The sequence below is a fragment of the Nansenia antarctica genome, assembly GCF_963989245.1.
Source record: "Nansenia antarctica genome assembly, chromosome: 9".
NCBI classification, from domain to species: Eukaryota; Metazoa; Chordata; class Actinopteri; order Argentiniformes; family Microstomatidae; genus Nansenia; species Nansenia antarctica.
The window spans coordinates 32603407-32675495 of NC_137679.1; the positions used below are offsets into that span (position 1 = coordinate 32603407).

At 45.3% G+C, this 72089-nt stretch overlaps 4 protein-coding genes across 6 annotated transcripts in view; 2 read left to right on the top strand and 2 right to left on the bottom strand.

Moving 5' to 3' along the window:
• Positions 1–6756: 6756 nt before the first annotated feature.
• On the bottom strand, positions 6757–13676 carry LOC308165553 (BTB/POZ domain-containing protein 1-like; the record flags this gene model as incomplete). The annotated part of the gene is made up of 8 exons (XM_080539701.1): positions 6757–8189; positions 10191–10337; positions 10470–10557; positions 10844–10973; positions 11303–11500; positions 12044–12149; positions 12404–12560; positions 13246–13676. The coding sequence occupies 8 exons, from the start codon at positions 13674–13676 to the stop codon at positions 8031–8033; spliced, it is 1416 nt and encodes a 471-aa protein (XP_080395827.1). The 3' UTR covers positions 6757–8030.
• Positions 13677–14768: 1092 nt separating this feature from the next.
• LOC308165765 (transmembrane 6 superfamily member 1-like) lies at positions 14769–21238 on the top strand (the record flags this gene model as incomplete). Its single annotated transcript, XM_080539919.1, has 10 exons — positions 14769–14860; positions 15094–15197; positions 15611–15708; positions 15847–15950; positions 16390–16472; positions 17147–17265; positions 17443–17547; positions 17658–17750; positions 18786–18905; positions 20946–21238. The coding sequence occupies 10 exons, from the start codon at positions 14769–14771 to the stop codon at positions 21141–21143; spliced, it is 1116 nt and encodes a 371-aa protein (XP_080396045.1). The 3' UTR covers positions 21144–21238.
• Positions 21239–21973: 735 nt separating this feature from the next.
• hdgfl3 (HDGF like 3) lies at positions 21974–28806 on the bottom strand. 3 transcript variants are annotated; one of them, XM_080539915.1, is made up of 6 exons: positions 28539–28806; positions 27362–27438; positions 26693–26831; positions 25984–26154; positions 24186–24328; positions 21974–23410 (listed from the first exon to the last, which is right to left on the bottom strand). In XM_080539915.1, the coding sequence occupies exons 1-6, from the start codon at positions 28620–28622 to the stop codon at positions 23377–23379; spliced, it is 648 nt and encodes a 215-aa protein (XP_080396041.1). In that variant the 5' UTR covers positions 28623–28806; the 3' UTR covers positions 21974–23376. The 3 variants fall into 3 exon arrangements, with proteins under 3 accessions (XP_080396041.1, XP_080396042.1, XP_080396040.1); XM_080539916.1 differs by having other exon boundaries at positions 24197–24331; XM_080539914.1 differs by having other exon boundaries at positions 24186–24331.
• A 38772-nt stretch (positions 28807–67578) lies between these two features.
• bnc1 (basonuclin zinc finger protein 1) overlaps positions 67579–72089 on the top strand; it is a gene marked incomplete at both ends in the record, with an annotated part of 25743 nt that continues 21232 nt past the window's right edge. The window contains 2 exons of the mRNA XM_080539702.1: positions 67579–67716; positions 67842–67911. Of these exons, the coding sequence (XP_080395828.1) occupies positions 67579–67716; positions 67842–67911 (208 nt within the window). The remainder of the gene's footprint in view (positions 67717–67841; positions 67912–72089) is intronic.

The following is a 72089-nucleotide window of genomic DNA, read 5'->3' on the forward strand; positions in this document are numbered from 1 at the left end:
CCAACGCCACCAGGGAGGCAGAGGACCACATCAAGGCCCTGCAGAAAGAGGCCCTGGAGGACAAGCTGGCGGCAGCTGAGAAGGCTCAGGTGCTTGACAGGGAGGTGGAGGAAAGCAGACAGAGAGAGAGAGACCTCAAAAGAAAAGTCCATGTTATGGAGCAGGAGAAGAGGAGTCTTGTCTGTGACAACTCCGACCTGGAGAAGGAGAGGAGCCAGGCCCTCGCTGCCCAGCGAGAGACTGAGGGGAGCCTGGCCGGGGTCAAGGCGACCCTCCTGGAGACCGCCAACGCCACCAGGGAGGCAGAGGACCACATCAAGGCCCTGCAGAAAGAGGCCCTGGAGGACAAGCTGGCGGCAGCTGAGAAGGCTCAGGTGCTTGACAGGGAGGTGGAGAAAAGCAGACAGAGAGAGAGAGACCTCAAAAGAAAAGTCCATGTTATGGAGCAGGAGAAGAGGAGTCTTGTCTTGAGCAGAAGAGGAGTCTTGAAGGAGAGGAGCCAGGCCCTCGCTGCCCAGCGAGAGACTGCGGGGAGCCTGGCCGGGGTCAAGGCGACCCTCCTGGAGACCGCCAACGCCACCAGGGAGGCAGAGGACCACATCAAGGCCCTGCAGAAAGAGGCCCTGGAGGACAAGCTGGCGGCAGCTGAGAAGGCTCAGGTGCTTGACAGGGAGGTGGAGGAAAGCAGACAGAGAGAGAGAGACCTCAAAAGAAAAGTCCATGTTATGGAGCAGGAGAAGAGGAGTCTTGTCTGTGACAACTCCGACCTGGAGAAGGAGAAGAGCCAGGCCCTCGCTGCCCAGCGAGAGACTGAGGGGAGCCTGGCCGGGGTCACCTCCACAGCCTCGGTCACACAGCCTCAGAGGGATGCTAGTGGGAAGAAGAAGAAAGGGAAATTCAGGAAATTCTGTTCAATGGTGAAGCGCAAGGTAAAACAGAAATATACAGTGAATTTATAAGAGAGCCACATTCCACATAATTACACATTAAGGAAATGTAATGTAAAGGTAAAGTCTTACCAGTTTATCGTAAAACAACAGACAAGCTATGCATTGTTGTTGTAGAAATACTGGGGTTTTAAGAGATATGTTCTGTCATTGATTCTTCTTCTGTAACAACTGATATAGTGCAAGAGGACCAACCAGGCTGGTGTCCAGCCTCCAGCCCCAGGACAGGAAGACATCAATGATGGTGTCCAGCCTCCTGCTGAAGGACAGAAGGACATCAAGGTAGGTGTCCAGCCTCCAGCCCCAGGACAGGAGGGCATCGAGGTTGCCCACGACGATGGACACAGCAGAGGTAAGTCAACATGTAGAACACATAGACCAAGGACATACTAACCAAACTAATGAAGTATTCTATTCTGTAGCTAAGGCCTGGTGAAGCTCATATGAACTCTCTCTCCTCTCTCTAGCGGCCAGCCCAGTGACAGCTGAGACGCCGCCTTGTGAGGAGAGCGGAGCTTCAAAGAAACAGAAGCGTTCCCGCCTCCAGAGGATGCTCACATCTGTGAAGAGCCTTGGGCTGCTGAGCTGCGGTCCAGGCAGACGGCCTCCGTCTCCCCAGTAACCGTCTTCACGACGATGGACACAGCAGAGGTAAGTCAACACATAGAACACATAGACCAAGGACATACTAACTAAACTAATAAAGTATTCTATTCTGTAGCTATAGGCCTGGTGAAGCTCATATGAACTCTCTCTCCTGTCTCTAGCGCCCGTCCTCCAGAGGACGCTCACAACTGCAAACAGCCTTGGCCGGAGCTGCTGTCCACCGTGAATAAAAAATAATTTGGATTGCATTCCTTTTGCTTGTGCATTTTTCATATCTTATGAACTTGTTATGCTGAAGATTGTGTAACTAGATAAGTGATCTTAAATATCATAGCTAGAAGCAACTGCGATTACAGCAACAAATATAGTAGCTAAGCATGTTTACAGCTATGCCTGAGGCAATATCCCAATAGAAATGTAATCATAACAAGAATCATATACAAGAATCATATACAAGAATCATAACAAGAATCATGTACAAGACATATAATGAATCATTAGAAATATACATGAGCTAGAAATGGTAGGCCTACTGAATAAAGATGGTCATCCATTCTCCCTCCCTCCCTCCCTCCCTGATACTAAACAACAAAGTAATTACTATTAAAGTGTTTATTACTATACATGTATTAACTTTAACTTTATGAAGCAGTTTAATTGGAGTTGTGTTAGCCACATAAAGAAAATACATATCTAGAACTGAATTATGAAGGTTACTATGGGATTAGGTTAGACTAGAGAGAGAAGGGATGAGGATTGTGTTACAAGCAATATCCCCCTACCTGGTCGTACCCTTAAATGTCCACTAGATGGCAGGCATGTATCAGCATAAAGCAGGGGTCTACAACCTTTTTTCATCTGAGAGCTACTTTGAAAAAATGTAAGTGGCCGAGAGCTACTCATATCTTATTACTTACATTCATTCACATAACGAATTATTTTGTCTTTTTGTCTCTTTCCAAAAATATTGTGCATGTGTGTAATAAGTGTGTTGACTCATTCCTACCCTTAGTGAGATGACTGTCACTGCATGGAGTCTACTACAGTTGTGTATGCTGGAGTGTATCCACTTAGGTTCACTCTTATAGAGTCATTTAAATGGTCATCTGTCAGGCTTGTTCAGAATGTAGATTTCATTACATTCATATCAGAAAAAGCTGATTCGCAAACGTATGTAGACAAATAAAGCAAATACTTTCAGGGCTGCTTGGTGAATATTCTTATAGTTGTCTGGGTCTACCAGGCTCCAGAAATGTTGTGAATGTTGTTGCGATTGTAGCTGGACATTATTCTGGAGATTTAACCTATCTGCTCTCAGTGTTTCCCCTAGGTTTGCTGCCTTGGGGGGGTGGCATGGACTGTGGCATGGAACCCCCCCCCCCCCCCCCCCCCCCCCTCGGTGATGATAACTCAGCATTAAGGGTTGGTTGGGGGTAAGACCCTGCGACATACCAGCGTCATGTCCAGGGGGTGTACTTGTACATCAAGCCGCCTCACGCTACAGAAACAGGAAAATCCTGCCCTATGGGCCATTAGGCTCGAGAACCATCGGTTCACAAGGCTACTCTCTCTCCTTCTCTCCCTCTCTATCCTCCTCTCTCCCTCTTTTGCTGTCAACCAAAAGGCAAACATAACGGTGCCGCATCAATATGCCGACGGACCGTTGTGCCGACAGCCCTCCCTGCATGTGAATGCTCTCCGCTTCTCTGTTACGGTACATGTGGGAAAACTAGGGTTAGGGTTAGGTGCTACGTCGACTTGGTACATGCTGGCATGTCTAACCCTAACCCTAATCCTATCCCTAACCCTAACCCTACCCCTAACCCCAACCCTACCCCTAACCCTAACCCCAACCCTAACCTTAACCGTAGCACCCTAGCACCTAACCCTAACCCTAACCCTAACCCTAGTTTTCCCACATGTACCGTCTTGTCAGCTCTCGCAGAAATCCGCTAATAAACTGTCGGCATCGTGGTCCGTCGGCACAGCGGGTGGCCCCCAACATAACAACCAGAGTATTTATAATCTAATAAGAGGTATAAATTGATCCATATCAATTTATAACATTATTATAATTGAATATTGGATTGCTGTGGGCAATGCAGTCAGATAATGTCATTTTGACTTTACTCTCACCTGAAAAAAAATCGTATGTCCATCTATAAAAAACAGACATTTCCAATGCTTCAATCCACTGTCCATGTACTGTAAATATGCCATTATGGTATTACCATGAAACCCAATTCTAGCAGAATAAGAAAGATTGTATATCTACTTTAAGTAAAATAATAAAGTGCATCCAGTTAGCTCTTTAGCTGGCAAGTGTGCAGCAGACTAGCTCATCTAATCACCTCTGAGCTAGCTAGTTAGAACAGGAGACGAAAGGAGACCAGAGGGAGAGAGAGGCAGAGAGAGAGAGAGAGAGAGAGAGAGTACCCGTTCCCAGAGTCCCGTCTGTCTGAGCTCCCCCCCCCTCCCCGGGTGGCACCCACCCCCCCCCCCCCACCTGCCCTCCTCCATCATGACCACCAGAGGAAGCAGTCGCCCCAACGGCACGCTGCCCCAGACCAAGATCTGCCAGTTCAAACTCGTGCTTCTGGGGGACATGGCTGTGGGCAAGTCCAGCTTGGTTCTGCGCTTCGTCAAGGGCCAGTTCGACGAGTTCCAGGAGACCACCATCGGAGGTAAGGGGGAGGAGGGGTTTGGTTTGGTTTGTTTATTTGGATCCACTATTAGATACAGCAAATATGCAGTAGCTATTCTTCCTGGGGTCCTCATACCATACTTTCAAACTATTTTTCATCTTAAACACTTAAATACAGACAATACACTTCCATAACATTCATACATACATACATTAGCTCTATTATTTACATTTAACCACTACGCCAGCCAGACCGCTGTGATGACAGCAATGCAAGTTGAGACAATTACTTTTTTTTTACACTCTTTTCTTTATTGATCTATCGATCTATCTATCACACTTTCAAAATATCAAGTTATCTATCACACAATCAAACTGTCTATCGATCGATCACACTTTTGTCGCGACCAGGCTAATTATATCTGACTCAGAAGGAGCTCAACCAAGCAGCGAATTATTTGAGCCACATTGATGGCACCGAACGCAAGCTAACATTTTCGAGGCTTAGAACTTTATCGAGCTTCGTGGAATACCCCCCTGGTGTTAGGAAAGAAAAAAACACAAAAAAAAAACACAAGAAGGGAAGGAGCTGGTTTACATAAATAAAGGCTATGTACACTATCCACTATACTATACTGTACAGATAGACGACTAGGGTTGTCATATTGCACATAGTGTTATTGCACATTCATTTAAAGTGTCGCAGTTTGCAGGCTTGAAATGTACATATTTGTGCCTCAGCACTACACCTGATTTTTTCAAACCTCACAATCAAACAACCCAGACACAAAATCATTAATTGGTCTCAACATAGTTTTATTGCCAAAAGCTAAAAATATACATTCCTACTAATTTCAGCTAATAACAGTCGTTAAATTGTACTCTTTACGCGACATGCTTAGCGAACAGGGTAACATAACTTACTAGCATGTCCCATTGGCCTACCCCTAACCCTAACCCCAACCCTAACCTTAACCGTAGCACCCTAGCACCTAACCCTAACCCTAACCCTAACCCTAGTTTTCCCACATGTACCGTCTTGTCAGCTCTCGCAGAAATCCGCTAATAAACTGTCGGCATCGTGGTCCGTCGGCACAGCGGGTGGCCCCCAACATAACAACCAGAGTATTTATAATCTAATAAGAGGTATAAATTGATCCATATCAATTTATAACATTATTATAATTGAATATTGGATTGCTGTGGGCAATGCAGTCAGATAATGTCATTTTGACTTTACTCTCACCTGAAAAAAAATCGTATGTCCATCTATAAAAAACAGACATTTCCAATGCTTCAATCCACTGTCCATGTACTGTAAATATGCCATTATGGTATTACCATGAAACCCAATTCTAGCAGAATAAGAAAGATTGTATATCTACTTTAAGTAAAATAATAAAGTGCATCCAGTTAGCTCTTTAGCTGGCAAGTGTGCAGCAGACTAGCTCATCTAATCACCTCTGAGCTAGCTAGTTAGAACAGGAGACGAAAGGAGACCAGAGGGAGAGAGAGGCAGAGAGAGAGAGAGAGAGAGAGAGAGTACCCGTTCCCAGAGTCCCGTCTGTCTGAGCTCCCCCCCCCTCCCCGGGTGGCACCCACCCCCCCCCCCCCCACCTGCCCTCCTCCATCATGACCACCAGAGGAAGCAGTCGCCCCAACGGCACGCTGCCCCAGACCAAGATCTGCCAGTTCAAACTCGTGCTTCTGGGGGACATGGCTGTGGGCAAGTCCAGCTTGGTTCTGCGCTTCGTCAAGGGCCAGTTCGACGAGTTCCAGGAGACCACCATCGGAGGTAAGGGGGAGGAGGGGTTTGGTTTGGTTTGTTTATTTGGATCCACTATTAGATACAGCAAATATGCAGTAGCTATTCTTCCTGGGGTCCTCATACCATACTTTCAAACTATTTTTCATCTTAAACACTTAAATACAGACAATACACTTCCATAACATTCATACATACATACATTAGCTCTATTATTTACATTTAACCACTACGCCAGCCAGACCGCTGTGATGACAGCAATGCAAGTTGAGACAATTACTTTTTTTTTACACTCTTTTCTTTATTGATCTATCGATCTATCTATCACACTTTCAAAATATCAAGTTATCTATCACACAATCAAACTGTCTATCGATCGATCACACTTTTGTCGCGACCAGGCTAATTATATCTGACTCAGAAGGAGCTCAACCAAGCAGCGAATTATTTGAGCCACATTGATGGCACCGAACGCAAGCTAACATTTTCGAGGCTTAGAACTTTATCGAGCTTCGTGGAATACCCCCCTGGTGTTAGGAAAGAAAAAAACACAAAAAAAAACACAAGAAGGGAAGGAGCTGGTTTACATAAATAAAGGCTATGTACACTATCCACTATACTATACTGTACAGATAGACGACTAGGGTTGTCATATTGCACATAGTGTTATTGCACATTCATTTAAAGTGTCGCAGTTTGCAGGCTTGAAATGTACATATTTGTGCCTCAGCACTACACCTGATTTTTTCAAACCTCACAATCAAACAACCCAGACACAAAATCATTAATTGGTCTCAACATAGTTTTATTGCCAAAAGCTAAAAATATACATTCCTACTAATTTCAGCTAATAACAGTCGTTAAATTGTACTCTTTACGCGACATGCTTAGCGAACAGGGTAACATAACTTACTAGCATGTCCCATTGGCAAACTTTCACATTTGTACAAATACTCATCACTATGCAAAAAAATCTAATTTATTTTTAAAAGACACCTGTTGAGAGAAATGATATGTAGTGCACAATAATGGTGGATCTGTGACACCCCTCCTGTTGTCAGCAAACTCATAGGGAAATGACGATGGGCTTCCTGCAGCTTTGCACAACCAAACTAAAGCGGGGTACACACATAAGGAATTTCAAAATCTTAACAGAAATCTTAACTGAGACAGACCCCACACATGAAGAAACTAAATCTTGGATTTGAACAGCCTTGATCGTGTTGTGTGTGGTGTGCGCCAATTTCCCCATTTCAGCACCCCACAGACATAAAGATTTTCGTTACGACAGACTCCAAACTCTCTAGTCTCGTTCCCCACGCTTCTTGATTGGCGAGCAGGGTTGCCAGATGGGAATGACATTTTCCACCCTAACCACAGTCTAAAACCGCTAATTTTACCAAACAATCTGGCAACCCTATGGTTTCTGGTCGGAAGTATTGAACGCATTTCACATTTACGATTGCCGGCCACGCCCATTTTCCGAGCAGGTTGCCGGGAGAGTTGATTGCACAATTGAAGAGAATTGACTCTTAACACACCTCACACCACAGGATTTTGTTATTGGAAAATGTTAAGATCCATCTGATTACCGGGCGTTTTCTGTCGTTTTCAGACATCCGAAAATCGGCCAAAAAATCCTTATGTGTGTACCCCGCATAAGCCCCTGCGGTGGTTCCCTGATGAAGGTAAAGGTAACAGAAAGCCAGTAGGATATTATCAAACATTTATAACTGATATAATATACCAAACAGCCTTTTATTCACATGTATGAAACAGGCACACACAGACACAGGCACACACAGGCACACACAGGCACGCACAGACACGCACACGCACGCACACACACACACAGACACAGACACACACACACAGACACACAACATGAGATCCCACATCAGCTGAGGAGGCCTGAACTTAGTTTCCAAAAGTCTTTGTATCCGTTCCTGATGGCGAGGCACTTTCCTTGTCGTCGTGTGATCTCTCCAGCATTCGTTGGTGCACCCCTGCCTGGCCGTGCCTGGTTTGGGCGTGGCCTGGTGTGGGCGTGGCCTGGTGTTTGTGCTCTCTAGGTGTAGTAGATGATCTCAGGTATCTGGCCGTCCTCCACCGAGGTGCCATTGTTATTCCCAGGTGAGCTAAAGAAGAAGAAGGTCGTCTTGGTTCCTGTCGCTGACTCCTGGGAGACTTTCTTTAAGCCCCTAGTGCCGTAGTGGGAGTCTGGACCCTGAGAGACAGACAGACAGGTTAGGATGTGGATTATTTGGTCATTAACCTTGTCCCTATCTGGTCACACAGGTGTGATTGGTGGAGCTTCAGTAGAGCAACACTGGATATACCCTCCAGGGCCGTAGCCAGGGCCCAGTTGTTTTAATCTGGATCAGAATGATCCCGGTTCTTTTTTGCTATCCAGGATCAGATCAAGCTGGCGGATTTCCCCATATACAACTCAAAATCAGCCAGATAGATCTGATACTGGATAGCAAAAACTAAATCTGGATCATTCGGAATAAATGAAAGTTTCTGAACAACTGGGCCCAGGACACATGTTTTACTGAGGTCATGCACAACCCGTGGAAGGGTTCAGGGTTCATTTCACAGATGTTTTTCCAGTTGACAGGCCAGACTGGTCGATAACAAGATGAACAAAGTTCTCAACGTAAATATTTCACAATATTACTTGCATTTTGCTACAAGGTTAGTTTGCCAGGTAAATATGACACGTCTCAAATTAACTCCTGTCTTTCTGTTCATACAATCACCCTGAACAGACTGCACAGGACAAAGCTGAATCTAATCTAATTTCACCCCAAGGTTAACAAATGTGTGGTGGCCTGGGAAAACCCGTCGGATGTCGCTGGCGTTCGTTCGTGGTAAAGAGCAAATATAGATGGAAATCGCGATTTTGGCGATTTTGATATTATGTGGTATTCTAGTACTTTGAACTCCATACTCCATTTGAACTCTTATGGTGAATAAACATTTTAAGAAAACAAAAGAGAAAGTACTTATTTTGATGTTTTTGTGGCGGGTAGTTTGCTAGCGAAACAACATCACGTTGAACGTGTCTCATTCTCAGTTAAGCAACGCACGCACACATGAGCGAAAGGAGAGACGATACTTCCACCTGTGTTATTGCCAGTTTACTGATGCTCACAATAAGCATAAAGTAATAAAATCTTAACTAGAAGACACACAAATGGATCTGTCCCTCGCATACCGACGAGGCGAGCAGACTACCACCGCATCACAAGCAGACAAACGAGACCGGCCGATCTGCATAGGCTCCTCCCCCGACCCGGAGGAGAAAGGGGAGGATTTCTCCCCTTTCACTTTTTTTGACATGCTACATTAAAATGCTCATAACCTTTTAAAATAAAGGGCTATCTCAGTCATTCAACCAGTTATGAATAGCTGAGAACTTCTAATTTATGGAAATATTAAAAAATGAAAATGTCAAAATGCCACCATGTGAAGGGTTTTCCCAGGCCACCACACAAATATTATGCAGGCAAAATATTTCTATATTATAAGTTATGACTTTATTTAGTACTTTTTGTGTATTTAGTCTACATTAACAGAGCTGCCTGTCCCCAAAAGTTAAGATCTATGAAATCAGGGAATACAGATCTGTATAATATGGAATATGTATATCTCATTATGACAACAAAATACAGAGGTCATGACGTGGGTGTCCTCAATGGTACTCATGGCCCTGATCCATTCAATGATATGCCTGACCAAAACAAAACTATACTGTTAACATCATTTTATTCAGTGTATGCCTAATCATCTAATATGCTGTTTATTTTGCATGGTGAGCTGCTGTAGTATCAGAGGCCAAGCTCAACAAGATAATTAAATGTAAAAGATACATTTGACATGAATGTACAGTATACTCAGCACTCGAGTTGAGGGGGGATGGCATCCCCCCTGAAATAAAAATGGTAAAAAATCATCCCTCTTCTAAAACTCCCTTTCCATCCCTTATGTCATTTTATCAATGAACGTGGTATTACTGCTATTTCAACATTTAGTTTCGTAAGCATATTGAGTAAAATACTGTGGGCGAGGGGGCACGCACACATGCAATGACATTTTACCAAGTCACTGATGCTGTGGGGATGCTAAAATTGTCCCCATATGATAAAATCCACCATCCCCCCTGATTTTCTTTTACAACTTGAGTACTGAGTATACAGTAAAACACTACTAGGTGTAAACATACCTTTAAGGTAGCACAAGCAGTGTAGCTAACATTGGGTAAAATCTCCACCGGCTCCTTGAACATCACTCTGAATGTATTGGCTGTTCCGTCACAGCTGAAGCCTGTATCGTTCTGTCCAAGCGTTACGCTTTTGTCACTCTCAATGATCTAAAAAAATAAATAAAACCCCAAACAGAACAATAACGTTTTTACAAATACAGAAAATTCTCTTGAGTGAATTTTCAATACTAATTCCAACCAAGAGAAAATACATTCCAATCATGGAATACGTGTATATACCTGTATGTTGACCTGATAATCTGTGGGCCCGTGTATCGAACCGTACAGTCCAAACCCAACTATCGATATTCTTCTATTTACATTGAATCTATTAAAAATAAAATTGTGAGAGACTCTATTAGAAACACCAACATAGCCATTAAAACACCACAAGTGCTCTAGCATTCCCTGTAGTATTGCTACACATCTGTGTTATTTCTGTGAGACCAAAGTGAAAGCTAGAGAAGTGTGTCATGTTTGTAGCTTTTATCATGTGTATTATTTTTTTCTACCTGAAAAATAACATTTGCAAGCTTTGCACACAGGTGCCGATCCAGGTCTAGCTCTGAACCTAACCCCTGTGGCGGGGGGGAGACAGGTAAACACAAGCTCACCTAATTCTGTCACTGGTGCCACTGTATCCCCAGCGACTTTCAACCTGCTGGAACCTATTAATGCAGCATTCCTTTCCCCTGAGACAACACCGTGGCCTGTCAATGTAGTCTACCCGCGGTTTGGGGTTTACTGTAAAGTGTAAAAACAGATTTACCACCTCCCGATCGAACAATATTCCAGACTGGGCAGGCCCTGTTGCACAAGAAAGAATATCAAACTGGTTTCTATGGTTGGGTTCTTTGTACACAGACACACAAACACATGAAGGCATTCATAACATGTTTAATATAAACTATAAACACAAGAATGTATATTTTTAAGTATGAGCTTTATGAAAGTTGTAACAGAAAAAGTTATTATATACTTAAAAAGTTGTATTATTTATAGTCTAGCAGCTGTTTTCACAGATTATGTTGCTGTGTGTTGCTGTGTTGCTTCTCAGACAGAGCCATGCTCACCTGCAGCGAACTCCTCTACGGTCATCAGGGGGAAGCGGATGAGGGTGAGGGCTTTGCCCAGAACCCTCTGTTTGTTCTCCGACGTCAGGGGAAGCTGTTGTCTGTAACACTCTGCATCCGCCCAGCGCACCACTGCGCCGAACAGACGGTTCTCCCGGATCCCAAGAGTATCTCTCTCCAGTACCGCACATAGGGTGTCTGCACGCACACACACACACACAGACACAGACACACACACACACACACACACACACACACACACACACACACAGTCATATGTGAACTTACATAACATATTTCTTGTAACTGTGACTTTGCAGGATCTTTGCAGGAAGCCAAAGTGAATCACTTGACCCACCATTTGGGGGAACACTACATTAGGCTAACCAACACAATCAAGCCATCAAACCAATAACTGTATCTACTACCTGTATTATGTGTACAAAGGCTGGGCTGAGCTGGCAGTTACTCTGCATTTTAAAACAATGGTGTTCAGCCAGTGTTAAAACCCCAAATCCATCATGCTTAGACAACAGGTAGAGGGGGATGTGGTGGCCTAGTGGATAGTGAGTTGGACTTGTGATCAGGTCACGACTTCAAATCCCACATGGGAACACCACCACTAGTGTGCCCTTGAGTAAGGCACTTAGCCTTAAGTTACTCCAGGGAGACTGTCCCTGTGATCTCTGTTCAATGGTTAAAATGCATGTAAAAATGTTTTCAAGATGGACGTTCCCATACCTAGGTCAATGTCAGTGAAGCCTTCTGCGTTGATGGCGTCAGCTGTGCTTTTGTCTATCGTGTCCAAGCAGAGGCTGGCGAGCTGCGGCTCGTCAAACAACCTGGCCTGTAAGGAAAGAGGACAGATCACAATAGGACCGGGCAGCAAGTCGTCTGTTCAAGCACCGTGCACTATATTGATGTTGGGAATTTCCATTTGATGAAGCATTCGTTGTTTATTCAACTGTATGAATTGAAACCAGATATATGCCATGAAACGAGATAGCCATTGAGCCATTTGGGTATTTCCAAAAGCTCCGTGTTTTAAGCTCAACACTGCTCTCTCCACTACAGGGGTGAGGCCTAGTTGTTGGTGAGTACCTGAGTGAGGAGCATGAATGCGTTGTCGGCTCTGAGGTGTTTGGTGAGGAACTCTACACACTGGGCCTCCAGGGCCGGGACGGCATATTTCTTAGCCGTGTACAGAGTCGTCATCACCGTCTCTGGACCAATGTGCACCTCGTCAGAGTACAGGAACCTGCACACACGCCAACACAGTGTCAGTGTTCAAGAAGGCAAATACACAGGTGGATTTTCCCATGAAATATCCGTTCAATAATTCACATCATTTCTTCATTTTGACATACATTTTAATGTAAGACACAGCTAACAGCCTGACACACAACACTCCCTGGCAAAAATGTAGACGTACTTAGGGATTGACAAGCCAGGGGCCTCATTTTAACCAATTCACACATGATGCAACTGAATTGTGGTCTGTGTACAGTGTGTTGGAATAATTCTGACTAACAAACACTTCTGTACAGAGAATCACAATGACTTTATTCGCCGAGTAGTTTTCACATACAAGGAATTTGCTGTGGTTGTTGCTGCATAAAGACAACATAAGAATAAGAATGAAAAGCAAGTCGTGAGCTTAGAGCTATAAGGTTCTAACTCCGTTTAGGGCAGTTCAGAGATATTGAGCGTCAAAGTTTTCACATTCCATTATGTTTTGTGAGATGGAACCTTTGTATTTTATGAATTACTAACTCAAAAATGTCAACATTTTAAAAATAACACCACACAGGCATTAATAAACACCTAATGGATCAGATTGTGTAAAAAAAACTCAATTTTGACAAAAATTGAGATAGAACCTTATAATTCTAACGTCACGAAGTAGTACAAAATCCACGCGTGATTATGCATGCTTAGTGTACCTCAGCAGAGCCAGGAAGGCTGCGGGCTCCACGTCGGGCAGCTCTATCTCGGCCGAGGTGGTGGCCATGCCCCCGTTGAACATGGCGTCGAACACGGCGCTGCCGGCGGCCAGGACGAACCTGTGCGCCGGGATCCTCTGGGCCGATCTGCCTTTACCCACGATGAACCGGACGTCGCTGAGCAGCTCGTTGTTGAAGAGGAAGGCGAAGCGCTCCTTCACGGAGCTCTTCGTGGCCTGCCAGTTGTACATGGGCTCCCGGTGGAGGCCCCCCGACGGGGGGGAGATCGGCGGAGCCGCCGCGGCGATGGGCGCGTTGGAAGCCAACCCGAGTTGGTTCCTTCCACCTCCGGAATGGGCGAAGTTGGACGCTTGTCCTTCCAGATTGAGATTGGATGGTCCTCCACCACCACCACCACCACCTGACGCCATCGCGTGGATACCGTTATGATGTACTCTATCGACGTCTATAACGGATGATGATGAAACATGTCAAATGGACATGATCGCCGTCTGTTGCGAGTTTTCGACCGGAGCGTTAACGGGCCGTCGTTTGTTCCGTTGTTTACTTGCTCGCTTGCGCTCTAGAAATGACGCACACTTCCGTGGTTGACGTCTTCCTGTTGTGCCCCACTCGGTCCTTTCCAGTTTCCCCCACTAGGGGGCAGTGGTATACATAAATCAATCAATCACGCGTTGTTGGACTAATTTATTTGGATTGATTCGATAATAAATTAATGCAAGCAGCCTACGCACGTTAATTGCGAGCCAGACTTTTAAATGGCTTAGTGACGTATACAGTGACATAACTTAGTTTTTTAAAATACCCTATGAGAAGAGGCCTTAACCCCGTCAGTGCAGTTATTCTGTGGGCTATCAAACAAGTATAATAAACAGTCTCGTTTGGTTTGTTTCTGTTTTGTAACTGCTATATCCATGACAGAATCAGAATCAGAATCAGAATCAAAACTGCTTTTATTACATCAATGTACGGATATATAGACTAGAATTCTTGGGTTCAGATTAAATTAGACATTGACATTGAAGAAGAAATACAAAATCAATAATAGAATAAGTAGGATATAAACAACAAAATCAATAAAAGAATAAGCAGGATATAAACAACAGTCAACAATATCTGTGTATAGCCTATATAGTATATACAATAGCGTCAGAGCGTCAATATCGATGTCAGGACCTCATTGTTAGTAGGCGTGTCATAACCATTAATTTCCTGGCGCAGAAATTGTGTGTGCGTTTGTGCGTGCGTGCGTGAGTGAGTGAGTTCGTGCGTGAGTGAGTGCGCGTTTGCCGTCGCTGCACGCAAGAAGTCTTTACGCTTGTGCGTGATTTGTGCGATTGATTTACGCAGGGTTCAGGCGTACTGAATGTGGCAATGTTACAATTTACAACTTTATTCATCAGGTTGAATTAAGAGTTTTATTATTTACATTAGGCCTAATGCGCGCGTGCTACATTGGAGTGATCAGTCTGGAGTGATCAGTCTGGAGTGATCAGTCTGCAATGAGCGCTTCGGCTGGGACGGGAGTGTTTGTCCTGTCCTTGATGTCCATACCCATCTCCTTTTTATTCAACTCTCTGATAAACACGAATAGGTGAGAACATAATGGGGTTTGTCATTAGTGCATAGACTGCTTTTAACTCTTTTTTTCTATACGTTTTGTATAATCTAAGACAGCTATGATGACGTGTGGATGCCATTTGTGTAGCCTTTATCAATACAGTTTGATTACGTTTAAGAAGTTCGTTTCATTGTATAAGGCTAGAATTCCACAACTTTAGAACCATCGCATTTCTGTTAATTCATTGACTCATTTCTTATTTCTAGTATTGAAGCAGTTATCTTTGCTGGGTCCACAACTGTTCTTACCGTGGCAATATCAGCACGCTTTCTGTTAAAGAAAAAGGCACCTAAGGATCCTCTGTTCTATGGTGAGATTCTTCTACATTCATTCCCATGCTTGTTATGTCTGCCAGGGTGTTTCATTCGAGTATAGTTATCTCAGGCTTTCTGAGTACAGGACATATTTGGGGCAATTCAATATGTATGTCATCTATGTAGGCCATCTTGTCACTTTCTATTACTTATTATTGAAATGTTGTTGTTGTTGTTGTTGTTGTTGTTGTTGTTGTTGTTGTTGAGCGTGGAGCAATTAAGATCCCAAACATTTCACTTTGTCTATTACAACTGTTTGTGATATAAGTGACAAATCAAATTAGATTTGTTTATATTAATATATATATATATATATATATATATATATAGGTTTGTTGTTGTTCCATCTTGTGACCATGTAAAAACATTAAGATCTCCATATTGTGATGTTGTCATTTGTGTTCTCCAGTCTATGCAGTGTATGCCTCCCTGAGTGTACTGAACCTGATCATTGGACTGGAACAGGACAGCATCATCGATGGCTTCATGTCCTTCTACCTCAAGAAGGCAAGTAGCCTCAAACAATCCTTAAATTGAGGAACAATTGTTCTCTCAATACGTGTTCTTTAAGCAAAGATTCATCCAAGTTTGAGGTCAATCCTTTTACAGTGTTATGAATCATATGTTTGATCCTCTGCCTTCCAGGCCGATCCCTATATTAACACAGCCCATGGTCACATGATCTCCTACTGGGATGGCTGTGTCCACTATCTCATGTACCTGCTCATGGTGGCAGCTATAACCTGGGGGTATGTGCTGTCAATCGACGTTCTAGTCATTTCCTAACCTCTACTTGAATGATAGAGGTAACACGTTAACCAGGTATCTGGGTTGAGACTAAAAGGAGACTATTGAGCTTCCACTCTATTTTACACTGTAAACATGAATCCAAATGCTGAATCCAAAATCCCGTTGGGGGTTTGGACTCAATTGGGAGCCCCAGTGTGTCTCACTATAGCCCTGTTTACACAGAGGCATGTCCCGGTAGTTACTGTAGTCTTCTCCTCTATGACCAATAAACATCAACTATGGGATTAGCATGTCAATCAGACTTTTGGGGATTAGTGTTTTAATATCAGCTGCTATATGTGTGAGATGTTCTTTGTGTCGTGTATTGGTGTTGGCCTCAGTAGCAGGAATGTGTGTGTGTTATGATACAAGGGATAGTTCAGTCTTGTGTGTTCGCAGGGCGAGCTACAGGTCCATCGGCATCTACTGGGTTGGCTCTTTTCTCATGCGTGTTATTGTGTACATTCCTGGGAACGTTGTGGGTAAGTATACTGAATTATCACGGATCAATTTAGAGGATTACGTCTTTGTCAAGACATGGCTGATATCACTCTGTGAGAACATTGTAAGGACAGAACAGATGGATATGTCACAAGGGGAAATGTGATGGGTTTGCAGATCTGGGTTGAAACAGGCAGTGTGAAGTAGAGACAAACATGGTTTCCATCGTTATCAGTTTTCAAAACGCACACACACACACAAACCAAAAAGACCACAGGAAGTACTGCTGCATAGGAAATGGTGCTGCGCAGGAAGTAGGCGTCCATCTCTGTATCCATTCAGCAATAAACTGTAGCTCAAATGTTCCTGGCCATGTGCTCTCACCAACATTTTAACATGCTCTCTGCAAACAGAATCCACTATGCCTCAGGGGGACTTTGTCAATCACAATAAGTCATGCCTGTGACAGGCACAGTTAATGCCCATAATGCACAATTAGTACATATCAAAGATATAAGGCATTGGCAAAAAACAAGTCTTATACAATATGCTGTCTACCATCATCCCCACTGGTCTAGTTGATACAGGGGCTGAATAGAGTCTAACTATAGTGCTTACACCTGCCACAAAGTCACATTCTTTCAGATCAGGACTGGTGAGAGAGGAGTTAGAATAACGAAGCTATTAAGATGCATTGTGATGTCCCTTGTTCCAGGGAAGTATGGAACCCAGCTGAGCTCCCTGTTCCTCATCCACATGGTCTATGTCCTGGTGTCTGTGTGGGTCTCCTTCCGCATCTTCAGTCAGCCTTCCACCCTGGAGGCTCAGCCAATGGTGAGAGCCCAATCTAATGATCTATTGTATTACATACAGTAGTCATAAGACATGCTGTTATTGGTGGTTGCTGTGGTACAATGCCCATGTCAGGTAAATGTTAAGTGTGGCCAGATCTATCATTTTTAACCTGTGTACATTTAAAGACATTTTTCTGTTGTTGATGTTGTTGTGAAGAGTATCCAGAAGGCCCAGAAGAAGACCTTAATGCAGAGACCTCTAGACCTCCTCTTCATCCTCTACCTCGTCCCTGCAACGGCCTTCTGTGTCTTCAGAGGCCTGGTAAGAATCACTGAGAAGTTCAACCCTCTCACAAGAAGTCATGGCGTAAATTATCCATTGAAGAGAAAGTGTGTGTGGTTTTAAAAATGACCAAAGTGTGTGTTTCTTAGGTGGCGTTGGATTGCCCGACTCAGTGGTGTCAGGAGTACACTCAGAAGTATGAGCCTTACCTGAAAGACCCATCAGCTTACCCTAAAATACAGGTAAGGCAGGGTTCCCGCGCTGGTCTTAAAAAGCCTTAAAGTATAAAATCTAGCAATCCAATTTCTAAGGCCTAAAAATGGCCAACATTTCTGTTATTCGGTCTAAAAATTAGGTGCTAGGTCTTAAAAATGAGACCCTGCAAGGAAATCATTCCGACCATTTCTATTTACGCGGAAATTAATCAAGCTGGAACCCAAAAAATGCCAATTCGCTTCCTTTTTTGTCTGTATGGCAGTGAAATCCCTAATTTCATCACCTCGGGCATGACAAAAAGCTATCATATGGTGTCGCGAATAGGTAACAAATTATATTCAAAGAGGTCTAAAAAAATATCTAAAAAGGTCTTAAATTTTACTTGTTGAAACTTGTAGGAACCCTGGGTAAGGGGAGCCTCGGGGCACGCTGGGTATTAGATAGATACGTAGATAGGTACTTTATTGATCCCTGAGGGGAAATTCAGGTGTTACAGCAGCTCAGACTCCAAACAACAACAACACAATAAAGTGACAATTGAATAGTACACTAAAATAAAAATATAATATAAAATAAAATAAAGATATACCTAATGAATACCCTATACAGTAGGATCACCTTATATACAGAAGGATCACCCTTCACCTATGTAGCATGGTTTAGTGCTAACACGTTGCTACATAGTAGTTTGGTAATGGCTTATTAATGAGTGTTAAAGGGATGCTTTCATAACTGAAAGATAGTCATAGACATTCAGCTTTCCTGCTCATTTCAAGACCTGATCACCTTTGACGTTGGGGTGATCTATCCCTTTAAAACCCTGTGTGTGTGTGTGTGTGTGTGTGTGTGTGTCTCTCTCTCTGTGTGTGTGTGTGTCTCTGTGTGTCTGTGTGTCTCTGTGTCTGTGTCTGTGTGTCTCTCTCTCTGTGTGTGTGTGTGTGTGTGTGTGTGTGTGTGTGTGTGTGTGTCTCTGTGTGTCTGTGTGTCTCTGTGTGTCTGTGTGTCTCTGTGTGTCTGTGTGTCTGTGTGTCTGTGTGTGTGTGTGTGTGTGTGTGTTCCAGATGATAGTGAACATGCTGTACTCTGGGCCCTACTATATCATCAGCCTGTATGGGCTGCTGGTGCCGGGGTGTGAGTGGATGCCAGACCTCACCCTGGTGCACTCTGGGGCGGTCGCACAGGTGAGTGAAGCAACGACTCCTGTAGTATCTTTGGAAGAGAATGGAGAGTATGCACTTTGAAGTACGTCCGTTGCTTAAAATGTTGCTGTATTGACTCTGAGAGCATTCGTGTATTTTCCTTTATCTTTCCTTTATCTTGCCAATGTATTCTACAGTATATAGTACCTACCCGACACCTTTGAGATCTGTCTGTCTGTCTGACTGGACACTACCGTATTTTCCGGACTATAACCCTAACCCTAAGTCACACTTTTTTTTATAGTTCACAGGCTGGTCCCGTGACTTATAGTCAGGTGCGACTTATATATCAAAATATATATATAATTTAACATGTTTTTAAATGTTAATTCATACTGACTGACATGAACCAAGGAGTAAACATTATCATCTACAGCTGCTCTAGGCTTGTGACAACTATATGCAACTTATAGTCCAGTGCGACTTATATATATATTTTTCCTCTTCATGACATTATTTTTTTGGACTGACTCCGGAACGACTTATAATCCGGAAAATACAGTATATGGATATATATATATATATATATATATATATATACACAATCTGCTGTTTGTGCCATGAGTCAGAGTGTGATATAGTCCCAGGAGTCAGTGAGGGAGCGTGAGGGTTCAGACAGAGCCTGCAAATGACTGTGTCTCTGCAGAGGTCTCTTCTGTCATCAGTATTCCTGTGGGCAGACTCCCCTGCACTGCAGAGGCCCTGAACAGAGCTATTAATACCTGGTTTCTAAGGTACTCTTTCTAACAAGGGCCCAGGGAGTGCTCTGTGTATGGGTAGTATTTTGATGCACCCCTTGGGGCCTATGTGACTGGGTACTGTGCAGTAATTACTGTTATGTTGGGTAACTGATTATCCTACTGGTGACAGCAGTGATGGCATGCATCCTGAGACATCTACATCCCTTCTACCCCCCTGTCTCTACTGTTAATATAAAATAAATGAGAGCATTACTTCTAGCATTACGACTGCTGATGGCCCCTGGCCTGAGCATCGGTTACTTTTTCCTGCTCTGACTTGGGGATAAATGATTCACTTACTTAGTCAAATGTAGTTGTTGTAACTCGCTTTGGATAAAGGTATCTTAAGCTAAATGCTAAAATGTGAATATACTGAAGCACCTCACTTGAACCGACACCCAACAGACCTGTCTGGCCAGCTTCTATAACAAGTGCCAACACAAATAAAGTCTGTAGCTTACTGCTCTGCATTTAACTTGGAAAAGTAAAGACACAGACGCATAGAATGATGATCTACTACTGTATAACAATGATTGTGGTTGAACTTTCATAACTACTACAGCTTCACTAGACAGCGACCCAGATCCCACCATCCCCTCCCTGAGCGTGATAAAGCTTTTCTTTTAGTAAAGCTGTTTTTAAACCATGATAGTTATCATATGCGCTTCGATAGGAATTTCGACGGTAACTGGCAAACACAAGCACATCTGCTGGCGTTCCAAAACAGAAACTGCAGCAGGATGAGAACCTGAACGGTCCGGACGGTCAGAGAACCAATCAGATCTCTGCGTTGTTGCTTTTGCTAGGATGCCAGGCTGAAGTGTCACAGCACCCAGGGGAGACAGAAGCAGGAACAGACTTCAGACTTGGAGGAATGATGCTTGTCTACTCTAAATGCCAGCTGCCCGGACAGTCTATATATAGAGCTACAGAGCTGGCCGCACATTGCTCAGCGAGCCATGGTTGCTATGAGACAGGCTCATAGGTCTTTTTCCACATCTCTCCACACTGTGATATGACAGGCTAGAGAAGCTACTAGCTAACACAGGAATATACACACGACACGTCTGAAGAGACGATGAGTGAAATGAAATGTCACACAGCTCAGGAGTGTATGTCGTGGTGTAGGGTTCATAGCACAGGTGGTGTGACTGCTTAGAAACAGTGTACTCGGAATACGCTCAACAGCCACTTGCTAAGAAATCCATCTATTTCAGCATCTCTTGCAGTTGTCGACCTCGTAGAAGAGTCCTACTTAAGTCACTGTTCTCTCTCCTCTCAGGCCCAGTTCTCCCATATTGGTGCGTCTCTCCACACACGCACCCCCTTCTCCTTCAGAGTGCCTGCTGACAGCCAGTCTGTGTTCCTGCTCGTCAACGCCCTGTATGCCCTGGTGCCCCAGGCCCTGTGCTACCGTTGTGTCACAAACCCTGCCTTTTTCCTCCGATCCGACAAGAAGACTAGCCAACTGACTGACTGAAGACCCCAACCCCCCCGCACAGGAGTCTAACATACAAATATAGTACAGTATATGGAGTTAATTTGGGATAGGTTAAGCTATTCTATTCTATGTTTGGCTGTCGACCCTGTAGAACATGAAGACAGCAACCAGGCTTCCCGCCGCCCAGTGTTACAACATTCCTTTTCACTCAAAGGAAACCTGATACTTTCTTTCTTTGTATCTGTCTGTCAAAGTTGTTTTAGTGAGATCATGGTTTTCATTCTTCCAGGACTATTGTCACTTCTGTTCTGGATTTGTGCTTTCAATAAAGAGATTTGCAGATTTACACTGTTTACTTACATTTTAAAATCAGGATTAATCCATGTCATACAATGCTAAAGTGATAAAGCTTTAATGTGAAAAGCGATGTTTTACTTTGTACATTGAATGACTACTAGACTATGTTAATAGCAGTTTAGTGGATGCCTCAGCAATATTTGCGTTGTTGTGTAAGGTTTATACTGTATATTCTAATGTGTAAAAATCTTAATTAAACTCTTTTTTAATGAATGTTGTGTCATTTCTGAGAGAATGGTAATGACAAAAGTGTGTCCAAAGATACAATGTTTGCAAACTCTTTTAGTGCATTCCAATGAGTTTATTCTGTAAAAGTCTTGTCAATAAACAGCAAAAAACAGTTTACATTAAACTACAAACCTTGAAAATGTAAAATATGTTCCAATTACAAGCTTAACATAGATTGAAAGGTAACAAAAATAAAAATGTATGAGTTTACATTTCACACAGTGTTTTAACCAACTATCATCAAAAAAATAAATAGAGTATATTTCATACTGTAAAGATGGAAAAAGAACAGGAAAGCCAACACATGTACTATTAATAAAGTGTGGTTTGTTTTGAAGGATTAGGAAAGACAGAATACTACAATCTCCAGCATGCTAGATGCCAGGTTTTAACCAAATACTCTAACCTCAGGATGAAATAAGTAAATAAAAACGTTCTTCTCCGAGAGAGCTGCTTTCAAACACGGTTCTGTTATGTATCTATTTAATTTTTTCATAACGGTCCGTAGGACTACTGCAGAAGAACTATGGATGGAAAAACTGCAGGTAATTGGAAACCTCCCTAAAAGAACATAGTTTGTGTACGACAGTTGAGCATGCCACTATAAAAAGCTAAATAACCCATTCCAAAGACACACAGAAAACAAATCACTTTTCCATAAAAAGATGAGCTGTCGCCTAGAGCGGTCCAGTAGAATAGTGGTCCTATATTCTACAGTGAAAGTAAAATATATCGATAATAGAGATAATATTGAGTTACAATGTGTAGCTCGGCTTGTGCACGACACTTCATACATTTATCTACGAATTTCCATTCATCTTTTTCTGGTTACATAAAAGAGTAACATATAGTGAGTGACGTGGGTAATGTTTGACCGTTAGGACGTCCCTCCCCTTTTACCATTGTATAAGAAAAGCAATGGAATTCCAAGCGACAACTAGAATGAATCAGGACACTGCAATAACCGCCATGTAGAGTACTGTGGATCGTAGAGATTATACTGTATATTTATGAAAGCCTCCTCAAACGTAACGTTAACTTGTGGTGACTTTAATGGTAACGTTGATGGATCTGATCAGATAGTGTAGTCTACAATGGGGTCAAATATAAATATGGATTCATGGTTATTTTACACTGTGTTTGGTTATGAAGAATTATCCTTAAGACTACGGAGACACAAGTGTGTTTGTGGTTTCGAGAATAACTGACAGACTAACTGACAGACTAACTGACAGAGTTGGGGCAGGTTTCCCAAAGGCTTCGCAGCTTAAATACTCTGTTGTTTATCCCAACAACCCAGCCACAAAGAGAGTAACAATTGTAAAAACAATGTTTAAAAGTCAATTGTCTGTGTGTGAACGAAATTCATTGTATAAAGAACTTAACTGGTCCATGAGAGGGGTGGACCTGGATTGTCAAAAGAGTATTAAGTACTATTTCAGATACAGAAGCTTTAGGGAAACTCACCCCTCGGTGGACAGAGAGATTTAGTGACATGGTAGATGTGTTACTTTATAGACAAAGACTAGAACCAGACCGGAGAGAGACACGTGTACATCTATGACTGGGCAAATGGACCGGTACTGTTAGTGGTAGCATGAAGATAGTGATGAAGATAGTGATATCAGTGGAGGTTAAACCTTTCAAATATCACAGCCACAATGAAAGACTTCCGTTGCAAACCTCTTCAACACCTAGTGTTCTTCTCTGAGCAACTGGTTCTGAAAGAGATTACACAAACAAAATAATTAGCCAACCTTCTGAGAAAACTCAGTTTAAATTAATCAATAAGTTGAGTTTGTCAGTTTCAATGATTCCTGATGAGGATAGTCATGGTGGTAATTAGGATAGGATAGAGGCATAGATAGTTTACGTTCATTAAGAGTAATTACACCCATAATTACACACTTCTGGTGTAAAAAACTAGCAAAAACAATTGACCAAATGTGCAATGACTATGCAACAATTGCTAATCATTTTTGCATGATTTCACATCATCATCAATTTTGAAAGCATTCACAAGTACATTTCTAAAGCATTAATAACAGGCTCCTAATTGCAAGCTCCATATTTGGCAAGCACCTAGTGAATATCTTAGTCTAAACTAATGAGTTATAACTGTTTGTAAATGGCTTGTAATTGAATAATAAACTGGTTGTGTTAAGTGATTTATTAAGTAACTATAAAGCATTTATAAACCCTTCACAAATGTGACCTTAATGTAAAGTGTTACCAGAAACTGCAGCTGAAAGTGTGTGTGATGAAAAAGCGATGAGGTCAAGACTATTGTTTAGCTATAAACTGCCCCCTGGTGGCGAAGCCTGCATATTGAATATTTTTTTGCTTTTTTGCTTTTTGTTATAATAACCCTTCATTATTGAAAATAACAGGAGGAAATGTGTCAAAAAGACATTGTTTACTTTGTGATCTAGGACCTTGAGCTGATGTAATCTGGTTGGTTTAGATAATATAAAAATAAAATGCATGCGTGAGTACCTAGAGCCCACCTTGCTGTCTGCTGTGTTCTGGATGATGTCATTGTCGGGGTCTCCTCCCTCTGAGCCACTCTTCTGGTCCTCATCCTTCCCCCCCTTCTCCAGATCCTCCTCCACTGACGAGATCCTCGACAGCTTGGACGACTTCTGGGACACGCGCACACACACACACACACACACACACACACACACACACACACACACACACACACACACACACACACACACACACACACACACACACACACACACACACACACACACACACTCAGGACTCATGGGAATCATGTCATAGTCATGTCCTTACAGCCAGTGGACAGCCAGTGAAAGACACTGTACTGTAGGCAGGTGAGGCTGGTGGAGGTAGAAATAGGAGGACGGGCTAATGCATGTGAGAATGACTGGATTTTGACAAGATCTCATTGTGTAGCGCAAACATCCATTATTTCTCTTGGACTGGAAACCAAAAACCCCTAATCGACACACTACAGATAATATAGGCTTGATGCCCTCTCCATACACCCGAAAAGGAAGCTTCATCTTCTTCAACTGATGCATCTGATAATGTTTTAACCACCGCATGGTCTTCCTCAAATTCTACAACAGCATTATCTGATAAGATCTGATAAGGTTCTTAGCTGAAGTAGTACTGAAATCTAGACCCTCTCCTCTCCTAGACCAGGAAAGGTCTTAATTTAACAAATGTAATAATTGACCTGCAAGCATGGATTTTACATTTGTTACTTACATTGTACTTACAATTGTAAGTATGTTTGCACAACTTTTGTACTTTTGTTCAAGTACTACTTAAGCTAAGAAGCTTTTGGGAAACGGACCCGTAATCTGGGTCAGACAGAATCAAGTTGTCACTAGCGCCACAACAGGGGCGTTATTTAAAGGTTGATGCGAAGTTGACGACCCTACCCTAACCCCTAACCTTAACCTTTACCTAACCCTAGTCCTAACCCTAACCATAACAGTTATCTAACCCTAACCATAATCCTTACCTAACCCTAACCATAACCCTAACCTTAAACATAACCCGTACCTAACCTTAACCCTTACCTAACCAGTTTTCTCAATTATCCTTTACCATTATGTAAACCTGCTCTAGCAGCAGTTGTGTGTGACCTTGTGGTTCCCAGTAAAAAGCATAGCCTAGTGATTTGAGGGTGTAAAGCAAGCGAAAATGATCATCTCTGCAATACTACTGTACAAACAGTTAACCTAGTATTCCAATTTGGGGAGCTGGGGTCTGCCAGAGAGCTACATTCCATCAGATGTAGCCTATGTGCCCTGCGTACTGGAAATCAGTTGCTAAGCAACAGTGGTTGCTAAGCAAGAGTTGGGTAGAGGGGGCTGTGGGTGACTTTTTCAACCCGTCTCCATCTACAATGAGCTGGAGCTACCTACCTACTACAACCACCACATTTGCAGCCAAATCTGGGTTTCATCCAGCCTGCGTTTTTAGGTCACTTAATATAAAAGAGAGATACAGTATCATCGGTTCTGAGGCACCCTAAAAGAGGATGTCCCTAACAATACAAGACTTATTTACTGCATTACCTTGTTGATGACACTCTAATACAAAACAGCATAAGCTAATAACTGGTCCATGACAAATCTTTCTACTTGGAGCTGTCAACCGAATGACTCCACTACATATGAGTATACTAGGAGTAGGATCAAGTTGCCCCTAGAGACTGATCTAAGGTCAGTGTTGTGTCAAACCTCTCTAAAGGTTAAGGTTAGCGCCGAGTGAGGGTAAACTGAATCGGAGCTAAATCTGTGCCAGGTACCTTTGAGGAGGCAGTATTTTTCCTTTTGGATCCAGCCTTGTCTCCCTTCAGTTTTCCTTTATCATCTTCCTCCTCTATGAGGTCTCCCTCCTCTCCCTCTCCCTCGCTGCTGCCGTCCACCGCGTTGCAGCCCTCTCCCTCCGTCTCCGATGAGCTCTGCTGCTGGATAGCCTGTGTGTACATTCATTCATTAATTCATTAACAAGACAACACGGCATACACAGTAGACACAGACCATCCTAGCCATAGCAACCTCAGTCTGGCTCCCGACTTAAACAGCTTCCTCAGCTAAAGAGTTAAGAGTTAGAATGATAATCATAATGTCCATAATGTTATTCGGATAATGAGATAATGAGAACTACTGTACTACTGAACAACTGTGATTTCTAGTCTTAGCACCAGCCTTTTTCTGCCTTGGACAACTCCCATATCATTGTTGTGGTCTTGCTGCTTGGCACGCTAACAATGTAGCCTTGTTGAAGCCAGAAACACAGTCTGGTTAGTGGCCTGCACAGAGTTTTTCCCTCTCAAATGTAGGAAGTCAAATTTGACATTTTAAAACAATTAGCAGACGCTTTCACCCAAAGCGACTTACAATTAGAGATTACAGGGACAGTCTCCCTTCTGATCACCAATTCCAACTCACTATCCACTAAGCCACCACTACCCACACTACCCACCACTACCCCATGATGAGTTCAGGAATGACCTGATAGCCAGTGAACTTGACTCCTGGGTTGTTCTCGATCTCCCACAGCCCCTCATTGAAGCCCTTCCTCTTGTTGGACTTGCCAAACTTGTCTTTGTACTCCTTGTAGGGCAGAAGATCCTTGGTGCCCAGGAATGCGCTGCAGTGGGAGTGGGGGAGACACAGAGGTTCACACTGACATTTTTATTGTTCATATTTTAAACATTTAGCAGACACTTTTATCCAAAGCCATTTACAATTAGAGATGACAGGGACAGTCCCTGGAGTAACTTGGGGCTAAGTGCCTTACTCTTGGCTCACTGGCACACTAGTGGTGGTGTTCCCAGGTGGGATTTGACCTCATGACCTTCTGATCACCAACTCACTATCCACTAGGCCACCACTACGAGGTGAGACCAAAACCATACAACAACAAACAAACTGTAGTAGTCAGAAATGAATTGTTATTGTTTTCAAAGTGGGTATACTGCCATCGCACACTATATACAGGCTTGCTATGACCCAGCAGTGGCAACAACACTGAGACTATAATTACAATATGGAAAGAGTCTTTTGAAAATACAGAAATTGAATAGCTTATCAAAAATGTCCTTATTCAAATGTAATAAGGTGGTAATACAAACCAACCACCTTGGGTGGCCTTGGGACACTAGAGCAAAGCATACATACGTTTCATGTGTTCCAAAGAAGAAGATGGGATATTTATTAGCAGGTGGCTTGACTGCTCCTTCTGGAAGCTCGTCGATCTAATGGAGAGAGAGAGAGAGAGAGAGAGAGAGAGAGAGAGAGAGAGAGAGAGAGAGAGAGAGAGAGAGAGAGAGAGAGAGAGAGAGAGAGAGAGAGAGAGAGAGAGAGAGAGAGAGAGAGAGAGAGAGAGAGAGAGAGAGAGAGAGAGAGAGAGAGAGAGAGAGAGAGAGAGAGAGAGAGAGAGAGAGAGAGAGAGAGAGACTGGTTGAAAAGGCTGTGATGGAAAGCACATAGAGTATGGAATAAATAACTTAGTTCTTCCCAATTGAGATGAGTTAGCCAGAACCCCAGAACTAGCTTACTTAAATGTAAACTGTTTAGGCAGAGCAATATTGATGTTGACATACATCAGCAGCATTGTTTCCAAGCTGTATGCAGCCTGCAAATGTAACCCCTAAAGAGAAACAACCTATCAACTACTGGCCTCTCGATACAATGCTGCAACATGTTGTAACAACAGTGTGTGTGTGTGCAACAGAGTAATGCATGATGATTCCATTCATGGTTCTCATTCGTGGGTTCGCTCGGTTACCTGAGGTCAAGTCAATCCAGCAGTGGAAAAAATGTCTCAAATGAAGGCGATCTGCTACAAGCTACAGCTAATTACACTAGCTACACAACTGGGACTCGAGTATGCTCATTCTGTGTGGAATGTATTTATTTATAATACGAACCAATGCATATCAATAATTTCGCACTTTTCTTTGGAAACGAGTGAGTCGTAGCTGGCATAATCCAAACTACAGCGCCATTATTTTGTCCTTCCAATTTCCTAAGTCACACGAGTGAAACGAGACGAATATTGTTAGTAGGATCAGCTGATTCTTGTGCTTTAAAGCCTTTAGCACGTTTACTTTTGGTTAAAAAAACAAACAAAAAAACACAACAACAACAACGAAATGCAATCGCTAATATCACCAAGGTCAGTGCACGGTGATGAACTGTGCAAAATCGCGCAAAATCGCTGCGAAAGACGATGAAGCGCACAGTCTAGGGAAGACCAAGGCGAGCACCGTAGCATCTGTCTCCAAGCATCGGCTGTATTGTCTCAGGCAACCCCGCCTCCCTGCCTCCCAGCTCGGCTACAGCCCAGACTCACCCTCGCCGGCCAGTGTGGGTATCCCTTCATCTTGGCAAAAACCAAATCGCCTGCCTTGTACTCCCGCGGCCGTGGGCGAGCCATGGTGACCGTTAGATCCTCCAACGTTAAAGCTTCAATGTTGATCTTTTATTCTCCCTCGGCCCTCAACACAGAGGGAAATTGTCGACCATCAATGTTTTGATAGCAAGAACTGCAGTTTACACGGAAATAAATAATTAAAGCAAGGCACAGGCCCTGGAAATGGAAACGGTGCCTTTCCTTTCACGCACAAAAATGTGTGTAGACTGTAGCAAGTATACGTACAAAAACCTAAATCCCAACGTCTCGATGTGTTACTCCGTATATTATGCCACTGTGCAAATAAAATAAATGTAAAAAATTACATAAATGTGGATTTATTTGGAAACCGAGAACGATTTTATAGACTGAGCTGATGGACTCTTATCTAAAGGTTTTTTTTAATCAAATCTGGATATTTTTTGTAACCCATTCACGACCTGCTGTCAGGCCTGCTCCTAGGTCAGAAGGGCTCCGCTAAATAGTCAAAAATAGGAAATCGAGAAAAGCTCATTGGACAGAAAGGGACACACCTCCAATCCCTATGCTTATAACAATTACATATTTATTTACAGCTAAATATATTATGTTACATACGTCAAAGACCTATTGCCCTTGTTCTGTACACATCATACTCTACATATCATAGCTGTACATATCATATTGATATTCATCGACCTTGTTCTGCACATATCACACTGTACATATAATAACTATACGTATCATATTGATATTCATCTAATGTATATTCACTTTTATATTCATTTATGATATACTTACATACATGTTACATACCTCAAGACCTATTGACCATGTTCTGTACATATCATACTGTACATATTATATAATAACTGTACATATCATATTGATATTCATCTCATGTATATTCACTTTTATATTCATTTATTTATATTCACTGTAATCATTTGCACCATCTACATTATCGTGTCTTTTGCACTATCTTTAAGTTAATATTTTAACTGTTTATCCAAAGCGACTTACAATTAGAGATTACAGGGACAGTCTTCCTGGAGTAATTTAGGGCTAAGTGGTGCCTTACCGCCAAATTACATTTCGTTGTCTTGGTACTTGTACCCAAATCGAATCTGATTACATCACCTATCATCTATTGAATAGCTTAGGCTATGATACAACCAAGGGAAACAATCATCCATACAAATACATTCATATTAACTCAACTTAAAGTGTATAATATACCTTATAAGGTATGTTGACCTATTGCACTGGTTGCTAAAGGGATTTATAGGAGAGAAAGAGACATGGAATATAGTGTCACCTTAGAGTTGATGTCTTGATGCCATAAAGTTGATGTGTTGATGCAACAAACCTTGATTTGTTTTTAGCCAAATAGCCTCCCTGTCACTTGGTTTGCTAAAAGATGATTTAGAGAAATGTAGGCAGTCTCAAAAAAGGAATGACAGGCCATGATATCAACATGATAGTTCTAAACATAAGGGTACACCTCAATGATCATATGAAATGAGTGTACCTTTAAGGGAAACATTAACAGATCAACATTTCAAATGATTGTGCTTTGATCTTTCCAGCAGATGGCAGTGAAGCCCTAGGAGTTTCCAACATGAGTTTCCTGCTGAACATCCGGTGTAATGTTGAGAATTCTGCAAATGTCCTGTAGATGGCAGTAGAGGCATGGGACGGATGATACAGATCACTCAAGCACATGGTCCTCATTTCTCCTGGACAGATGTTCCATCTCATCCACTGCCTCTGCTGATACCAGGAGCACCATGTAGAGCCCTTATGTCAACGGGAGGAATGTATTTGGGTAGACTCAGAACAACAGTAAGAGGAAACAACATTCAATAATCTGAGTTGATTTGTCTGTGTCTGTAAGTAGGACCACAGGTGAGTTCATACTTCTGAATTCAACACTAGGATAGCACACAAGCAAAAAGACAAACATGCGTGTGTCCATCTTAAACTACATCCGCGTGAATGCCTTACAACACTTTGGGCAGATGGGGGTTCATCACAGATTTAAAAGCCTACTACTAGAATAAAAAGAATCCCCACTCATTAATTGAATTAGTCTGTTTGAAGAGACCAACAACTGAAACTCTAGTGCAAGGGCACCATCTTCCATCTTTATGTCCTTGGAGTTTCATTCAGAACTGTTCAAACTGGGTCTGAAACTTTCTGTTTTTCTCTCGCCCACTGACTGTTGTTCATTGGTGCAAAAACCCACACATAACCCTACCATCCATGACTGCCAGTGGTGCACTGTCAACTTCCATGATCCTAAACCGCCACACTCATAACGATTCTAGCACCCAGCTCTTCACAGCCATAACCCCCCTCTGGCCTGGTCAATTTATAATACATTTCACAGTTTCACACTGTACGGCGTTAGACCTTCACATGGCATTAATGTTATTCTAGGGAAAGACCCTATGACACCTGGGCTGAGGACCTACCACCACGGGCCCAGGTCTGTCCCCAACCGGAGGGGAGAGGCGAGTGGACCACCGCACACAAACGTGGCCAATTTGGTTCGCGGCGGGCTGACACCCAGCTCTCTGAATAAACGATCTAAACGCTCTGCGGAGATTGTTTTGCCACTGCTGCCCCTCAGCGATGACATGGGGGCTGGGGGGGTGAAACGCAGCCCCATGGCCCCTGCGATGCCCAGCCAGGACGAATGTGGGGAAATGATGCAGACAGCCAGTAAATAATAGTTGCCATTGTGCCCCTCAGCGGCAGCAGGGCCAAGGGAGGGATGCGGGAAGCGAGGGGTGGGGGGTGGGGGGGGCTCCACATGATCTGCCAGGCCCTGACATGGCACCCAGACCCAGAGCTGTCACCCCCGCGGAAACATCACCCTCGCCTCCACAATTTGTGCACTTAACACTTCACTTGGCACATGACAGGTGCTTATTTCCCTACACTGGTAGATGGGTTTTTTCCCCTCGTAGGGATGCCTCGGAGCCCAGGGCACACGCGGCATCTGGTTTGGGTGTCTGTCCGCGATGCTGCTCGCTGCGCTGTGTGTGTGTGACTACGCCAGTGATACGTTTCAGATCCTTTCTCCACGTTTGCTGCCCCAGCGAGCACCGCTGCAGTGGACAGGGTGTGCGTTTGTCTCTCTGTGTGTGTATGTGTGCGTGTGTGTGTGTGTGTGTGTGTGTCTCTATCACTCTCACTCTGTGTGTGTGTGTGTGTGTGTGTGTGTGTGTGTGTGGACAGCTGGGTGTCATGTCCTTAGAGGCACAAAACATCTCATTTTGTGGACGTGGATTCAGACATTTTCGAACGCATGGCTGAGTTAGTAACTGAGTCTGTAAGACCTCTATGGTCCCAATGGGCAGTTTGTTTGGCAGCAATAACACATGGCATGGACACATATAAACAGATTCATCATGACAAAGATCCCCCATGTACTGTCCTATAGCCACATTAGGGCACATTATGCCACACAGTTGAAACAATAATTTGGGATTTCTCATTTTGTATCAGAAAGATTAACTTAAAATAAAATAAACAATACCTCATAATGGTTTGCTGACTTCCTTCCTTGTTCTTGGTTGGGAGAGGGAGAGAGGCCCCAGCTCACAGACAGACTGTCCCCTGTTAATGGATGGATGTCTGTCGTTTCTCCATAGTTCAGTCACATCTGAAAGAGCCTTGAATGGTCCCTCCTCCCAAGGCCTGGGTCTGGCTCTCTGGAACTCTGGAACACTCTGGAACACTCTGAAACTCTCCGGAACGTTCAGAGCAAATTGGTCCCATCTGGAGGCCCTGGGAACAGGGAAGGTCTGGAGAGTCTGCCCGGCCGCCTGGGGACTGACAGAAAGTGGAAGCCTAGCTTGTCTGAGGCTCTGTTGGATTTACAAGAAAAGGCCTGGCTGGGAATCTCACCCCTAACAAAAGCTCCAGGGTAAAACGTCAGGGTTAATGTGCCCGTAAGCAACGTTAAACGTGAGAATATGAATAGATATCTATGCATATCTTCCTGTGTGCTTTCCTACCCAGGACCGTTATGGCTAAGGGTAGGTAAACTACACCTAGATCTTCTGTATGTAAGTATTGAGATAAACTCAATCTACAAATGACGACTTCTCTGGCTGCGAGGATACTGTACTTTTTTTTGTACAAATGTTGTTTTGTCATTTGATACCGGCCCACAATATGACCTACAACATGATACGGGTACTGCTTTGAGTGTGTGTGTGGGAGCGAAAGCCTGTGGTATTGTTGCACATTTCCTCCACTTAATCGCTGTCCATATTCAGGAGGAGATACCCACCCTATATTTATACTTACAGAGTGGTCCGCCCATGAAGCCTCTGTGGATGTTATTCTAGGTAAGTAAAGAGTTTCGGTCGTGGGATTTAATGGCTATTCATCTTGTCGCCACAACTAGATAAGAATAAAAGAATCTTTGATGAAACATTCATTCTGAAGAAAAGGACAAGTGAGTGTCCCTAATGTGCCCACAGGGACAGGTTTTCAAGCAGGCCTGCGCGTTAGGGGTCTTCATAGTTAGAAGTCTTCTTAGATAGAGGGATTAGCAGTATACTTCGCCTGAGGGGTAATTCAATGTCAAGAGAGGCAAGCTGCAAAGGGCCGGGACTTGATTTCAATGGAGTTCAGACAGTTGTCGAGTGTCATTCCTTTGTCTCAGTCTAGGTCTGTGTTAAGTGTTGACTGAATAGTGATGTTGGTGTTGCTAAAGAATCTGTACTAAACAGCTCCTTAACGAGCTGTAAGCTGCTACACAAACACATTTGGCCTTGAAACTAGCTGCTCTACTCTCCCTAGCCTTATAAATAATTTAATGTCTTATTGAGATGGCTCCTTACCTTGGCGCCCTAAGTGACGTTCCAGGATATTTTAATCACACTTGTCATGTTTAAGTCCTTTACCTCTTGTAGTCAAAGACATGGTTTCACCCTTCATTTTCAAATCCCATCGCTGCTGTTGAATTCCAAAACATAAATGGGATTCCTCTTCTTTTTGTCCTTGTCAATCACAAGGAGCTTGGCGATTCTCTCCGGGCCACAGTCAAGACTGCGGGGAGGGATTGTCAGGTGGCATTACTGTCCCGCCGACGCGGCTAAAAGCCAAACTTTTTACATAACAAAAACCCGGCGATGCATTATTTAACACACAGATCAGCCGCAATTTCGAGGAAGATCTTGAGTCCTAAACCGGCAGTTTCAGCCAAAAGAGTGTGTGAGTGGGGCCGCGAAGAGACACTGTGGCAGAGGCTGTCTGTGATGAGAGCCTTTCACTCACAGACACACATGCACATACACGCACACGCACACGCACACACACACACACACACACATACACACACATACACACACACCCCATGCAGCATGAATAAACCATGTGGAACATTGGAGGCTCCGTGGCGTGACTCACGGTGAGCTCCACGGCAGTGCCCCAATAACGTGCGCTGGGCCTGGGCCTGACAGGTGTGGGGGAGAGGCCAGATGTGAACGGAGGCCAGGTGGTCCCAGTCCCAGACCCTTCTGCCTGGCTGCTACCGCATCATCTCACCGCTGCCCTGATTGCCACTAATTGGCAGGGGGTGCTCACAGCTCACAGCTCACCACCATATACAGGGGGATGGATGAAGAGAGGAGAGGAGAGGAGAGGAGAGAGAGAGGGGGATGACTCCCTTGTGCTGCCTGTCAGTGGTCCAACTCTGGCTGACCTTGGGAACTTCCTATCAATGTCCCTGGATCAAAGGAGAGGAGAGGAAAACAACTCTCCTCTACTCCCCCCACCTTCCTCTCCCCGTCTCTCTCTCTCTCTCTCTCTCTCTCTCTCTCTCTCTCTCTCTGTCTCTCTCTTTCTCAGAATTCATTTTAATGTTGTAGTGAATAGCACTAACAAATCAAGTTGAGTAAAAGTTTTCTGTGTCTTTTGATTGAATCGCTGACAGAGGTTCAGGCCATCTTTATTAAAGGGACTCTCCTCTCAAAATACAGCCCTGCTAGTGCCTCTCAAAGAGGCGCAGTGTCTGTGTCTAAAAGCAGTAATTTCATAGTGCTTTTCAATCATAGGTTCAAGTCTGCAGTGTACTTCAGTCCTCTGGAAAGACACTTTTATGGGAAAGTGGGTTTTCAGGCAACTTTAAAAGCAGCAACACAGGTCCACCAAACCACTAATTGTGTCTCCATGGGGATTGGAGGCAGTGTGCGCACACAGGAGAGGCAGCTTCCACAGCGAGGGTCATGCAGCCATCGGAGTCATGCTGATCACTTACTGATGCATGACAGGGATCAATATACACTCCGCAGCTCGCTCTCTCCACACTGGAAGTTTGTGAAACAGTGGTACCCCCCACTTAAGTTCATCATCGCTTTTAGGTGGACAAACTTTGTGGCCCTTATTTAAGAATAAACACAACCCCCATGACACCTGGTTATTTGCGATTGTTTGTTGAACAGTTCGGCTGGGCCGACTGAATGAATGGAAGCACTTGGAGTGTCTCTCTGTCAGTCCGGTGACAGTTACGGCACAGTGACTGAAAAGCCCGTTTTCCTTTCTCCTTCATTTTCTTTTTCTTTTTTCCTGAACCTGGGTGACTCCATCCTTTCTTCCTCCTGTGCTAAATTGATGGCAGTGCGGGAGTTAATTGTTCAGGCATGTGTTTGGCTTCCTGAAGGAGAGTGGATGTGGACCGGGAGGGGTCAGAGTTCAGAGTGACATGTTTTTCTCTGTGGCGCAGATAGAGAAGAGGCCATGGGAGAGTGTTAAACACAGATGAATAGGAGCTTCGCCAAGGCACTTAAACCTGCCCCATTACAACAACCAACAAAAGAAGAAAATTATCTTACACACTGAAGGTAGTAAAAAGTTGTCTATGGCTGTCACCCCTTTAGAAAGATCTACAAAAGATCCAATTTTCTATATGAAATCAACAGTGTCATGGAGAAAGAAAACCTGTCAATTATTGCGGAAAACGTGTTGTTGACACCGGGGATATCCAGTAATATTTCAGAAGATAGTCTTCAGATCAGAGATTTCAGGGTTTAGTGCAACTGTTTGGTTTCAGATAGGTTTCAGGTATTTTATTATTCATGTTCGATATTTCTCCCAACTAGAAATGGACGAATTTGGAAATGTATTGTATTTGCCTCTACATTTTTATTTGATTTGATTTATTTGAATGTTAAAAAGAGACACATACATAAAATCACAGTGTGACACTCAATAACTAACGAGGATAAAACACAGAGACTTATTTCCACTGTGGTCCTCTTCGACATGACAGACCTGACAGACAAGGCATCAACATACAGTGGCAACAATCAAAACAACAATATAAAACACCATATGAAACACTATAAAACATTATGAAGCCCTTTAAACAAGGCATCTAGAAAACAAAAGCAAGCCCACCCATGGAAGGTCTCTACTGCTCCAGGCATGCCAACAGCCACCTTTTCACTGCCACTTTAAACTGATTTGCAGGGCTAATAGATTTAAGAGAAGCTGGAAGATTATTCCATGCTACCGCTACAGAGTAAGCAAAGGTATTTTCCCAATGTCCTAAAACTCGGGGTGCTCACATGAACACTGGCCCTGTTCCTATGGTTATGGGTGTCCAAAACCCGTTTAAAATAACCTCGAAAATAATTGGGTGCAGTGTTGGTAAATGCAATGGACCAGTCTGAGCTTTAGCATGGCCACTCTGTCCTCCACCTTGAGCCTTCCAAGGATTTTTAAATGTTGGGCCGTCAGGTGAGTGTGAGGGGGGAGCTTCAGAACAACTCTAATACGTTTATTTTGGGCAGTTTGTAATCTAATTCCTTTAGAAGTATGACTGTACCCAGTTGTACATGAATAATCCAAATGGCTTTGTACTAGATCTATTGCCAGTCTCTTCAATGTAGGAACATCTAGAAACCTAGATTTCCTAGCTAAAAACTAGATTTTTGTATGAACTTTCTGTAAGACTTGCAAAGCCATATCCTCCCCTGATATGATAGTATCAAGTCTGCAGCCCAGGTAGTTAACTGTAGATTTTGCTGTAATAACTGTTCCTTGTGCAGTGATATTGACATCAGGAGAATTTCTTATTTTATATTTAGAGCCGAATAATAACATTAGAATATTGCTTCTGTTTTGCCCAAATGTAAGGACAATTTGTTGTCCGCCAACCAGACTCCGATGTTAGGCTTAGAGTGTTTTCAACAACTGCCATGTCTGGGTGGGAAACAAGAAAGCAAATAAATGTATTGTTACACATAATCACATTATTATTGTGAAACCAAATTGCTTACTGTAGCCTCTAGTCAAGCTTGAAAAAAAGAAAAGAAAAAAAAGTTAAATAAAATCAGTCTTTATGAAAATGTAATTAATCAATGTAAAACAAATGTATGGTAGATTTGCTGTTTAAATCTTGTAGTAAAATTGTATTTTTACAAATATTAGTATTTTGTAATCATAACATGGAAATTATGAGAATGGAATATTTTATGAAGATACTTTTTTTTTAAAATATATGCTGTATTAGTACACACTATTGGACATTTTTGTTACATGTTTATCTAATTTCTATATTTTAGTTCTATTGGAAAAAATATAATTAGTTTAACAAAGCTTTTCTATGGCTTAGATATCATGCATTTCAATAACGTAACACGGCAGTTACTGCATTTCAAATCTCTTTCTCTTCACTCACTAATTCTCCCTTGAGTCTCATGGTTTTGACACTAATACAATCACTTGCTTCAAGGTTGAAAAAAGAATAGAATGAAAGGAAAGAGAAAGGAAGGGTTAGAAGAAAAACGAAATTCAACAAAAGAAATCCAAAATGTTCACCAGGTCAACATAAATACCATCCACTCAGCCCAAAAAATATTTAATTGTTTTTCCTAAAGAATATGTAACTGTGTGTGTAAAATGGCGTTGAGCTGGACCCGTCTGCCCGGGCAGTGGGCAGAGAGGGAGCAGGCGAGCGGCGGATGAAAGGACCCCCCCCCCCCCCCCCTCCTACTGTGGCGGCAACACAGCTATGTGGTTACTGTGAGGGAATGCACTCAGGCATTCTACAGATACCCCTAATCATCAGATCCCTGGCACATAGGGAACTAACAACCCATATCAACTACTACTAGTCCATCACAGCATCTGGACCAAGGCTGTCTCCTTCTTAAGGATGACTTAAGACACGGCGTGACTGTACGTTTGGGTGGATAATGACAATGACCGGGGACAATTATTTGCTTTAACAGTCATTTAGTTTCCTTCTTTAACTTTCTTGGCCACCAGGGTGAGTGAGCGGAGGCAGGAAATCGGAGGGGCTATTTAACAAGGCTTGTGTAATTGATTGTGGCAGATGCTGCTAGTGAACAGCAGGTCCACGGCCCTTCAGTGAGCCCAGCAGAGGGCCTGCATTGATGTGGATAAGGGAATTATCTATACTCTGGTGACTCGGACTGGAGGACATTGGAAATTCAATTAAACCAATCTATGTTCTCTATATACAGACCCTGTGACTGACTGTAAGGCTTGGATCTGACGTGTGGAACCCTGTCTAGGTTAAAGGTGTACAAGAGGTGGCGTGTTCATTCAAACTGGAGGAGACGAAGAGGAAATGTTTATTGTAAAACATGATTTTGGAGTAAAATTCTGGAGTAAAAAAGAAAAGTAAAAAAAAAATAAGAAAAAGGTCAAACATTATTTAGTTTCTGCTTGTTGCTATTTCTGTTACTGTAACAGAATTTTGGGGGGGTATTTCTACATGGCAAAATGATATGCTTCCCTAGTTTTAATAATATATTTTCTCCTCATGGTTCAGAATTCCTCTCCTCTGTGTTTACTTTCGACGTTATTGGGCAAAACACTTGAAGTCATCATATGACCATCCCCACACCGAATGAGTATGATTCATATTTAGGTGCCAGTAATATTTCTGATGCACATTGTGCAACCCTGTGTCTTATCACATGAGGGAGTGCTTTATAGAAAATAGCAGAGGTTTGTAAAGCATTAACAATTCAACCACGGTGACTCCAGTTATGCTGCCGGGTTGAGGCAAGTTAACCACGAGACAAGCAGGTGGGACCAGCCTCTGCAACAGAGAGGAGCGGAGAAGCGAACGGTCAAAGCGGTCAAGCAGTCAAAAGCATGAGTTTAAAAGGAAGAAAGAAGAAAAAACTATGTTATTGAGGGAATCATTGAAAATTTATTTTTTAAGAGTGAACTCAATGACTTCCAATATGCCCACCTCTTATAGTCTACTGAGCTAACACCAAGGAAGTGAAGGCCAGTCTTCATTTGAAAGAAAATAAAAGCTTGGCTAAATTAGATTCACCTCAAGGAGACACCTCTTCAATGTGGGTCTCTGTCATCTTTTAGACAGTCAGAAAACTAAGATTTATCTTTCACTTCACACACATGGCAATAGCACAATAGCGGTTGTTTTTTGTCTCTCTTGGGAGCTGTAAACATTTAGAATTATAATACTCGATACTCATATGAGTTGTTTTTAATCATTTGTGTGAGAGTTGCTTTTCCGTTTGTGGCTGTTCAATCTTTTTTGTTTCTAATTCTAATTTCTAATTCCAACTTTTGGTTTCTAATTGTCTTGTTTGTATGATTTCAAACACTTTTATCACTTAAATGATAAGTGTTTCCTGTCAATGGACAAAGGAAGCGTCACAGGCCATGTATCAGTGATACTTTACACTGCAAACCAATAGTGTCTGGTGGTACTGAATAACTATATTTGATTATATGCAATCAATAAATACATGGCTCCACTGTTGATAATAAGATGACTTGATTGCACTCTCACTCACTCTCTCTCTCTCTCTCTCTCTCTCTCTCTCTCTCTCTCTCTATCTCTCTCTCACTCTCTCTTTCACTGTCTCTCTCTCTCTCTCTCTCTCTGGTAGCTTGTGTTGTGTTACATTCTGTCTAATACTAATTAGATATTAATACTCCTGAAATTTTTATTTTTCAGATCCAATTATTTCACAGCACCCTTACACCACCCACACCGTCTGCAAGTAAAAAGTGGTGCATCACATCCACTAATAGTAAAGCAGAGTTATGGAAGAGAAAGAAACACTGGTGATCTCTGTGATACACAGAGTCAGTCAGTCTCTGGGTCTGTGGTCTTTGTGGGAGTGTATTGACTCATGACTGCGGTGAGAGTGGAGGAGAGGAGATGAAAACGGAGGAGAGCGGAGGAGTAGGAAAGCAGATGTTGGGTGTTGGAAACAAAGCCCTGAAGATGAATAATGAAACATTAAGGAGCGACACCAACGAGGGGATGGCGCCTGGTGAGGATCTTGCTTACGTCCCAGCAGTACAGCCCAGTACAGCCCAGTACAGCCCAGTACAGCCCAGTACAGCCCAGTACAACCCAGTGCGGCCCAGTCTGACCCAGTCGAGCCCATCTCCCGAAACCCAGGGAGAGAAGGAGAGAAGGAGAGGATAGACCTGAGGCTCTACTTTGTCATTGATGTGGACCTCAGTACTCCACATAAAAAAAAGAACTCTTCAAAATCAACTGCTGATAGTGGGACACATTAAGATTTGTTTTGGTTTTGAGAATGAATCATCCAGTCAGAATGTGGTTCTTGAGTGTGCTGTGCAAATTAATGCTTGTAGCAGAATGGACTCCATGGTCCTTCACCACCACCATGGTCTCCTACACGACCCGATGACTGAGAGTTATTCAGATTGACTCACACACACGCACATGCATGCACGGAAACACACGCACATGCACGTAGGCACACACGCACACACACATAACACACACACACGCACACACACACACACACACAAACACACACACACATACACGCACACGCACACACATGCACACGCACATGCACACACACGCACACACGCACACGCACACGCACACGCACACGCACACGCACACGCACACACACCACTAACCACCATCCCCCCGCTCCGCGTACGTTTGTGTGTAATGGATTTTTATCAGGGCAAAAGTATCAGGGCTGATTTTGACAAGTCCCTAGGCTGCTCTAGAATTCCTTTTGAAATCCCTTTCTTTAGTAGTCTTGTTCAAGTAGCCCGGGGCCATGGCCCTCCGAGATCACAATGTTATTAATACAAACATGTCAAACCGCATGCTGAAATTCAAAACAGAGGTGCCAAAATGTCAAGGTGTCAAACTCCTGAAATATAAATTAGCTTTAATATTCCTAAGCACTACACAAAATATGCTTCAGTGCATAAAAAAGCAGATGTGGCCCAGTATTTAATATTTCAACGTAATGTCACCAATTGCAACAGCAAAGGGGTTTCTCTGACGCCCGTGAACTGGGCTGTGATGTCAAATGTGGAGAACCCTACAGAATTAATTACTGGACTGGAGGTTAAGCCCACCCCACTTTACCCCACTGTAAAATCCCTCCTGACAGAATTCAAGGACATCTGCAAAGGGAGAGCAACAATTTATATTAGTTATAAAAGCAGATATGATTTCTGCAATTAATACATTTCTGTATAAACCATGTTAACTTTAGGAAATACAATGAAGTAAGTTATTGCCATCTCTATTGGTTGTACATTGTATATTGGATGTCAACACATTTCACACTTCAGATTCATTTTTATCAACAAACTGTATCTCACTATTCATTCTCTGGCTTGTCACAAGATACCTTTTTCCAGGGAAATTTGATAAAACGTCGAGACTGTCCAGAGACTCTTGAGTAAATAGACTAGTTAAAGGATTACAACTAACACCGTCATTCTGGAAGGGGAACCACAAAAGGAGAGACGACAGTTATTTTGATTAGAGGACCTTGCTTCTCAAAAAACGTGGCATAGGCTACACAAGTTTATATTCTATATAAACTAAGCTGCTCTTCCATGTTTATTATTTCTTCCTTTTTTTAAACATCTTTTCATTTCCTCTCTTTTGTCTGCGTGTGTTTCACCTTTTTTGAGACAGTCTGGGATTTAAACCGCCCTTTTTTTGGTAAACAGCTGAGGGATGGGGCTGGAGAAATGTAACCACTCTCAAATTCATAGACGGAGCTATGGACTGACCATCCATGATATCAAAATGATAGTTTATATGAACCATGGTTTGAAGCTACTGTATAAAGTGTTTGTTTACAATTATATTGTTTACCACGCAGTGGAGTAAAACAAGCTTATATTTTAGATTCTGTTGGGCAGTTGAACTAAGCCTGAAGCATTTAGAACTGCTATTCTTCAAGACTCAATGGCTGTACAATACATCATTAATTTAAAAGAGATTCACGCTTTTTCACCAACAGCTGTCCGTCGTACACATGACCACCTAATTCTTTTAATCACTTCTTACGGAGGAGAAAAGGCTGGTGTATCTAGTCAATCTTTACACTCTCTCATGTCCCTGTGCTGTCTGACAGGAGAGGACAGGAAGATGGGCAGCTGTGTGTGGCATGCGCCTGAACCAGTCAAACGCCTGTGTGTGCCACCTGACCTCCTTCCCTGCTAAATGTTCTCACAGCTCGTCCTCCCGCGCAAAACCCGGGCCTCTGTCACCTCACATGGACGTTAGCATCTGACATAAACACATCATGCGTCTGTGACACTAAAGGGTGAGAACCATCCGGAAAGGCAAAGTTACCTGATGTGTTTTGTCACCTCTTCCGGTTGCGCGAGCAGGCATTTGTGTTTTTGCGCGCGTTGGCTGCGGGGCTTCGGAGCGTCAGCCTACATCTGCTGCTCCTCTCAGCCGGCCAGCCAGCTACCCGCCATGACATGTGAAAGTACGCAGACCAACACCAGTTTACACTTCAAATGCTCAGGCCACTGAACCCCCGCGAGAGCTATCTGTCAGTCAGCCTTGCCCAGGACCTTGAAGCACTGAACTGCCTACTGGAATGAATTGAGGTCTGCAGTGCGGTGGGTTTTCTACATCGGGAGTGTAAGTATGTGTATACACTCTATATGTACTATGTCTTTTCACTTCGCTAAACTTATGGGAATGTGCCCTTTTCCCCTACACGCCGCCGTCTGCAGTTCTTTTCTCAAAGCCAGGTTTCTAGGAAGCCCCCGCTTCCACCGTAGACTGAAGACCCATCTCTTCAGGCTACGCCTTAACTGTCCCTCCTAAGACCTCCTCATCCCCACTACCGTTTCTCTATTGTAAATTTAAAAAAACAAAAAAAAAAACATAATTCCTTCCTTCTTCTAGCATTATGACTCATAGCATCAATGACTTTTCCTTGCTATGACTGATGGATAGATGATTTATTTACTTAGACAAATGTATTTGTTGTAAGTCGCTTTGGATAAAGGCGTCTACTAAATGCCAACAAGGTAAAACATGTAGGAAGCTATACTCAGTAGCACTACGTCCCTACCATTCATATAAAGGGTTCTAAAAGACCACTAATGTACTCAAAACTTTGACTGGATCCCATCAATTATGTACAGCTATGGTTTTTATGTACAGCAACTGTGGTTTAGCTAGTTAATACAGCACTCAGCATGCCACACAGCAAGCCCATACAGACTGTCAGCGTGTTTGTTTGGGTCCTTGCAGCACCTTAGGAGGAACTCTGACAGGCCGAAGGAGACAAAGGCGCTGGCTTCTTCACAGACCTGGTCACTATTGTTCTGGCCTGCTGGTCTGGAACCAGGCGGGGTGGGGGTGGGAGGGGGGAGGGGGGTTGATGGACGGGTGTGTAGGCGGGTAGAGGCCAGGTCCTGAGATCTCAGTCCAGTCAGACTCCCATTCGTGGGACAGAGACTTGACACCTGGTGGGACAGACACAAGCTCACATACACACACACACACACACACACACACACACACACGGTGGAACACACACACACACACACACACACATTCACATGGTGAGGCACACACACACACACACACACACACACACCCACACACACACACACACTGTGGGACAGACACAGAGACATGCACACACAAACACACACACATAGACATGATGGGACACACACAAACACACACACATGGTGGGACAGACACACACACACACACACATGGTGGGACAGACAGACACACACACACACACACATTGTGACACACGCACATACACACATGCACACACACACACACACACACACACGCGCACACACACACACACACACACACACACACACACACAGACAGACACACAGACACACAGACAGAGACAGACGGACCAGATCACCCTAAACCACTGAACCTCACATTCCTCTCTGCACACTTATCTCTGCACATACCTCTCTGTCAGGGGTTATGGGTCAGAGGCTGTGGCGGGAGAGAGAGAGAGAGAACCAGGGGTACACACACTGCACCCCCTGGCACCCCTCCTTCGCCCCCCACCTAACCCCTCACCTCACCTTCAGTGCTGAGGGTGAGACGGGGGAGAGGCGGGGGGAGGGTGGAGGGAGAGAGGTACCCGCAGAAGCAGAGAGGAGAGGGGGCCTGCTGTTTTAGTCATGATCCCAGAGCAGCCTAGACCCCCTAATGATGCTGGGGGACTGGAGCAGATCTGCCCCGCTGCATGGGGCACGGGAGGGCCTATAATCCAGTTAGAGGGGGAGGGGGGATGTGATTTAGCCCCCAGCCCAACAGCAGGCCGACTCACAGGTCACTGAAACCCCCCCCTCGCATCTCCCAAACCCCCCTCTCCTCCTCCCGAAAGGAGAGATTACCAACAGGCATCATCCGAGGTCACCAGATAAACAAGAGACTGTAGAGAAATGCAAAATCATATGTATTTGTAATCTTTCTGGGTTTTTTTGGGACTGGAAACGTTTATCAGCAGATCCTTACATGTGGAACAGAGGAGGATGAGGGAGACCGGTTATGGCGTGTTTGATACCAGTTCTCGTTCTGTTCATGCACTGCGTCAAGGCCGTCTTCCGTTTTCCACCTCCATGACCTCCACTGATGTAGAATAGTCAGCACTCGAGTTGAGGGGGGATGAGGGGGGGTGGCATCCCCCCTGAAATAAAAACAGTAAAAATCATCCCCCTTCTAAAACTGCCATCCCCCCTTTCCATCCCTTATGTCATTTTATCAATGAACGTGGTATTACGGCTATTTCAACATTTAGTTTTGCGCATATTGAGTAAAATACTGTGGGCGAGGGGGCACGCACACATGCAATTACATTTTTACCAAGTCACTGACACTGAAGTCACTGACGCTGTGGGGATGCTAAATATGTCCCCATATGATCAAATCCACCATCCCCGACTGATTTTCTTTTACAACTTGAGTACTGAGAATAGGTCTTGTACATGTCCACGAGAGATGAGTTGCTGTGGTGCTGTTGACACCGTGAACATGGAGAAATGGGAAAATAGGGAGAGATGCAAACAGATGCATACATTATCGGGCGACTCAGTCCTCCCAATCTTGTTAAAGGCTTACCAAATTGTTAATGTGAAATTTCTTAAATTACCCCCCAATGCATTCATGTAGTACTTCAAAAGTGACATCAAAATACTTTGATACAACACATTTATTTTTCAAAGTTGGTCATATTTGATATATAAGTGCCTTTAGCATTCATGTAAACAACACAGATGTGACCAAAGCGCTGTGATACCGGTCTTTGATCCCAACTCCTCGCCTTTGATCTGGCTCGCTGAGTAAAACATGTATTTTCCCGAGGGGGGACACAGGCAGGCGCCGCGGTAAAATGACCCTGGCAGCATTAGCTAAACATGGGTTTAGGCGGCGGATGTAAACCTGCAACACACAGCCCGACAAATTAAGTAAACATACTTTACCAGTCCCCCATGTTTAGAGCAGCATGCCCTGCGAGCCTTGAGAAATTGGGAGCTGCTTGCTTCTCCGATTAACGCGTTTCAGCAACACTACGAATCGTATTTGGAGATTAATGTATGAGAGTTGACACGGTTTATGCTAATAGCAGATTTAAACAACCGTAGAATGGGTAAAGGGCTTATATATGAAATGAGAGCCACTGCGCAGATACATCTGACCTCCAAGACACTTCCACAGCCGACTGTAGGATTTTTACCACCAGGACGGTCGCAAATAATTTGCACTAATTGACTTTGAAGGCAATTACTGTGGAGAGAGAGAGAGAGAGGAATGTTGGATAGGGAGCGGTGCTGGATGAAATGCATATTGATGGTTAGCATCAAAAGCAGGCTCTTTGAAGTGGTGTGGTGTCAGTGTGTGATGGGAGAGCTGATAGGGAGACCAGGACAGGAGACAGGTTCTCCTGAAGCATGACTGTGTGGAGGACGAGGTCAACCGCCCGCCAGAGCCAGTGTGTGTGTGTGTGTGTGTGTGTGTGTGTCTGTGTGTGTGTGTGTGTGTGTCTCTCATACAAGTCCAAGCCTAAAAAATATGCATTTGCTGATCCAAATAAAGAAGTCAAGAGTGTTCAACTGTGTGAAGAAAAATAGGGAATTCAGAGGAGACATCAACAGCAAAAAACATGTTCATCATGAGCAGAGAAAAAAACAGTACTCACCTTTTCATACACGTTTTCATACACGTTTAGGCCTATTGTATTGTAAAGAATGAAAGAATAAAGGGTTAAAAATAATATAATGAATATATCTGCCATGGAAAGAAGATATTCTCTCCTGTCTAGACAGTTTGAGAGTCTCTGTCTCTTCACTGTACACTCTTCACACACACACACACACACACACACACACACACACACACACATACACACACACACACACAGATACAGACACACAAACACACCGGGTCTGGTGCGGGTGGTTGACCTCGTCCCTCATACAAAAAAACCTTTATTTTCCTGTCTGGAAGTGTTTTTGTCCTGCTCTTTCCTTCCCCACATCTCTTCACAAATCATTCACTCAAGCCATTCCTCTCCTCATTGCGAGGCGTCTTGTGTCCACTCCACAACAATGCCTACTGGGTAGTGGACACAACCATAGTAACAGTCGCCATGGGCCTCCCAGAGTGCCATCAATGTCTGCCACCCTTGCTCAGTGGCTAAGCTCTGCTGTTGCTTGTAATTTCTCTCCCCTCTCTCGCCCCTGGAGGGCAATGACAAACCCATAACCCCGCAGAGAGGATAGTGAGAGAGAGAGAGAGAGAGAGAGAGAGAGAGAGAGAGAGAGAGAGAGAGAGAGAGAGAGAGAGAGAGAGAGAGAGTGAGAGAGAGTGAGAGACAGTGAGAGAGTGAGAGACAGTGAGAGAGTGAGAGTGAGAGAGAGTGAGAGAGAGGGAGAGAGAGAGAGAGAGAGAGAGAGAGAGTCCCTTGGAGGGCAATGACAAACCCATAACCCCGCAGAGAGAAATAGAGAGAGAGAGAGAGAGAGAGAGAGAGAGTCCCCTGGCACTGGCCTCTACCGAGCTGTGAATTTGCCGTACCTCTGGGCAGAATGTGGGCCTCAGCTTGACAGCCGACACTATAATTCCCCACCCTGACCTTTGATAGGGAGGGTCAGTACAATATCAGCATCACACGCTCTGCCAAGGGCCTGCCCTGGGAGATGTGGGGTTTGTTCCTGGCTTCTCCTCCCAGGCTCAATGTGAATCCAATTACTGGCTTTGTCTCATGCATGTGTTCAATCAAAGCTGCACTGCGGGAAACCCTCACTACGAAAAACAATATTTCTTTCAATCTTATTGTTGGGGATTTTCCCAGGACAAAAAATAATTAGATTTTTCTAGGATGTGGTTTTACTCAAAGTTCGGTTTTGATTGAATTCGGCCGGTGTGTTTCAAAAGTCTCTACAGTTGAGGAAAGATAGGCTAAATCTTTTGGGGTCAGAATAATGACTAAATTATTATAGAAATGCAGTGCTTTATCAGATACAATTAAATGATTTTTTTTCCGTAATTCCGTAATACTGAAATTAAATTAAATATGAAAAATAAATAAATAGATCAAGTGTCAGGCTAGTGCACAAACAGTGACGAAATATACAAAATGGCTGCCGTTAACGCTAATTGCAGACGACAAAATAGGACTCGGGATCCATTTATTATCCGTTTATTTTTCTCTCCCAGCAAGAAAAAGCCTGTTCTCGCAGCCATGTCTTCTTCAAGTGCCCTGAATAACACTGTGCCTCTCAGATATTAAAGCGGAGTAAATAACACAGGCTCATGTTTCTCTAGCCAGTGTTCTCCGACCCTTCTTATTGATTCTCCCCTTTTGAAAAATACATTCAAAAAAGCCTCTAAGCTATCTGACACCGCTGTCGGCCCAGACATACACAGGCGGTGTGAGGCCCTCTGGGTATTCCACAAGACCCTGAGCAGATCTGGAAAGAGAGAGGCGGTTCAAAGGTCATTCTCACAGGCGATGTCCTGCAGGTCCCTTCTCCCCTGCTGCCCTCCGTATAAATCTGCCTCAGCATCCAACATGAAAGAGGGTACAACCGTTACCGGCGGTTACTATCGCGGACAATGCCAACTTGTTCCAGAAACACCACTTATAATTCACTCCTCCACCTCTCCTTCCTTCCTCTAACTCATGGGACTTATCTGTCCATCCCCCTCCTCCTCTGCCGCGTGCTATCTCTTCTTCCTGAGTTGAGCACGGCTGGCCTTGGCCTGTGAGGGTCTAACAGAGCAACAAGAAGACAATTAGACCCTCTGGTTCCTTTCGGAGTCCCTCTGTTATCAAGCTGCTTATCACACCTCAGGGTTTGTCGTAAATTATCATGAGATCCTTGGACCGTGGCTTATTCTTGCAACACAATATCGTATTTGTCCCTCAATTGATTCAACAAACTATCTATACATGCTTGACTCAAATCTGTCCAAAATAACTTGTCTTAAGACTGAGGCAGTGACAATTGGAGCGAACGCTTAAATAAAATAAAATAAAATGTATAACTCAAGATAAGTTCCCCAGAGAAGAAAGAATGTGTGTTGCAGAAGTATCGACTGTGCTGTCCCACAGGTGGTAGATTATCTGACTGACTATACACAAGGAGGCGCACAGCTGGAGTCTTTGTCCAAAGTCATTAAGATGTTTGTGTGCATGATTGTGTCAGGTTTCCCTATCGACATGTTCATGGTTGGAGGAACATGTAGGGACAAGGCCATTGATCTCAGGATGTAGGACACACTAGGAAGCCTGCTAGAGCTACTGGGAATACTAATACAGATCATGTTCGTTAAAAAATAAACCTAAACCATATCGTAGAAAATCTGGAATTTATTATGAAAACTTATCTTATCACTTATCTCTTATCTATCATGGCCAATTATGCTCTGTCAAGTGATACATATCAATGATATTATTATTTTTAAAGAATTCACGAAAATTGCCAAAATTGCCAATGGTACTAAAACATCACACACTTCTTCACACTTCACACTTATTAATTCGAAACAAACGTTTGTTTTCACTTCAGATTCATCTGATCTCAAGAACACTTGCTTGGCCGAATCTTAAAGGGGTCTCTCGTTTTGCGAAAAAACAACAAAGAAAGATTTCCTTCAGAGTCAGAAGGGAACAACACAGCAAAGAAAACACACCCGCCACCCCCCCGGTCCCCACGGCCCCTGGTGCAGCTCAGCGTCCCCTCACACTGGTGGACCTGTGTTTCTCTTAGCCGCTGGACAAACACGGACCGATGTCGGCCGCACAGCGCTGCTCCACAGCCGTCCCCGTCCCGGGCCATAAGTCACATTTACGCCTGACCTATGGGTACCAGGAATGATGGCTTCAGGATGGGGGGACTTCCTCTGAGGACTGAGGGGATCCGAGGGGGGAGGAGAGAGGGGGGGCAGGAAGCGCGGTGTGTGGCGGTGCTGTGAAGAAGGGCCGCTCAACACTCGTCTCTCTGTGTGACATGTGGATGTGCTGTGGAGTACCAGGTCCCGAGGGAGGAACGGGGGAACGGGAGGAGGGAGGGGGGGGGGGGGTAGCGCAGGAGAGAGGGGCCTACTTTATGCCCTGGTATCCTCTAACGACTTGTCTTGCTCCCCTTATGGTTGTGACATGTGTGCCAGAGAGCGGAGAGAGAGAGAGAGAGAGAGAGAGAGAGAGAGAGAGAGAGAGAGAGAGAGAGAGAGAGAGAGAGAGAGAGAGAGAGAGAGAGAGAGTGTGGCAAATACAGTTAAGAGATTTTATGATGCTGCTAGTTTTTCACCTCAACTCAACTGGCCATTCACTCAACTGCCTACTTTGAATCAGCCTACTCTATTTTCTGATCAATAGAATGCCATAAGCTCTTCAAGGTATAAATCCATGATGTAAAAGTTAAGGAGTATCACATTTTGAAGAGGTATGATGCTCCACCGTTTTGAACTGCTCTTTTTGAACTGCTACGAATGTCGAGTGATTCCCCAATTCAAGACTCAAACCGAAACGTTAGAGAGGTAAAGCCTAATTGTTTTGACAGGTTCTCTGCCAAAATCTAAACATCTTCCTCGTGCCTAGTCCTTCCTTCACCCAGACAGACCCCATCTTCCCTCTCCCTATTTAGCTAAACCGTCTTAACTGTAATGAACACAGGCCATCTCTCGTTTGATGGGAGCGGTTGGATCGGGGTGTGTGGGGGGAGGGGGGGTGGGGCAGGTGAGAGAGGGTAACAGCGATAGGGAGGAGGTAGGCTGGAGGTAGTGGGGGGGAGGACGGCTAAGGGGGAGAAGAAGCAAGAGTAGTGGGGGTAGAGAGAGGGTAGAGGCGCGCGGGGGGGAGGGGGGGGGCGGCAGGAGGGGGCATTGTGCATGTGCTCGGTGTCATCTGACTTTCAGGCTGGCTTGCTGATCTCCTCTGATGTACAGTACATGACACGGCCCTGAAAGCCCAACCCCTAATCAGGCAGCTCGAGCCCGGCGTGGCCCCCTGCCACAAGGCCCAGGGGAAGGCAACAACCAGCAGCTGTGTGCCCCCCCCTCCATCCCCTCCTCTCCCCTCTCTCCTCCTCTCCTCCTCCACTCCTCTCCTCTCCTCCAGTCAGGTGGAATGAGGGGATTGGAGAAGAGTGGAAGTGGAACAGAAGGGTATCTGAGTAAAGCCGGAGATATTTGCATGCCTCCAAACGCTTCAGAGCCTCCAATTAGTGTTGGGGGCCCTGCCGGCTGCAGGCCTGAGCACTAGCTGGGCTGGAGGTGGCATTCCTGGGCGCGGGGAGGATTAACACACCCCTCCTCTGCTGGTTGTGCCAGCACTGTGCTCTGCTCATGACCCTATGCCCCGCAGCCATGAGGTCACACACACACACACACACACTCACGTAAGCACGCGCACGCACACAGACACAAAGACACACACACACACACACACACACACACACACACACACACACACATTCTCTCTCTCTCTCGCCTTCCTATTGTGTTTATATCCTCTAAATTAGTTTCCTGACAGAGATTTGATGAAAGAAATGTATAGAACAAAGTCATGCTGACTTCCATAATCAAACTCAGAATCAGAATCAGAATCAGAATCAGAATACCTGCAGGTACTTGCACATAGGCCACAGGAAATTGACTTGGTGAGAAAGTGTGTTAGGTCAAAAGACATATAATCCTTGTTTGTGTACGTATGTGTAAGTGTGTCCATGTGTGCACATACGTCCAAATCAGAATCAAGTTTATCGTCACCTCCCATTATATAAGTATAAGAGAGAAACATTCTTAGGCTTGGGTGCCTGGACATTGCAGCAGCAAGAGACTTGTACTTGTATCTGTGTGGGTGTGTGAGCACACATTCCAGCTGCATGCACAAAACACATTTCAATTTCCCAGAGCTGTACACGACCACCTTTGTCCAGGGCATGGCCATGGAGAAAAGCAATAACTCCAGTCTGAGACAGGACCAGGAAGAGCAAGGAGCCTGAGGGGGACAAATCACAGCACTGGGAGTCCAACCAGGAACTACAGAGAGGAATTACAGTGTCTATGGCTGACCAATCAATACTGTCACTGAAGAATGGCACTGCTACAAGACCTAACAGCACCTTAGAAATAGGTGTGTGTGTGTGTGTGTGTGTGTGTGTGAGAGAGAGGGAGAGAGAGAGACAGAAAGAGAGAGAGAGAGAGAGAGAGAGAGAGAGAGAATGAAGAGTGAGTGCTTCAAGGGATAGAAAGTGTGTGTGTGTGTGTGTGTGTGTGTGTGTGTGTGTGTGTGTGTGTGTGTGTGTGTGTGTGTGTGTGTGTGTGTGTGTGTGTGTGTGTGTGTGTGTAGGAGAGAGAATGAAAAGAGATAGAAAGTGTGTGTGTGCTTCAAGAGATAGACAGTGTGTGTGTGTGTGTGTGTGTGTGTGTGTGTGTGTGTGTGTGTGTGTGTGTGTGTACAGTATGTGTGTGTGTGTGTGTGTGTAATACAGGAGTGCAAACTATAGCCACAATAAAGCATTTTAATTACACACTTATATAAAAGGTGTCCCTGAGGCTATTGAACGCTTACAAGGTTCACAGACAACTGGGGGGATGAAAGTCTTCTCACCGTATAATCTTTATTATATATTTCTTTGAACTTGGGGAACAAAAGCTGACTGGTATTGATAAGAAAAAACTAAATCACACATAAAACACAAAACAACTCTAAGTAAAATACATATTCCCAAATGATGGATGGTAGGGCTATATGTATTTATAAATTAATGAGGCTAAATTGGTCCATTTAAGCAAAAATCATATTCGGAGGAGCCTACTGCAAGGTGAGAGGCAAAACGTCACAACGCAAGAGGGCAAGAGGTAGCCTAGAGAATAGTCCACTTACGTTTCAATAGTCAATAGTCCACTTACGTTTCAAGTCCTACTATCACTACGACATATTTATCATATAAGTATCATATGTATCATAGCCTGTATAATTGGACATTGTATATAATCTCAATTTATATATACCACTGCACATCCAGTCACCATTGTATGACATTGCACATCACGCTATCATTTGCACTTTACTGTATAGATTGCTGTAAATACTGCTACTTATCACTGCAATATAATTGCTATTTGTTGCACTTCTGGTTAGACGCACAATAATTTCGTTGCATTGTCTTGTACTATGTAATGACAATAAAGTGAATCTAAGATTCAAGATTCAAGATTGCTTTATTGTCTGTCACACAGTGACAGAAATTCTCCTTTGACAGGCAGAAGTGCAGCTCAAGAATACAGTTTCCACATTAAAAACACACATAGGTCACATACATTAATACATACAATAAAAACAGACAGAAATAGCAGTGTTTATAAAATGTAGTGCCTATTTAAAAAGTCCAGTCATTTAAAAATAATAGTAAAAAAAAAACATCAGTCCAAACTGCCACGACACTTCATCCCAGGAGGCGGGGCGACACAGCTGTCACTCGAAGTCATGTCACCTGTCTGCTGATGAGCTCCAGGTGCTGAGGAGTGAGGAGGACATTCTCTTGGCGACCGATTTTTGTCCCGGCGGCGAGGGGGACACTACAGAGATGACAAGTGACGTGACGCACTCCAAAGACTCAAGTTCAAACTTCTACGTTAGCGTTTTTACGACTGTATATAGACTATACGTTACCCACCCAGGCGTCGAGGCAGAATCTCCACGTGTGTAACCGAAAAGCTGACACGGCCCGAAGTCACTAACATTGTGACCGAAACGAGCGACAGGCGACCTGATCAAGATACCGTAGTTGGAAGATGGCTTCGGTGAGTAGGCACTTCAGCCGTTAAATAGATGGCATCACATCAACAGATGACATTAATTAATGCTTGAAATTAGATTGATAGGTCTAAATAAGGACCTACGGTTTAAAATACTTTATTTATTTTGGACATAGTTTTATTTTTTTACTTTTTTATCTCAGTACCTACCACAGCAGAAATAAAACATTATAACAAAACTGACACCTCATTTTGTAGTTGGCCCCGTTTCAAATATCAATTTTAACCACTATTGTAATGCTGTAAAAACTCAAGTACCATAGCAGGGGGCCAAGACAGGAGTGAATATTTCAGCATGGTTGCAGGCATTAGTGTTGTCAGTGAGTGCTGGATGTGGGGGTGTTGCAGATATGAGAGCACATCTGGCGGTGTGGTGAGGGGGGGCTGTGGGTGTAGCCCGTGGCAGCTCCCCTTCCCGTACCAGTCTCTACAAGGGAGCTGTCTGTCTGTCACACCCTGATTTATGCCCCCCCCCTAATGTCAGGGGAAAGCAATGTGGAAACTGTGGCATAAACACCAAATACCTGAAGAGTTTAGAGATTATGATTCAGCGTCTGGGGAGGATCGCTCTGAGAGTCTCACCCTGCCTGCTGCACTCTCCATACACTGCTATACTCCCCTACACACACACACACACACACACACACACACACACACACACACACACACACACACACACACACACACACACACACACACACACACACACACACACACCACTTTACACTGTACACTTTACACTTCCCCTTGAGAGTGAGATATCCCCAATCATTCTCTCTCTCTCTCACACACACACACACACACACACACACACACACACACACACACACACATACAGACACACACACACACACACACACACACACACACACATACACACACACACACACACACACACACACACACACACACACATACAGACATGCACACACACACACACACACACACACACACACACACACACACACAAACACACATAAATACAGAGCAATCTCCACCACAGAGAGCTTCTGTTATCTTGCCAGCGACCTGCAGTTTGTGTTTTTTAGGCCAATTTCTTTTTTTTTCCCTCTCTCACTCTGCTGTGTGTTCACTTCAGGTAATTGTCCCTCAGTCCAGACCTCTGTTCTTATCAGTTCTGGCTCCGCTCTGGTTTTAAGCCTCAATTTTGCTCTCTAGGTTAAAGAGGGCGTGCCGACCGTATGCATGAGTGTTTTTTTTGTAAAGACCACAACAGAATGTGTTTTCTGTAAATATTTCTTGAGTGGTTTGTCTGTTTAGTTGGTGGCTGATCAGGCATCATGGGAACAGTTCAGCGATACTGTAGTTAAGACAACAACAACAATAATAATAATAATAATAATAATAATAATAATTAGGATTGGATGGATTTCAAAATGGATTTCAAAATGGCTTCATATGGCAGGGTACATGAGTATTTTCTGTATGCTGTAATATTTTCCTACAGAAACCAAAGTTATGTGTTTTTGTGTGTATTGGTGCACTGTGTGCACCCATGAAGACTAGGCAGTGTATTTGTGCTTGTGCTTATGTGTGCGTGTGCATGTGTACGTGCAAGTGTGTGTGTGTGTGTGTGTGTATGTGTATGTGTACCGGTATGTGTGTATGTGTGCATGTGTGCATGTGTGCATGTGTGCATGTGTGCATGTGTGCATGTGTGTATGTGTGTGTGTGTGTGTGTGTGTGTGTGTGTGTCTGTGTGTCTGTGTGTGTGCGCGCGCATGTGCGTAGGGGAGCACCGAGGCCCTCTGCACAGCTCTCCCAGCGTCTGAAACATTAATACAGAAACCCGATTAGCCATGCCATCACAGGCCTGCCGCTCCAACCCCTATTGATTTTCCTTCCGCTCATCCTCCCCTCAAAAAAGCCAAGAGGGGAGTCTCCTAAGAGCCAGAATACCTCTGCCTCCCCTCCCTGGCCTCTCACCGCCCCAGCCTTCACACCCCATCCTGCAGCGCTGATTTCTACTGAGACTTTGGAGGTGCTATATACCTCTGATGATAACCTTAGGTGCTGCAGGAGATAGGGGAGAAGGGGGAGGAGGAGGTGGGGTAGAGGGTGGGGGGGGGGGCGGGGGGCAGTTAGTCAGTCTTCAGTCTGGCAGGGCTATAGCGATCATTGAGGGCTGGATTAAGCTGATCAGTATTCTGGAGTGTGTACTAGCGAGTGTACACTCCAGAGAGGGCTCTCTAATCAAAGATGAAAGGCGTTTGGGGGTCTGGTCAGCCCTCAGTGCTCCCTCCTCTTCCCCCTCTGGTTTCACTCACCTGGAGCTGTTTCACTGAGGGGGGAGACAGGGGAGGTCTGGCGGACTAGCCCAATGCCACGGATACTACTGCTGCTGCACACAGAGTTTACAAGTAAACTCAGCTCGAGTGTTCGTGGAGAGTGTGACCGGATTCCGTTATTGGCAACGAAAGTTCGACGACAATTGTATTTCTCTGAGAAAGTGAAATAGATTTACATTTGAGGTCGTTTTCATGGAGATTTTGGGTGCTGATATGGGTGATATACCTTGTCAAACTCGATGAACATTGATGCCTGTCGGACGGTACGGTATAACCAGAGGTGTTAAATGAATGACAGAAGCACTGCATACAGCGGCACTTCAGCATATCAACTACTGGCATACTATATTGATACCAGGGGAGGCTGGTGGAGGTAGAAATCAAGGTCTTTGTAATGAATGGGAAAACACGTGTTACATACCATTCCTCATTCCATTACATCCATTACAATGAGCCTGTCCTCCAATGTTTGCCTACATCAGCCTCCCCTGATTGATACAGAGTATTGACAGTCAGAATAATAATGACCACCACTTTAAGAGCTGGTAATTGGGAAGCTAATATGACATTCCCTGGTATCACCGTCTCATGAATATACAGATTGGTAGCGTGGGCGCATGGAAGTGGATGTTGTTTTATCTGAACATGAAGCCCTTGTAAAGAGCTCTACATGTCTCTCCGAGTACCTGGAAGTAGCACCTTGTCCATACCGTATCAGCGTGCAGAAATTATTGGGAATTATTGGGAAACAGAAACAGAGCAAATGGAAGTTTTAAGACATGGAGGAAGGGATGTGTATGTGTGCGCGTGTGTGCATGTGTGCGTGCGTGCTTGTGTGTGTGTGTGCGTGTGTGCATGCGCGTGTGAGTGTGTGTGTGTGTATCTCCCTTTTAGATGGGCAGAAAACATTGACATTGCTCAAGACATAATCATCGTTTTAATGGGTTGTTGACACACAATTACGTCAACGTCATTTTTCTGTGTGCAAAGATCTAATTATGACAATTATCTTCCATCGCCATGGTGACAAAGTCTAGACACGTTGTGTACTGTAGGTGAGGATCAGGGGAGGCTGGCGGAGGTAGAAATGGTGGACGGGGGCTCACAGAAAAGCATGGAAAACATGTGTTGGATACCATTCCTCATTCCTCCAGCCTATTCGTTTCAACGAGCCCCCGACCTCCGATTCCTGCCTCCGCCAGCCTCCACTGGCGAGGATGCTGTCTGTGTCCGTGGGAGTAGAAGGCGACCTCAGGATGTGTTAATGAGTCTAGCAGATGGGTTTGGAAAGAGAGTGTGTAGCTGGGTGGCCAGCGCCAGTAACAGGGAACACAGAGGTGACCTGTCTGTGCCGTGGAGTGAGCTGCCAGGTCCAACGTTTACAGGAGCACCCCTGGGTGCTATCCACTACCCACCCACATCCAACCACAGGCAGTAAGAAACCCCCACTTATATATATATATATATATATATATATTCTGCACACACGGATACATATATATATATATGTCATAATGCTTCGTCATAACTCTCTCTCTATATATATATATATGTGTGTGTTTGAATGAGAAGTGATACTCCTGTGAGTATGAGTTATGACGAAGCATTATGACCCAATGCGTGTGACTGACTGTAAAGTTGATGATTCAATATTCCATGTTGTAATTGTATAATATCCTTTTGAAATAAAAAAACTAAAAACTATTCCATATAGAAATGGCCACATTAAGAGGAAGAGCCGGCCAGAATCGGGGAACGGGAGGGTTCACTGTGATTCCCCAGGAGTGATAGATAGCTGCGGAGAGAAGGATCCCCCCCTTACTCCGAGCTGCAGACCCTCGCAGCCTAATCAATGACATGTTAAGCTGGTGGTCTTTGATGTGAGGGGGTTTCAGAGGGGTGTGAAGGGGGGTGGCGGGAGGGGGGGGGGGCCTAGGGGGGAGGTAGTGACAGAGGGGTTGAGGGGTATTGATGATGTGCGGCGATGGGACGCAGGGGAGAGAGGGGGGGGGGGGGGAGTAAAGCCAGTCTGGATCTCATCACAGGGGCAGGAGGGGGACAGGGACGGGGGGGTGGGACGGGGAGGTGGGACGGCTGCTTATGGGGCATCCCTGATGGATCCTTACAGGTCATCATGATCAAAGCCATCCTGGCTGATTTGACAGATTTTTTGCCCCCCCACCCCCCCTCGTCCTGCACAGCAATACCCTGGCACAATATACCTGTACACTCATATGAAACCAATGGTCAGACAAACAAAAACAAAAAAGAACAATCAAAAAAGTTCACATTCAACATCAGACACACCTTGATTTATTTGACTGTGAGTTAGTGGCAATGCGTTCTCCCGGCCATGGCTCTGGCGCACCACCATTGGGAGGAGTTGTTAGATAGCCACGGTTCTGGTGAGGAAGCGAGGCAGCATTGATGTGCGGTGTTCACCATTGTGACAACGATGTTCCCAAAGCCAGAGGGAGGAGAGGGAAAAGACAGACCAGAGACAAAGTCATACTTTGCACTCCTCACTCTGAAGGGCTGTCTGTCTGTCTGTCTGTCTTTCTTTCTTTCTTTCTTTCTTTCTGTCTTTCTTTCTTTCTTTCTCTTACTTCCCCCTCCTCCCCCTCTCCTCTCCACTCTCTCCCTTTCCCTCTCTACCCCCCCCCCCCCCCCCCCCCCCCACACACACACACCCCTCCCTCCCCACTCTCTCTCTTTGTCTCTCGCTCCTTTAGCTCTTGGAAAAAAAGAGGGGAGAGAAACACGTAAGAGAAGAGAGAATGTGTTATCTGCTGTGTTTGCTGTAACTCAGCAGAGCTGTGGTCCGAGGGGAGCTGTGTGTGAGAGACCCTGAGAACTTGGCAGTGTGTTGGTGGTGTGTTCCAGGAGTGTGGGGGCTGGTGTGAGCCTCTCTGCCCTGTGCCGGATCCCCTTTCAGCCTGACAGAATCCGCGAGCCGCTGGCTCCCAGTACCCTGCGTTCCTGAGCCAGTACGCTGTGCTTACACACTCATGTCAGTGCGCACGGATCACTGGCTCCTTGTATGACAGATATCCTTGCATTCTCTCGTACTACATACAGTATGTCCAAATGCTAATTCGATCAGGAGGAGATCTTGGACAGTGAACAGAAGCGATGAATCGAAAGCAGGCCCTCAGTCGAAGAGCATTCTGAGTGTTTCACTTGAATACGATAATTTCGGTATATCCACGCACTCTTTATACTGTATATTTAATGTATTGTTATGTTTCTGAAAACCACGATTGACAGGTGTGTGTGTGTGTATGAGTGTGAGTGTGTGTGTGTGTGTGTGTGTGTGTTTGAGTGGACAAACCAAAAGTGATGTTATATAGCTGTGTATTAGCTGTCTCATCTCCTTGGCGATGGATGTGTATTGATTGAATCTCCGTGGAGTGATAATGTGATAATGTAACAAACAGTAATAATCCAGCTGAAACATCACTTTGGCCACAATCCCAGAGAGCATCTGAGACACTTCCTGGGTGTGCTCTTCCGCCCCGGGGACTGCGGTCTGATGGATCCTATGACAATGTGGCACTTAATGACTTAATGGCATTGTCTGCCCAAAGTGACTGGGACAAAACACTCTCCAACAGCATCCGTGGAGGCCGGTGGAGGTAGAAAAAATCGGAGGACGGGCTTATGAGAGGAACGATACAATCGCATTTGATACCATTCCCTACATTTCATCCGATGCATCACAACAAGCCGTCCTCCGATTCCTACCTCCACCAGCCTCTACTGGACAGCTGTCGAACAACCCTAACCCTAGATTCCATGTGCGTTTTCTCATACTGTAGCACTCTAAATATTGGCGCCGTGGACGACAGAGAAACAGCACACACGTCTTTCAGCTTTTATCTTCTAAAACAAAGACACACCTCGTGTCTGAGGAGAGGATGACGACGATGGAAGAAACCTTGTCTCTGTGCTCTCAAAGGGTTAACAACGTAACCTTTTAGTCCTGGAGCCACCCTACAGACAGTGCCACATCAGCAGTGTGTGTGTGTGTGTGTGTGTGTGTGTGTGTGTGTGTGTGAGAGTGTGTGAGAGAGAGACTGTGTGTGAGAGATTGTGTGTGACTGTGTTATTTGTGCGTGTGTGTGCATGTGTGCCTGTCTCTGTGTGTGTGTGTGTGTGTGTGTGTGTGTGTGTGTGTGTGACTGTGCTATTTGTGCATGTGTGTGCATGTGTGCCTGTCTCTGTCTCTGTGTGTGTGCGTGTGTGTGTGTGTGTGTGCGTGCTACATTTAAATGCTGATTGATGTAGCTCTGGCTTTGTCAGCCCTTTGGCATAGGTGGAACAGGTGTGACTCTGCCACAGAGCGCGGCTCAGACAAGCCATATCACGGCACAATGAGGTCATTGTGTAACACACACATTCCTACACAGGGCTTCGGACTTTTACAGGCTGGAGGTGGCCATCTGTGTGTGTGCGTGTCTGTGTGTGTCCGTGTTCGTGTGTGTGTGTGTGTGTGTGTGCGTCTTGCTCCAGGTGAGGAGGCTTTGGATAAGATTTACTGTATGAAAGGGATGTGGGCTCACCAGCTGTATGTCCCCTCGCACTCTCAAAACACCTCTGACACACACACACACACACACACACGCACACACACACACACACGCACACACACACACACACACACACACACACACACACACATACACGCGCGCACACACAGTCATCCTGTCCAAACATAACTTATGTAGTGTCGCAACATCAGCATCCTGTGTGAGTAGGTGTTCTGTGGGGTTGACGACTTTGTGGGGTTGTCGAGTCAATTTTTCTATCCTGTCACATCTTCGTCTGAGGCTTAAGCTAATCTTAGTCCCGTCTCCTGTAACTGGTCTGTAAGTCAGATGTGAGAATGTTTTTTTTTTTTTTTTCGTTAAACATGAAGTCATTTTCTGACTCAGCGACTGTTCCGAGGGCATCTGTGTTTGTTTGAGTGTCCAGCTTGAGTGTTTTACCTCACCTCCTGTCCTGAGTATGCTCCTGCTCCGTTTCCTCTTGAAATACTGAATAATATATATTTTCCTTCTTTCTCTCCCCCCTCCCCCCACTCTCCCCCTACTCTTTTTTTTTCTCTCTCTCTCTTTTGGTATCTCTGTCATGACACTGAAATATCTGGGCTGGGGGATCTCTGTGTGTGTGTGTGTGTGTGAGTGTGTGTGTGTGTTAGGGTTGGGCGTCTGACTAGGTAGGTCCCTTAGCTGTTTTATAGTTTAACTAGCCTTGACTTGCTGTGTGGTGACATGCCTGCACTGACTGGCTGACTGGGAGGGTCTGTGTGTGTGTGTGTGTGTGTGTGTGTGTGTGTGTGTGTGTGTGTGTGCACGCGGCCAAGTGTGTGTGTGTGTGTGTGTGTGTGTGTGTATGGATCAGTGTGCAAGGCTCGAGGCTGACTGCTGGGCCATGCTTGAAAGACTTCTGGCATGTGCTGGTGCCTGCATTTTTCACCCTTGACTGGAAGCATATGCTGTAGCACAATCGAGACAGTGTTAGACAGTGTTAGCGTGAGGGACCCAGGCAGCTTCCTCCACATCTGGCAGCGCTTGGCCCTCCTTCCAGGTGAGTCACGTCCCCGGGGAGGGTGGCTCTCAGCCCCCTCAGCCCCTCAGCTCCCCTCCCTGCCCGCCTGGGCATCTGGAAGTGTCTGGATCTGTCTCACAGTCACATCTATCTCCACATGCTTTTCCAATTTCATGAGTGCCCCCCCCCCCAAACCCCCCCCCCTGTGTACCCCCTGTTACACCCACCTACTCACTCTTGGTGATGTGGTTTAGCCAGCCGTGGATGAAGTGTGTGTGTGTGTGTGTGTGTGTGTGTGTGTGTGTGTGTGTGTGTGTGTGTGTGTGTGTGTGTGTGTGTGTGTGTGTGTGTGTGTAGGGGGGATTCTCTGTGACCCTTAAACAGGAATGTCACGGGCAGGCTGGTTAATTATGTCCCCTAGCCTGATGGGGAGGCCCAGGCTGGCTGGTGTGTGTGTGTGTGTGTGTGTGTGTGTGTGTGTGTGTGTGTTTGTGCCTGATGGGAGAGTTGCGTGTGTCAGACCTGATTGATTGTGACACAAACAGATGTATGTTGGCGGAAACATGTCAGTGTCCGTGTGGAATCGGCCTATTCTGATCATTAAAAATGAAAATAAACATCTTGCTCTGATTAACGATGAACGTCCCCACGGAGTTGTCAGCCGAGCACAGATATGGCAACGGTCCCGTACACATGTGTGTACGGTTTCTGTTTTCCATTAATGTTGTTCCTGTTTGGAAATCGTTACTGGGTACAATTGTTCGAAAATACAACTGTCAGCCCTGTCAAGCTGTATTCCAGTTTTTTTTTTCTTCCCAATGACATCTAATTGGAAATCCTAGAACATGTTTCTTTTCTCTCTGCTCTGTAAACAAACTTCTGTTTCACGGCTGAAGCCAGCAGAGTCAGGGAGAGCGTTCTCTCCCGGGCTCTTCAGAAAGGAATGTCGCTAGGGTTTCACATTTCACTAAAGAGGCAGAAATGGAGAGAAAGAGAGAAAGAGAGAGAGAGAGGGAGAGAGGGGGGAAAAAAACAAGTCACCCCAACCGTGGAGGCTCATTTTGTCTGTGAGCATACCAGATAGCGTGTCACTCTTGTTATGTTTAAATATTGAACAGCTTTAGTGCTGAGCAGCGGAGCGGCCGACCGGCTACCAGTTTGAGGATCATCTGGAGGATTAATGAAGTCAGCTCTTTGATTAGCTTTGAGTGTCAGATACACACACACACACACACACACACACACACACATACACACACACACACACACACACACACACACACACACACACACACACACACACAGATACACACACACACCCAAGTGGTGTGGTGATGAGCAGATTGGTCGCCTGCAGATGTGTGATGATTGGCAGAGTGTGTGTGTGAATGTGTGTGTGAGTGTGGGTATCCACTACGTGTGAGTATGGGCCTGTGTGGTTTCTCCCCCCAGGGGTACCCTAGCAGAGAAAGAGTGAGAGAGAGAGAGAGACCCCCCCCCCCCCCCCCCCATCTCGCTCTTTCTCCAATGACCCGGTTTGTTGGGCCTCTGAGAGAGGGTGTCAGTCTGGAGGCTCTGTGGCTTGGAGAGACCCAGTCTGGAGGCTCTGTGGCTCAGAGAGACCCAGTCTGGAGGCTCTGTGGCTCGGAGAGACCCAGTCTGGAGGCTCTGTGGCTCAGAGAAACCCAGTCGGGCCAGGTCGGAGTAAACAACACCACCGTGGTGATCATTACCACTGTCTCTGTGCAGAGAGGGCATGTCTACTGCGCATTCACTCTTTTTTAAGAGAGAAAAACACTAATTATACTAAAGTGACTGTCTCCAAGTGACTCGGCGCTGGGCTGGGTCGAGTTGCGCACGGTCACCACGCCGCGTACACGCGCATCCCGCACTGCACGGACGGCATTCTGCTAACCGGAGGGCACCAAAACAACGTGATGATCATCGTAATAATCACAATGATGAATTATTGAAATTGAAGATGAAACACAACTACAGTAGGCACCGTCGGATCATTATTAGACCACTCCCCCCACCGCTACCACCACCCCCCCATCGACAAAAATGTTCTCTGCTAGCACCTCCATCCCCCCACCTGGAGTTAAGTCTGCCATTTTGACTGGGGCGGGACAGGCTTGTATGCTGTAAGCCAAGTGTTTTCTAACGTGAGGCATTTCTCCTCTCATGTCGAAATGACAGCCCCAGAGAAGATGTCCGTGTGTGTGATGTGTACATGTGTGTGTGTGTGTGTGTGTGATGTGTACATCGATCAGCCAAGACTTGGTAAACAGCTTCCAGATCTCTCTTTTTCCACATATACGCCAGCTGCCTGAAAGTGAACCTGAAATGAATTCCCCCCGTTTCGGAAAACAGATGTAGGTGATATCCTCTCCTCCCTTTCAAGGACGGTCCTGTTTGGTTCACCACTCTCTCTTCTACCAGATATGATGACTGGATCTTTCAGCCAGTCCTGTTTGTCCACAAACAGGCCACCATAGCCCTGCTATGGGTGCTCTCAGGTCTGACGCCAAGCTTCCATCAGCCCTCTACAAGCCCCAACACAGCCCCTGACACAGCCCTGCAGGCCTGGGGCACAGGATTGCTGGTCTCTGGTCCCATTCCAACACTCTCAGAACCATCCCTTCCTCCCATCTTCCCTCCTTCTCATCCTCCTTTCCTTAAGTTTGTCACTGCTCTGACGGGATTGGGTAGTTTGAAAGCAAGGGTTCCACCATAGAAATAAAGGCTTCCACTTTTTTATTTGATAATGAACATATTTTATTGGCATTTTCGGAATCATCACAAAATAGTACAGTAATGACATTTTCCAATAATGATCCCTCCCCACCCCCTCCCTTTATCACCCCCCCCGCCCCGCCCTCCCCCACCCAACCTTCTGGGCTCCTAGTCTTAGATAAGAACCTTCCCCAACCAGAAACCCTGGATGAACAGATAGGTCCGTTCACTGCTGAAGGCACGCAACACCGCCTTTAAATCAGGCGACACAAAGGCCTCCAGCTCTGCCAGAGCTAGTCTGAAGAGGGGCATCAGGGAGGCCAAGCTCAACCAAAACTGCGGATCGAGGAACACTTCCAGAGCAACTCAGACCCCCGTTGTATGTGGCAAGGCATCCAGACTATTACAGACTACAAACCCCAAAATGCATCCCCCACCAGCACCACGTTCCTACCCAATGACCTAAACCACTTCTACGCTCGCTTCGACTGGGACAACAAAGAAACAGCCACCAAAGCCGAGCCCGTCCAAGACGACCAGCCAAGAGGAGGTCTTTCACCAACTGAGTATGTCGACGGCATTCCTGGCTGGGTGCTCAGTATGGGCGCTAGATCGCTGACCCTGGTCTACACTGACATTTTCAACCTGTCACTGGCCTAGGTTGTCCCCTAGTGCTTCAACCTGTCACTGGCCTAGGTTGTCCCCTAGTGCTTCAACCGGTCACTGGCCTAGGTTGTCCCCTAGTGCTTCAACCTGTCACTGGCCCAGGTTGTCCCCTAGTGCTTCAACCTGTCACTGGCCCAGGTTGTCCCCTAGTGCTTCAACCTGTCACTGGCCCAGGTCGTCCCCTAGTGCTTCAACCTGTCACTGGCCCAGGTTGTCCCCTAGTGCTTCAACCTGTCACTGGCCCAGGTTGTCCCCTAGTGCTTCACCCTGTCACTGGCCCAGGTTGTCCCCTAGTGCTTCAACCTGTCACTGGCCTAGGTTGTCCCCTAGTGCTTCAACCTGTCACTGGCCTAGGTTGTCCCCTAGTGCTTCAACCTGTCACTGGCCCAGGTTGTCCCCTAGTGCTTCAGCCTGTCACTGGCCTAGGTTGTCCCCACGTGCTTCAGCCTGTCACTGGCCCAGGTTGTCCCCTAGTGCTTCAGCCTGTCACTGGCCCAGGTTGTCCCCTAGTGCTTCAACCTGTCACTGGCCCAGGTTGTCCCCTAGTGCTTCAACCTGTCACTGGCCTAGGTTGTCCCCTAGTGCTTCAACCTGTCACTGGCCTAGGTTGTCCCCTAGTGCTTCAACCTGTCACTGGCCTAGGTGGTCCCCCAGTGCTTCAACCTGTCACTGGCCCAGGTTGTCCCCTAGTGCTTCAACCTGTCACTGGCCCAGGTTGTCCCCTAGTGCTTCAGCCTGTCACTGGCCCAGGTTGTCCCCTAGTGCTTCAGCCTGTCACTGGCCTAGGTTGTCCCCTAGTGCTTCAACCTGTCACTGGCCCAGGTTGTCCCCTAGTGCTTCACCCTGTCACTGGCCTAGGTTGTCCCCTAGTGCTTCAACCTGTCACTGGCCTAGGTTGTCCCCTAGTGCTTCAACCTGTCACTGGCCTAGGTTGTCCCCTAGTGCTTCACCCTGTCACTGGCCTAGGTTGTCCCCTGGTGCTTCAACCTGTCACTGGCCTAGGTTGTCCCCTAGTGCTTCACCCTGTCACTGGCCCAGGTTGTCCCCTAGTGCTTCAACCTGTCACTGGCCTAGGTTGTCCCCTAGTGCTTCAACCTGTCACTGGCCTAGGTTGTCCCCTAGTGCTTCACCCTGTCACTGGCCTAGGTTGTCCCCTAGTGCTTCACCCTGTCACTGGCCTAGGTTGTCCCCTAGTGCTTCACCCTGTCACTGGCCTAGGTTGTCCCCTAGTGCTTCACCCTGTCACTGGCCCAGGTTGTCCCCTAGTGCTTCACCCTGTCACTGGCCTAGGTTGTCCCCTAGTGCTTCACCCTGTCACTGGCCTAGGTTGTCCCCTAGTGCTTCACCCTGTCACTGGCCCAGGTTGTCCCCTAGTGCTTCACCCTGTCACTGGCCCAGGTTGTCCCCTAGTGCTTCACCCTGTCACTGGCCCAGGTTGTCCCCTAGTGCTTCAAGGCAACAACTATCGTGCCGGTGCCAAAGAACTCTGCTGCAGCGAATCTGAAGGACTTCCGTCCTGCTCCATGTGCTTCCGTCCTGCTCCATGTGCTTCCGTCCTGCTCCATGTGCTTCCGTCCTGCTCCATGTGCTTCCGTCCTGCTCCATGTGCTTCCGTCCTGCTCCATGTGCTTCCGTCCTGCTCCATGAAGTGCTTCGAGAAGACGCTCCTGGGCCGCCTAAAAGCTCAACTTTCCACAGAACTAGACCCCCAGCAGTACACCTACAGCAACAACAGGTAAACAGAGGATGCCATCTCCACGGCGCTTCACTCCACCCTGACCCACCTTGACACAAGCAACAACTACACTAGGAGGCTGTTCATTGACTTCAGCTCAGCTTTCAACACCATCATCCTCTCCAAGCTGGTCACCAAACTCAGAGGTTTCAGCACCTCCCTCTGCAACTGGACCCTAGACTTCCTAACCAACAGACAACAGCTTGTCAAGTTGGACAACCACTCCTCCTCCACCCTGACCCTGAACACTGGTGTGGCTGACCACCGGTGTGGCCTCAAGGCTGCGTGCTGAGCCCCCTCCTCTACTCCCTCTTCACCAGTGGCGGCTGGTGCTAAACATTTTGGGTGGGGCACATGTTATAAGGGCATGCTCCACGGGGAAGAATATCAACTTTAAAATCTGGATTTACAGTCGATTTTAGCATGAGAATGTACTGTATATAGTACTGTCCAGACAGTTGTCTTGTTTAGCCATTCAACTAGGCATTATTTATTCAAATGGAGAAAGACATGGAACACAATGCAATTGTGATAATAAATGTGTTCTTTGTTACTTCTTTAATTAAATTAAAGTGTACCTTTCTATTATCATACAATATTTCCTTGAACATGTAAACTCTATAATCATACAGTTGTCTTTCTATTAGTTGTCTCTGTCATACTGAACTGTTTGTTATCACCTCAGTTCTGTCTCTATTGCTCTCCTCTCCTGTTGTCGTTTCCGGGTCCAAAGTTGGCTGAGGCGCTGTCTTCGAAATGCCGCAATAATAATAATAAATTATATTTATATAGCGCTTTTCCGAGGCTCAAATACCCTGACAATATGGGGAAAACGGGAAAGTGCTATGTCCCTTGTTGTATGAATAGATCCGAGTCTAAAAAACGATTGAACTGTCATTCTACCGCTGTAGTACACTGGTATTCTGGTGCGGAGAATTTCTGGTTTGGATATTCAGGGATATTCAGGGCATTTTTTAATTTTTACTACCCCTAGTGGTAGTGGCCCTAGACTGCAGCCTAGGTAAGCCTATAATCTGCGCATGCTCGGGGCGCAAATAGGAGACAGCCAATTGGAGCGCTGCTACAACTCACGTGTAAGCCAAAAGTATTTGCAGTGCCATAGACTTGCATTCGGCCGGCGCCCCGACTCCTCCCCTATGTATTTTCACAGTGAATTTTACACACACACAGATAAAATGTTTATTGTATTGGAGGATTTTTAATGAATGCTGATAGGCGCCGACAGAATATCAGCCGCATTTTGTGAATAAACAATGTTTATTTAAAAAAAACTTTTACAAGTCGCAACTAGGAAGTGAAGGTGGGGCCGGCGCCCCAGCGCCCTCTATTGGCCAGCCGCCACTGCTCTTCACCTACGACTGCGTGCCGATGCATGGCTCTAACTCCATCATCAAGTTCGCAGATGACACCACGGTGGTAGGCCTGATAAGTAACAACGAGAAGTTGGCCTATAGTGAGAAGGTCCAACATCTGGCGGTGTGGTGCTCTGAGATCAAGGAGATCATTGTGTGTACACTCCCCCATCTACATAAATGAGATGGAGGTGGAGCGTGTTCCCAGCTTCAAGTTTCTGGGGGTCCACATCTCCAAGGACCTCTCTTGGACCCTCAACATCTCTCCTTGGTCAAAAGGCGCAGCAGCGCCTTACCTTCCTGAGGAGATTGAAGAAAGTCCAGCTCTACTCCCAACTGCATCAGTGTGGTACGGCAACTGCAATGTGTCCAACCGGAAGGCCCTGCAACAGGTGGTGAAAACCGCCCAGTGTATCATTGGCACCAAACTCCCTACCATCAAGTCCCTCCAAGGATACCTCACACCCCAACCATGGTCAGTTTGACCCTATCATCTAAGAGACTAAGGAAGTACAGGATCCTTAGGACCCGTACCAGCAGGCTACAGAACAGCAGAACTACCCCCCCCCCACCACATACTTGACTATGACTCTCCGTATCCCCCCCACCCTGGGATACAATGGCAATGCAGGCAAGGCAAGGCAAGTTTATTTGTATAGCACATTTCATACAACAGGGGAAATTCAAAGTGCTTTACATATAGCATTAAAAAATACAGAAAAATAGTAAGAACATATCATAGTAAAAATGTAAATAAAAATAAAAGTGACAAGAATAGATACATCTAGAAAATAAATGGATAAACATACAACAACTGTATTCAAGCGCTGCCAATGACAATGGTGATGGTTGCACATCCCTGGTTATGTGATCACTCTTTAACCTTTGCACTACTGATGTTTACAATACTACTACTTGATATAGCTTATTTTTATACATCTGCACATTACATACTGTACATAAGCTACCACACTGTATAAGCTACCTTAACTGTACATAGCTCATTACTGTATATACCTCTAAACTACCGTAAATGCCTTACTGTACCTATCACTATCATTGTCATGTTTTTTTATCATGTTCTATCACTATTTGCACTTCTGGTTAGATGCTAAACTGCATTTCGTTGTATAGTACTTCATCTGAAATTACAATAAAAAGTTAATCAAATCTAATCTAATCTAGGTCATGCTTCCACTTATTTATTATTTAAAGTCTTAGAGAAGAGAGGGAGTGGGTTAGAGAAGTAGGAGGGAGGTAGTTGGTAATACAAGTGGAGGTGAGGGGGAGATGTTGAGGGAGGTGTAACATTGGAAAGCCTGGTGATGGAGGTGTGTGTGTGTGTGTGTGTGTGTGTGTGTGTGTGTGTGTGTGTGTGCGCGTGTGTGTCCGCATACATGCGTGTGTCAGTGTAGTCCAAGGTCAGGGGGATTGACACACCAACACACACCAGGGGAGAGTGTTTGTGTTCCATCTTAATGACACCTAAACACTATGAAGACACGCTCCAGATCAGCAAACCCGCTGGTCCTCTCCTCCTCATCCACCTCCTCACTTACCCCCTCGTCCCCTCCTACCCAGAGCAGACCCCAGCCCAGGGCAGGTCACCATGTGTCACCGCAGCAAAGCCCTCCGGGTAATCCCCCCCACAAGCCTCAGTGCTCACCATAGTCTCTCGCCCCTCACATGACAAGGAGGGAGGGAGAGAGGGAGAGAGGGAGAGACGGAGGGAGGGAGGGATGGAGAGAGAGAGAGGGAGAGAGAGGGAGAGAGAGGGGGAGAGAGGGGGGGGAGAGAGAGGGAGAGAGGGGGAGAGAGAGAGAGAGATGTTTCACCTGATATTTGTATTGACAAATCGAGTTAAACTGAGCCATATCTCATTTGTTATGTGCCTATAACACACAAGAAAATGGTATGATGGGTTCATCTCTGGTGTTCTGGTTCTGGGGCTCAGGCAGAGCCCATCCTCTGACCCCCCCACCCCCCCCTCCCACGGTCCCCTGAAGTGACTCCCTGTCCTGGGTTTGATGCGGGAGCGGGAGCCTACTGTATGAAAGGTGCTTTTCAGGGATTCAGTTATTCCCTTTGTGTGGTGCCTCAGTGACACGCGCTCCAGCCAGCCCAGCGCGTGTGTTCGCTGATTTAGTTTTCACTCCCGAGATCAAATGGCTGTCAGAAGTGGGGACAGAGATGAATGTAACACAACATCAAACGCCATCCCCTCAGCAGAAGGACCGGGCCACTCTCGTCTCCACTTCCCCCGACTGTAGGGATGTACAGGGTAGATCCCCCATCCCCCCCCCCCCCCCCGGTAATCTTAATGCAACTAATGTACCTCTTCTGTCCATCCTGACAATGGAAGAGAGGGAGAGAGAGGGGGGGGGGAGTGGGAAAGGGAGAGAGGGGGGTGGGAGGGGGGGGGAGAGGGGGGGGAGAGGGAGACAGCGACTGCAGATGTCCCTGTGTGAGTCATTACACCCGTGAGTGGGGAGAGTTTGTTGGAAAATGTATTTACGTGAACGCCAGGGGAGTGTCTGTGGGTCAACACCGGGGCAGAGTTGAAGGGTCGCAGCAGAAACTCCCTCCTCCCTGCCCTGAGTCACTCAACAGAGTAGCCGAAACGACTTACTCACCTCAAACTACTTACCTCACTTTTACTGCATCGCTCATCTGCTACTACTCCTACTATTATCTGATCTTGCAGAGCAGCGCTGGTTTACGTTTAATGTTACTGACAGTATTTCACTGCTGTCATGGAGCCGACACTCCTGAACGAAGAGAAACTGTAACCAAAAGCGCTGCTTTTTTTTAAGACCTAGCTGCAGGCTACTCTGATTGCCGTGGAGGCATTACACGTTTGGTCAGCGATTTTAAAAGAGAGAGAAAGACTTTGACCACGGTACTTCAGTTGCAGTTCTTTCAGCCTATGCCAAGAGTCATTATAGAAGACTCTAATATCAATGCTAACAACATTTACAGTTTCTTAGTTGCCAGCAATTATTGCATGTATTAGGTGTATGCTAATAGTCATACAGTATCTTACCTTGATGCTAATAATTACACAGTATCTTAGCTTGATGCTAATAGTCACACAGTATCTTAGCTTTATGCTAATAGTCATTGCAGTAGCTCCTTGCTAACCAGAGGTGAGGTCTTACCGAGGATGGAATCTGCCGGATCTTATCACCAGCAGCCCTGCCTCCCTGCACATACCCACCATTCCTCTCACATGAAATATTGTGGTTACCCGACGTGTTCCCTAGCTGTGTTACTGACTTCCTACCGGAACAGCGCTCTGGGGAAATGCTCAAATTGACACCCCTTTTTCCTCGCCTCCTCTCATCTCTGTGATTTACTCACACCATACATTCTTCCTTTCGACTTTTCTGACAGCTTTAAAGGGAGTCCGGTTCAACTCCTAAGTGCGCTCCCATAATGAATATTATAGCTTGCCTGTAGTGGTGACTTCCATATGGCAGCCGTGGATGAAGTTAACTAGAGCTCAGGTCAGTCAAAACTGCCACTGTTATCCCCTAGCCCCAAGGGTGTGTGTGTGTGTGTGTGTGTGTGTGTGTGTGTGTGTGTGCGTGTGTGCGTGTGTGCGTGTGTGCGTGTGTGCGTGTGTGCATGTGTGCATGTGTGCGCGTGTGTCTGTGTGTGTGTGTGTGTGTGTGTGTGTGTGTGTGTGTTACACTGTGGACACGGGTCAGACCATGCCTTGCCGTGTCACTGTGGGGGAAAAAGGTGGGAGGGGGAAGGAAGTGATAGATGGAGTGAGAGAGAAGAGGAAGGGGCAGAGATGGAGGGATTCTTCCCCTCGGAAGGCCAGGGGCTCAGCGGTGAGTGCTGTGCTGGCCCTGGCCCTCCTAAGGCTCAGCGGTGAGTGCTGGCCCTGGCCCTCCTAAGGCTCCCGGCCCTGTGAACACTGCTCTCTGTCCCCCGTCGCCCTGTTCCCCCATGCTGAGAGATTCCAGAGGCTCCTCTCTCGGCCTTCCAGGGCTCTTGGGTCACTCGTTTGTCATCATGACCTTTGACCCCTGCAGGCCAGTGTGCCGGGAGGAATGTCGGAGATGTTTACCTTGGCTGAGACTGATGGTGTCCAGGTGGCTCTCTTTCTTTCTTTCTTTCTCTCTCCCTCTTTTTTTTCTCTCTTTCTCTCTCTTTTTTTCTCTCTTTTTTTTTTTCTCCTTCTCAATAGTCTGTTTTTCCCTCAGCCACCTAGGCTCACCCCCCCTAAGACCTGCTTGCTGAAGAATGCAGGGAGAGATTTAGACACCCACTGGGGCTGTACTGTAGCAGCCCCACAGATAAAGCATGAAGGCTGTTCTCCACATCGTCACAGATGATCACCAAAACCCTTTTAGCTTTAGTTGGCGGTCCTGTCTGTGGTGGCCTATCAAACAAAGACAGACACAACAAGGACCACTGAGAAGCATTAGGAATGTCTCAACTGGAAAGCATTGAGAGAGAGAGAGAGAGAGAGAAACATACAAAGAGGTAGAGTAAGGGATATTGATTGGCGTGGTT

Excerpts from the sequence above, each read along its gene's own strand:
- hdgfl3 (XM_080539914.1), bottom strand. The coding sequence starts at position 28,622 with ATGGCTCGCCCACGGCCGCGGGAGTACAAGGCAGGCGATTTGGTTTTT. Across the intron at positions 27,439-28,538 it reads ACCCACACTGGCCGGCGAGG|ATCGACGAGCTTCCAGAAGG; the intron begins GTGAGTCTGGGC and ends TCTCTCCATTAG. Across the intron at positions 23,411-24,185 it reads GACAGCAAGGTGGGCTCTAG|AACCAGTTGCTCAGAGAAGA; the intron begins GTACTCACGCAT and ends AATCTCTTTCAG.